Genomic DNA, 55,160 nt, shown 5'->3' with positions numbered 1-55,160 from the left:
TCCCACTGTCACTTGTATTACATCAGATCTTAGACCTTCTTGCCTGTCTTTTTGGGGTCTGATTATTATTATAATCTACAGTCTTTAATTATTAAATTATCTTTAATCTCGTGCATGAGAGGCCCAGCTTATAATCAAAGGAAACCACATAGAAAAAGAAAAAATGAACACCAAAAAAGAAAAAAATGGCTGCCTTGACCCAGTATGAAAGGGTAAAAAGTCAAAGGTAGGCTGCTTGTTGATTTTTTACAAAACTTAGATTTGTCTTTTGATTTTTTTTTTTTTTTTTAAATTGGGTTTTGTTGTCGTATGTTCTGTGGTCAGAACAAGTGTATAAAGTTTTAAAACAAAAAATGAAAGTATGTATAAAGTTCCTAACGAAGAAAGAAGAAGAAAAAAGTTGCTGGTGATAAAGTGTGGTTGAAGGAAGTACACTACTTTTAATGAAGAGAAGGAAATGGTCTTCTTGGTAGGCCAAGTAAACGGGCCTACCTCTTTCTCTCTTGTTTGTTTGAAAACCTTTTCTCTTCTCTTTTATGTGTGTGATCCAAGTCGAAGACCTATTCTTGGTGTGAAAGAGTTATTGTGACTGACAGTTTTCAAAGCAACACAGCTCAAGGCCACTTTCTTCTCGAGGCATGTTTCTAACCAAACCATTTGTATTGCACAAGTACATTTGATTGACTAGCGGAAACAAAGCTGTTCTTCATGTGAGCTAGCTTCTATAGAATGTTGATGTTGTATTAACTAAGGGTTAATCGTTTTATTAGTCCGTGAATTTAGACCCGATTTGCATTTGAGTAACTCAATTTTCAAAATGGTTCCTGTGGTCCTTTAACTTTAGTTTCGTTTGCACAACTAGTCCTACCGTTACTTCTGTCAAATTTTTCTGTTAAATGCAGGGGCAAAATCATATTTTTATATTAAAATATAAAAAAAAATCATATCTTTAAAATAACAATAAAAGAAAATACCATAAAAAATTATAAATAAATAAATTTTTTGGGGGAGTAAAAATCGGGATAGAGGGGAAAAGGGAGAGTTTAATTTTAATTTTTTTAATTTTTTTATTTTTTATTCATATTTTAATCAATTTTGATACAAAAATACCATTTGGCCCATGCATTTAACAGAAAAGTTAAAAAAATTGACGGCATGACCATTTATCTTAACGAAAGTGAAGTTAAAGGATCACGAGAACCATTTTGAAAATTGAGGTACTCAAATGTAAATCGGGTCTAAGTTTAAGGACTAATAAAACGATTAACCCTATTAATTAATTACTATTTAAAAATGATTCTGAAAACGTTAAAAGCGCTTCATAACAACAACAAAAAATTTATAATTGTGTTTAGCAAAAAAATTTAAAAGTGTTCATAAGTCATAAAACACTTTCTAAAGAAACATATGCCTGATATTATTCGAGGAAGTAGATATTTATTCAGAAGCACCTTGTTTGAAAGGGATTTTCCATTCATCGTTTTGTTGCTTTGAAATTGTTATCTGGCGTAGTCCTTTCAAGATTTTAACCAAAATTTGCTTTCAATATGCAAGTGACTGGAAATTTCCCAGCATTGGAAATTGGACTAGGAGGGAGAATTATAATGCTGCACAACGTCTGAAGTTCTGAACCATGTATTATATATACAGGAGAATGTTAATTTAGTCAGAGAACAAATTATAAAATAATCTGTTTTTCCTCGTCTATGTTGATTCTTGAAGTATTGTCTATTATAGTCCACTGAAAATAATCATATTTCTTTCCTTATAATGAAACCATGCTTGACAAGTGTAAAATAAAGAAAACAAGTGTCTTCGAAGAAGAACGAAAGCATGATGTGGAATGCTAGCAACATCTAGAAGCTTAAAATCCTTAAATTTGATAATAGGATCTAGAAACAACCTAGACTCTGGAGACCAACAGTCTTGACTACATTTATTGTAAGTTGACCCTGCAAATTTAGCCCTACATGTAGGATTTTTATAATTTTAACAAGAAAAAAATGGAATTCTGGAAGTTTAACTTTCTATTCAAGGATTTTATAATTTTAAAACAAGTATGAACATAATCCCTGCATTTAGTTTCGTGACAATGAGGTAAGTATGGATCAAGCTGTAAATTCAAACGTTTTATATTGGAATTTTTCTAAGTACAAAAATATTATGATAAAAGTTAAATTACTCTTTGTATTACCTAATCAACGACTCACGTTAATTTTTTTTTAAAAATTTTCCACTCTACTTTAAATAAGAATTAATCCACACTCTTATCAATTCATCGAAAAGAAAAAGAAAAAAAAGTATGTAATCACAAGAGAAATTATTTATTGTGTATTTCCTATTTCATTACATGAAACGACAATCCATGTGATAGTTGTGTGTGTATCTCCAATAATTTTCCTCAACAATGGTAATGACCGATTGTGACAGATGTCAAATGCTCTGTGAGTAGTTCGTGACAAAGGAGGGAAAGCATTCCCATAATTGACTGCTACAAAATCTTTCTAAGAAGAAAGCAACTGAACCTTTTTTCTATGATCATCAGCTCAACTTTTGCTTTGCTTTCCATTAAAAAGGAAGTCAGCAACGCGGTTTCTTCCTTGCTCATTGTGCTTTTTCAAGTCTATAGCTTTTTGGAGGAGGAGAAAGGAAGTGCAGAGGAATTTAAAACATAGATAAGACAAAGATGCAGATAAATTTTGAATATATTTTAACATTTACTTTTGAAAGTTCAGTGGTAATGGCGCCGCTTTCATATCAGGCTATTGGCTTTGCATACTTGATACTCCCCGAGATTGTGTTTAGGTCTTGGGGGGCTCAAATTTTCAATGCACTAGAAAGCAATTTGACTCTTTCAAAAGCGACAAATAGCTTATTGCTCTGCTCAAGTTGAAAAGAAACCGAGAGATGGTGCTTGTCAAGGACTCCCCGAAAAGTGCCATTAGTCGACGAAGTCTAATGGTATGCTGCACTAATTTAATCACGGATCATCCTTTGGTACAAAGAAATAATCTCAGTTTCTTCTTGATTTTTAGAGAATGAGAACCATGGCAGAATGGGATGTTGTTTGAATTAGAATCTGCAGTGCACTAATTTAATTATAAATAGCCGTGGGATAAGCCGATCTAAGATGATCTATTAACCTCAATTATGCGGATCACTAATTAGATTAAAAGTTAAGCAATGTGTAGATCCATTTTAAGTGCATGAAAACTTCCAACCAAAGCAGATGTTTTCGATGGTTTTAAAGTAAAGAGTGTATCTGACCCAACAGAAACATATGGATTTGAATGGTAGTGGTTGCTTTTAGGTTGAGGAAGTAGCCAATCTAAAATGGATTTTGAGTTGTGATTTATATGGTACGTTATGGAAAAATGCTCGTGGGCTTATGATATTGGCCCATATTTAAAATAGAACTAAATATTTATAATACCATTGAATCTAATAAGTAGCAAATGAGGTAGAGCATGCATATCAGAAATGTTAACTAATAAGAAATCTGAACGAAAATGCCAAATCGCAGTTCAAGAACGGACTATCTACAAACAGAGGGAAATAGTAAAACAAACAAGGTAAACAAGAAATAACCAGCAGTCTACCAAAGGATTGATAGTGATTTGCATCACCTGCAGCGGGGGTGTAAAACTCGGATTTTCACTTCAGTATGTTTTTTGCCTTACCTCAACAGTCCAATCCATCTTGTCCTGTGTGAGGCCCATCTGTAGTCTGGTAAGCACAGAGTAGAGCTTTTCCGACACAGCTCCAAACCCGCCCTCTCCATAAGACACCCTGCACAAACCAAAGATGATTATTTTTTCTTCGAATCTGGTATCCACTCAACTCGGTTGAATGCGGGAGGCCCTATGTCTATAAGCAAGAGAGCTTCACATTATGAATAAGAGACATCTATTGCGATGCAATAAATGGCATTTAGCTTGCACCATAATAGCTATATATGTGAGCCATTTTAAATTTAAAAAGGCATTTTCACCCCCTGGCAGATTGTTTTCTCCCCCCGCAAACAAGGAAAGGCCGAAGAAGACAACTTTATTTCCCCATATTGAGGAAAAAATTTAAATACTGGAAACCTTTTCCCATCTTGTTGGAGCACAAAGAAAAACTTGCTTTCAGACTAAAAAAGAGAACAGAAAAACACTCTTCGACACATTCACTAGACATAGAAAATTTACCTTTTCCCGTGATAAGTGATGCTGCCAACAGGTGATACAACCACAGCTGTTCCCGTACAAAAGACTTCATCAGCATCTAGTAATTCATCAACTGCCACTTGCCGCTCCTCAACCTGCACATTATTAGATTGGGGTTGGGAAATGAAGTTACTCGATAACACATTTAAGCTACTGCAGAAAAAAGTTGTAATACACGCATACTGAAGAATCAATGCAAACAAACTTTTTTATTTATTTTAAAGACTAGAACAGTACACCTTTCACTATCTAGTAAACAAGAAGCAAGGACAAGGTTGATAGCGGCAGAACAACTAAGGAAACACCATCCCCCATCCCCAACCCCACAATCACATACAATTACTTTCAATAAGTAACATCAATTATACCTGGAATCCTTCGCTACGAGCAACATCAATTATACTCTTTCGAGTAATGCCAGGTAAGATAGTTCCTTTGATTTCAGGAGTAGAGATAATATTATCCTAGAACACAAGAAAAATTGACATAATTTAGTACATATATGCTTGAGAGTGAATATGACATGACAGATATATGGGGGGTTATGCTGCACGATATGTTAAGTTACAGTGAAAGAATGCAGTTGAATTTGGGGTCAAACAAGACAGATCATACAATAGTTAAACAAAATCACAAATAATTATATTAGAAGCAGTAGGCCAGGTAAGATAGTTCCTTTGATTTCAGGAGTAGAGATAATATTATCCTAGAACACAAGAAAAATTGACATAATTTAGTACATATATGCTTGAGAGTGAATATGACATGACAGATATATGGGGGGTTAGCTGCACGAGATGTTAAGTTACAGTGAAAGAATGCAGTTGAATTTGGGGTCAAACAAGACAGATCATACAATAGTTAAACAAAATCATAAATAATTATCTTAGAAGCAGTAGGCCAGTCATCGAAAGCACTAGACTCCATTTAATTTATTCCATAAATTAAACGGGTACAAGCTTCTTCAATTATATCAAACACAGAAATGACGAAATGCTAGAGCATTTGTTGTTACGTTACGGTATTGATGAAAGGTTGCAATGCTAAAAGTGGATTTCAGTGCTAAAGGTTATTCGACATGCCAAGTAGCAATAAATGGTAAATGTTAGATGTCTTTCATGCCAGCGGCAGTAGCCATGCTTTCATGTTGGTAGCATAATATTGGCAGGTCCATAAGTGCTAATGTCAGTGACAGATGTAACTAAAAGGGCATCAAAATAAGGTGCTTCAAAAGAGTGTTGGTTTGGAAAATGCTGCATTTTCTCAAGTAGTGGAATGGTGATCCCATTCCAGATCATAGCAAGTGCAGGTGGATGATTTTGGCATGCCACTCTGTGAACTCAAAATACCATGAAATCATAGAATATTGAGAAAGCATGGTTCTTCCAAAAGGATCTAGGCATTCAAATCTAGAATTAAATGGGAACAATGTAGAGAAAGACATATCACAGGATCCTATAATTCTGTACATAAGCAGTTATCATCTAAATGTCCTGCCCTTCCCACCACCAATCAATAATGATATACTGAATTTAAATAATAATAAACACGGTGAATTCCAGTCGCAATACCTTCACAACAAAAATGTTGCATGAGGAAACCTCCTCTAGATATCTTTTGTGAACACAATCAAGGTATAGAACATCAGAATAGCCTTTTGCTTTTGCAGCAGACTGAGCCTTCAGAACCTAAACATAAATGATTTGATGTTAAAAGATTAACACAACAACAGCTACATACTATAATCTAAGCTTAATAAAGTAGAACAACAAAACACCAAGACGCACTAATTTAACCACAGGAAAATGCTTAGGACAAGACTTTTTTCAATCATTGACTTTGCACAACTTAAACTTACTAAAGAAATAAATATTTGATGTTTATAAATTATAAGCCCATCAATGAAACACGGCCAGAGCCTCACATTAAAGAGAGTGTGAAACCATATTTGACCACTATGCTATAAATATCTATAAAACTAAATAAAGAAATGTTGCTTTTAGTTCTTGATGTATGAAAAAATTTTGAACCATATGCAGAGGAAAAAAAATATAAGTTTGCTGTTTCATAATTTTACACTAAGAAAGTAGAGCTAGACAATAGTTTCGGGGAGCAGAAAAGCAAGAGTTTTCCAAAAAAGAATTTGGCGAAATTCAGGTAAATAACTAAACAAGAAGAGGAACACTAGCTTACCGCAGCATAATTCCCTATAGTCTTAACACCTCCAGTGCCACCAGGAGTAGCACGATGCAATTCATGCTCAACAATCAAATTTATCGGTGCAACACCTTCCTGCCACCAGATATACAAATATAAGACATTGAATGATTGTCACCAGAAATGCACCTACACTAGCTAAAAGGAGACAAAAATATCACAAACGTGTAGAACCCAAATGCTCACAACTACATATTTATGTCTAAAAAAGGAAATCGCAATGAAACAAATCTGCACACTCAAATGACAAAAAGATAAAAGAAAAAAAGAACAAAGTGCTGCAGTATTTAGTTGAATTATACATTCAGGCACCAAAAAGGAAGATAAAACTGTGCATGTAAATTATAACATTCATGACTATGACTATGAGTCACTAAAACATTTGAAACAAGCATCAAAACTGGTAAATTAATTAAATTGCACAATTAAAATGGGCAATATTTATCGAAGTGAGAAATTCCAACATGGGTCCAAAATTGAATGGAAGCATGAGTTACTGAATTACTTAAAACTGCCTTAAGTTTAAAAACAAAGTGACCATAATAAACCTGGCATAACAAAAATAAATAGAATAAAGTTATTGAAAATAAATTTTAAAGAGAAAATTCACATTTTGTAGAAATATGGAAGTACGAAAACAAACCTTAAAATAGTTTCCAACGGGTGAAACATAAATCAGAAATGTGTACTCAGGAGCAGGTGCCAGACCAAGAACAGCACCACTTCCCATTAGCAATGGCCTGATATACAGGGAACCTTTGCCTGAAGGGGGAACCTGAAACGAGAGATTGACAACTCACTAGTAATATTACACATGCTAACAATCACAAAGAAAATATCTTACTACTGAATCATGGTTGTAAATTACCCAACGTTTATTTGCTAAAACAGTAGCCTTTACAGCTTCCACAAACTGTTCGACAGATGGTGATGGCATACACATTCGCTCTGCACCCAACCTCATCCGCAATGCATTTTCCTCAGGACGAAACAAGAGTATATTACCATCTTGTTTCCTGTAGGCTTTCATACCTTCAAATAATCCCTAAAGCGCCAAACAAAAGAAAGAGTAAACTGGGATAGACTCTTATCCAAGTAATCATATTACTTAATTCAAATATATCATTCTCAAACTTTTACTTCATTTAAACTTCATTTATCAAGGTCTCATTTATCAAGGTTTTGGGATCTAGCTCCATGATAATACCTTTCAGAACCCACATATCTCAGAATCCAATATTAGTCCAGAAAAGCACACACACACACACACACACACACACAAGCAATTCTCATGTTAAATGAAATGGAACTGGAGATAAAGACTTAAATATTGAACCTGCCCATAGTTCAAGACTCCAGCTGAGGGGCTCAATTCAATGTTCCCAAAACGCTGTAATTCACCTTTAGAAAAGTTTTCACCTTGGGCGCATTTCATGACGTACATATAATCAGTAGCAAGAAACGCAAAGCCGAGGCTGTCCCATTCTATGTCAGCTAATTCACTTGTTTCATTGCTGAACCCAACAAAGGCATGTCAATGCACAAAACCAAATCACATAACAAAACTAAGAAAACAAAAACAAAACGACAACGACAACAACAAATGGTGATCTGAAACTAGGAGAACTAATGAATAGTTTGATTAAACAAAAGAATCAAAGCAAACAATGTGTTTATAATCAATGAAATTCACAATTTCCTGAGCGTACAAGAGAAATAATGAAGATAATAATAACAACAAGAAGATTTAAAAGAAACCCAAAAAGAATGAAGAGGCTTTACACAAAAGTATTAGACAATGTGGAATATCGACGAAAGGGAGAGGGAGAGGCTGCTTGATAAGAAGCCAAAGGAAGCTGCTTTTGGAGCTGCAAAGAAACAGTGGACAGAACCCAGTTTCAAAATAAAGATAAAACATCAAATAAAAATCCAAAAAAGAAAAAAGAAGCATTCATATTTGAGATTAATGGGTGGGATGACGGGTTGTACCTTGACAGAGAGAGAAGGAGAGGAATGGGAGGTGGAGAAGGGGCGGAGGAGAGGAGTGGAAGAAGGATTGCGGGAGGGGCAAAGTGGGAAATTTGGCTGAAGACCTCCAAGGACGGCGCTGCTCTCCATCTCAAACTCAACCTCACTCCGAACACCAAAAACCCTCTCGTCTTTTTGTCTCTTTCTCTCTCGCTCTCGCAGTCTGAATATCTGAATATCAATAATATGGCAGAGAGCAGAAGAGGGGGACTTTCAATTAGATTGTGCTCGTGTTTTTTATTTTTTATTTTAGTCGTCGTTAGGCAACTAACAATGAAATAATTTTCTAATTGAAATTGGGAAATACATATAATTCACGACTCTGGTGAATTTCTGTAGTGGCCGATTCAATCTAATCCAATCGCAAACAACAATCCCATTAAACTTGCGCACGAAATGAGGAATCGTAAAATAAAAGATAAAGAAAGTTATTGTCAATTATAGCATATACACTTCACTAATATAAGCTAATTGTAAAAAAGATTCATGGTTCCATTTCAGTCAATTGTCAATTATAGTAACAGGACAAGCACGCATCTGAATATTTATGTCACTTTACGACCAAAGAAAGTGATGGCTGTCCCTGGATAGATTTCGTTTTTGCCTGCCCGTTTGCTGTTTGATTCTTCAACTTTATTTTTTGGTTTGCATCTACTGCTCTACTACTACGAACCAACCGGCTTTTTTGGGGTAAAACTGTAACACAAGAAAGTCAACTTACTATTTACAGTACTTAGAATTTTATTTTATTTTTATTTTTATTTTTTATGACTTAATATACATATTATTTATCTAGTTGGAGTCATATGTCAATGTTACTGGTGAAATAACTTTTAAAAATAATATTTCATCCAAATTCTTTATGTTAGGACGAGGGTCTAAAATATCAATGGTTTCAAAAATAACGGTAGTCTAAAAATATGGAAATTTTAATGAAAATATCGGGATATTATTGATATAAATTAAATAAAAATCACCAAAATTGTAAGAAAAACTTGAAATTTTTTCTTGAAACTTTGGAGGATGTTTATTTAGTCAATTATCTATTACTTTATCACAAAAAATTAGAAGGAACTGCATTACATGATGAGTTTAACTGATTTAAGTTGATTATATAACGAGATTAAACACACCACAATCATTTATTTCTAATAATTTACTACAATATTTTACACTTTATACATTGCATAGTAAGATACATGAGTGACTTAGTACCATATAAAATTCCTATAAGGTTCAAATTTGAGTTATTTACACTAACACCTCCTGAGGTTTTCAGCTTTTTCACAAAACTCCTTGAGGTTTTGAAAATTACAAGAACACCCCCCTGAGGTTTTAAATTGTTTTCACAAAACTCCTTTTCATTGATTTTTGATGATTTTATACAAAAAAAATTATCTAAATGACAAAGGTTGACCTTTGAGATTAGATTGCATATACTTTATTGAGGTTAATTTTGTTATTTGCATAAGTTTTATTTCAATGAAATCCTCAATTTTTGGACAAACAATCAACGAAAAGCGGTTTGTGAAAACAAACTGAAACCTCAGGGGTTGTTAGTGTAATTTTTGAGTCTTTAGGGGGGTTTTGTGAAAACACAAGAAACCTCAGGGAGTGTTAGTGTAAATAACTCTTCAAATTCTTCATTGTCTTCATCATCTCGATATTTTTGATATTATCGATATTATAGCGATATTTTGGCCAAATGTTGTTGTAGTGTGAGAGAAATTATCGATATTTATACGATATGTGTATGGATACGTTCCAAAATATCATTGACCTGAAAAAATGATAATATCCTCAACATTTCGTCAATATTATTGATATTTTAGACTATGGTTATGACTAATCACTTTATAGGTCAATGTCACTCATGTGGCAAAACAATTTTTTGTAATATTTTTTTCTTTTTAAGAAGAAGCAAAATGTGGCAAAACAAATCTTAATAATATTGTGGTTGTTTTTATATAAAATATATATATTATTGTTTGGGGAAAAAAAATACTAGTGTGGCTAAACATGTTACCAATTTCAATTCAAATCAAAATTTTCATCCAAATTCCCTTGCATTCGAGCCAATTGCTTGTTGGAAAAAAGGTAATTTAAAGTTTGATTTAAGGGTAAAAGGTAGTGTAGCAGGAATTTCTAGTTTAGGGTTTAGGGTAAAAGGGTAAAAGCTTGATTTAAAGCTTGATCTCTTTGCAGATCAAAGGAGGAGGGGGGACTTGGCTTTTGTGATTTCACAATTTTCAATCAAGATCTTCTTGCTCAGATGGCGTGGAGAATTTTAACACAGCCTCATGCTTTGGTTAGTCAAGCTCTGAAGACTAAATACTTCCCTAATAGAAGTTTCTTACATTCTGATTTGGGATCATCACCTTCTTATATTTGGCAAAGTATTTTATGGGGCAATGACTTGCTTAAACAGGACATCATATGGAGAGTAGGAGAAGGTAGTAATATTTTTGTTTATTTTGATAAATGGTTGCCTACTTCCACCATTTTTCACACTATTTCTCCATCATCTCTTCTTTTAAACAAACATGTTTGTGAATTAATTAGTGGTGATTGTTGGGACATTCAACGTATAAGCATTTCTTGGTTAAAGATGTTGAAGCTATTTTATCCATCCATATTGCGCTTTCGTCTCAATGCGTCAAAGTTCTATGGCACTATACTTCTAATGATCAATATTCAGTTCGTAGTGGCTATTGGATTGGTCTACACCATTCAAGAGATGTTGGTCTGAATATTATTGGTTCTAATGTTGGTCAAGGTAGTAGAGCAGGAATTTCTAGTTCAATGTGGAAACAAGTTTGGAGGCTAAGAGTTCCTAATAAAGTTAAGTTTTTTTTCTATGGAGAGCATAACACCTAACCTTGTTATTTATTTATTTATTTATTTTTTTGCGCAAGAAAATATATTCCCATTCCAAAAGCGTGAGATATCACACTAATCAAAATACAAAAAGCAGAAACCTCACATCATCAAATAAGTAATTAACCTCAAGGAGGCAAAACAACTTCCCAATCAAATGATAATGTAAGAACAAAATCATACACAGCTAGTACAGAGGCGTAGGGAAAATATCCTTAGACAAAATACGCACCAGTAAAGGAGGAGGTCTACAGACCCAAACTTGATGGCTCACCCTCAAATTGGCTAAACTAGCAACAACATGGGCTACTTCATATGCTCTCATTGACACCCACTGCCACCTGACAGTAGAGAAAGAGCTAGTATGTCTCCAAATATCCTTCAGTATAGGATACAGAAGCCCGTTTCTAATGGAGTTGCTCTTGGAAAACACACTCAATGACACCTTTGGCATCGCTTTCTATGATGATATTTCCTAGATTCAAAGTCTTGGGCAAAGAGACCCCTGCTAAATAGCCTCAGCCTCATCCTCCTTTGGGAATAACGAAAACCATAACAAACTTCACCCCTAATGAAATTACCTTTGGCATTACGCGCCACAATGCCAATACCGGTTTGCAAAGTCTACTTCTTCCAAGCTGCATCAACATTTTTGTTTACCAAAGGATCCGATGGCTATATCCATACAGAATCGTCCGTAATGTCCAGACCTTCACTAGCGGTTTGAGAGCAAAGCACCGCACTTTCATCTAGACTTGCTAAACTTTTTTACATGACACACGGGGTACGCCCCTTGAAGAAAGCATCACATCTCTCCTTCCAAATCTCCCAACAAATAATCCCAACTAAACAAAGCATATATGTCACCACCATAATTGTTTATATTCAGCATTGTCCTTATAGCAAGGAGCCAAGAATCAAAATTGGTAATAAGTCTTTCCTCAAGGTTATACAGCCTCAATACACACCGATCAATAATTGAGCTAACCATAGTTGGAATGGGCCCGACAATATGTAGGCGTGGGGTGAGAGGTAGCTTGACCCATCAACCAGTTTTTGTTCCAAATACGAGTGCCTTCTCCATTTCCAATTTGCCACATAGCTCATTCTTGTATGATTTTCCTTTCCTCCAAAAGACTGGTCCAAGCCCAAGAAGGAATAGCCCCCCGTAAGTTAACGCATGGAATAAGTCACAATGTGGAAAATAACGGGCTTTAAGCACACGAGCCCACAAGCTGTCAGGGTTGCAGTATTGCCGCCAACACTGCTTAGCCAAAAGTGAGAGGTTAAAAGTCTCAATGTCCGTGAACCCCATACCACCTTGCTGTTCAGGCAACCCAAGAGCCTCCCAACTCTTCCAATGTATTTTACTTCCAAATTCACCATCTCCCTACCAAAATCTGCCAAGGGCACCATTAATCATAGTGCAAATACTCTTAGGAAACTTAAAACACGACATGGTTAGCAGGGAACTGTGAGCGCAACCGATTTAATAAGCACCTCCCTACCTGCCATAGATAGTAAGCCAATCTTCCATCCCTGTACTTTTTTTTTTTGAAATTCTCTCTCCAGTACAAGTAAGAGCTAGTCTTTTAGACCTCCCCACAAAGATGGTAATCCCAAGTAGATACCCGGATTGAAAGTTACATGTACCCTAAGAGCACGACCAATATCATGGGCCAGATAAGAAGGAGAATTAGCACTTAAGAAGAGAGAAGACTTATCATAGTTAACAACCTGTCTAGATGCCACACAGTAAATATCCAGAATTTGCACAAAATTTTGGCAATTTTGGACATTTGCTAGCAAGAAAAACAAAGAATCGTCAGCAAATAACATATGAGAGATGGTTGGACCCCCGCGGCTAAGCTGAATGCCTTGAAAAATACCCATATCAACAACGGCAGCCACATTACGAGACAGAACTTCACCAACCAAAAGGAATAGATATGGAGATAATGGGTCCTTTTGTCTTAACTCACGAGTGGGCCGAAAACAACCCTCGGATTACAGTTTAGAACCACAGATAAAAGAGACAGTGTACACACAACACATAACAAGCATCACCCACCGAGCATTAAACCTCATCATGTAGAGTGTTGCTTCCAAAAAATCCCACTCAACATTATCATATGCCTTGTTCAAATCCAATTTCAACCCAAGCTCGCATTTCTTACCTTCCTTTAGTTTGAGGTAATGACAAGCCTCATGAGCGACCAGAAGATTATCTTGTATTTGCCGATCGATAACACATTGGAGATGATAGTTGCTGCCCTCGCTGCCATGGCCTTCAAGAAACCATTATTGTGAGAGCCTGTAATATATATAATTATTATTATTATTATTCATACTACATATTAATTATTTATTAATATAAAATTTTCTTATTTAAATATTTATTGTGAAGATTTATATGTTATTAAATTTTAAGCCTAACAGGAGATTACCCATTTAGTTGAAAGATGACACCATTCTTGTTATCCATGTGTAGAGACTTAGAATTGGTTTTAATCAAATCATCATTACCATGCCACCTTGCATGCTAGTAACAAGTGGTGTTGTGATATTATTGGCCAAAGGATGACTTACATTATTCCCTCATCTTTCTGTCTTATCTTTTGTTGGTGGTGTTGTGATATCATTGGCCAAAGGGGGATGAGTCACATTATTCCCTTACATTTTTATCTTATCTTTTTAGTGGTTTAAAATATTGTATATATAAATATTATTTGGCTCATGCATATCTCTCCTATAAGTATCATGCTTCCTTACTTCAATCATTCATTCCAATCCTTTAAGATAGATTTCTACCATGAAATAGAGAGAGAGAGAGAGAGAGAGAGAGAGAGAGAGAGAGAGAGAGAGAGAGAAGAAAAAGAAACAAGATGAAGAGCATGTGTGTTTGTCTTGTAATATTTCATACTTATCATGGTGAGTGGGTTATGTAATATGTTCTAAAAGTTCTTATTTTGTGATAAATGTGAAAATCATGGTTTATTGTATCTACAAATCTCTCTCTATTTTCAAGTCAAGCATATTTAATTTGTGCAATATTTCACACAATATATATTATTTGGAGTTTTTGTAAAGTATGTATTATTCATAGAACATGAGAACTTCAGTGACGGGGTATCCGAAGGATAAATGTACCAGACCCACATAGGGCAATGGGTCACGTACTGGGTACAATTTGTGAAGGATAACCAAGATATGAGGTAATGATGTGATATGATTTGGATTGTGTATCTTTTTATTATATTTTTCTAGAGTGTGTAAAATGATATTGCTTTACTGGCATATTACATAATCTACTCACTGAGCGGTTGGCTTGCTCATCCCTCACCTATTTTGTTTTTCAGATCAATTAGTGGGCAAGACAAAGCCAAAACCACAGAAGTTGGATTAGTTTAGAGTGATAAACTTTTATTTATATCTTGTACACTTGTAAGATTATTATTATTATTTTATATAAAGGAAATGTATTTTAACCAATTTTTTTAGTCTTTCTATTTTATTTCATTCAGTTCACGCACCTTGATTCGAGAATATTCTTTATTCTCAGATCGGGTCGTGACAATTATTCATGCTTTATGGGGTTTTCATGAGGTGAAAAGGATTTGAAAATTTTCTTTTCTTAGTGACGTGATAAACATTTGGCATGAACCTACTTTTGCAAATCTTTAGTGCCATGTAATTACAGTGGGCTTGAACTTTAACTTGGAGACTTTTGCTTACCTTTCTTGGTTTATTTGACTTGATCGAAATGCATGAATGCATGGCCAGAAAGGAGGTGACCCTAATGACTTGTATGCTACTGCCCATCGTCATTCAGTTGAATTTATCTCTGCTAACATTGCTCATGTGCATACTCATTTTCCTTCATCTACTCACTGGTCCCCATGGTAAGTTGAAACTGAATGTGGATGGTTGCTTGTAGTAATTTTGTTTGAAAACGTGGATTGAGACAGTTGTAAGAAATGTGCATGGAGATCTTATGGGTACTATTTCAATCCCTATTACTGGTGTTTCTTAGCCAAAATCACTGAACTCTTAGACCTTCGAGAAGGCCTTCAGTTTGCATGGGAGGCTGGTTATGGTTTATTAGTGGTTGAGACAGATGCGAAGATTGTCATTAATGACATCGTCCCTAACAATGAGGCTTTAGGGGTTACAGTGGGGGATTATCAACAACATCCACATGTTATCTAAAATTTTTGATTCTCTTTCTTTTGTCTTCGTTCCTAGATTATGTAATACTGTGGTTAATAGACTTGCTAAGTTAGCTTTAGGTAGTGTGTCCACAGACATATGGCTTTAAGATGGTCTTTCACAACTCAATGTGTTTCTTCAAGCTGACACTGATATTCTGGATTTGTCATGAGTTTTTGTTTGTAGACTTTATAGAGCGCTTGTCACTCTTTTTCAGTCTCAAGTTTTGTCTCATTGAGTTTTCCAGGGCAAGGTTTTAATGAGACCACATTTGTTCACTCAAATCTGTAACCTTTAATAATTTTAATGAAAATCTACTACTTTCTCTCAACAACAACAACAACAACAACAAAACTTGATTTTAGGGTCAAAAAAGACTTCAACAAATTAAGGGGACTTTTTTTTTTGGTGTGCACATATGTAACTTTAGATTAGTTGGCAAGGATACTGAGCCCATCTAAAATGAGATTACATTAATTTAGAGAGCTTAGAATATCACTTGTATAAAATAAATAAAATGTGCCTTTTAACCCTTCCACATTAGAGGCACATGGGCAAAAAGGTTTTGACACATGACCAAGAAACCACGTGGATGATTTGTCAATTTGGCCTATTAATTATGGGAGTAAAAAAAGTGAAAGCTCAATCGTAATCTCAATCTTTCCTTTCATAAAGTATTTTGATTATGCATCCAAGTGAGGGCCATCCTTATCCAGACACGTATTAAACCCATCAAATTAGTCAGACCATAAACGCATCAAATTAAATATATCAATTTCTCATCTTTATAATAACTTTTGTTTTAGTGACGATTATATATTTTTCGACATAAGAAAACAGACGCACACAACCAAACCTTCCTTGTCGGTTGATGCCTGGGACTTAAAAATATCACCAAGAAAGAAACAATATTTCACCAAGTAGCAACAGATAACCCATGATCATAACCAGAGACGAGGTCCTCCTATATAGTACAAATGCCACACAACACACTCCATGTTTGCCCTAAAATACGAACTCGAAAGAAAAATGGATCACATCTATCAACCAGAACAAACGAAAAAAAGGTAACATAAGAACCACCAAACATTCACAAATTTCACATAAGGACATAAGTAGCCCACTCCAAGATACAAGCCATCACAAGGGAGCCTCTTTAAAGTTGAGGACTTTCCGCGAAAGATGCACCTGAAGAAGATAGATCTCATCAGCAAGCTTGACTTTGCATTACTTCAATGTACCTTAACAAAATAAATAAAAATGATACCCGGTAAGGAATAAGAAAAATACTCTATTTGCATCTATTTCGACAGCCATGCAACAGACTAGAAGTACACACTATGAACAACCAGAGCTCTACTATTCTCTTTTGACTATGTCAGCTTTGCAAAATCTAAAGCTTCTGTACACTTTCAAATATCATCATCTCACTGGGACTGCACATGCTTTGCGGATGTATCTTCGGCTTGAATCTGCATACACTTTCAGAATTAGAATTGATCCATACTAAACAATCAAAAGCACAACTTCAATGAGTAATAAAATTTAAAAAAAAAAGATAATCATGATAGCAGAGGTCTTCAACAATATTTGGGGTTCCTTTGGGAATGATTCTAGGAGGGCCAGAATTGCTTAAGTGATTTTAAGCGATTCTGAGGAAAAACACCTCCATTGTGCTTCTCCAGAAAATCACTTAAAACCACTTAAAGGTGATAATATGGAGAAGTGATTCTCCATAGAAGTGATTATTTGCCTATCCATAATCACTCCCAAATGAGCCCTAAATCAGTAGGGCTAAACACTCATACTTATTGTTAACTGATGCAATCAATTCCAAGTCCTTTCTGGTGATACTAGCAACATTAACACTTTGAAATTGGAATGTATGCAAACACACAGTTACTAGGGAGAGGTAATACAAAACAACCTATCATAATGTATAACAGCAAGAATCCCATGCAAGAGACCATTAAAGATTACCTGACAGTGCTCAGTAACTTGTCCAACAGCTCCCTGGAAGACACCATTCTGTCCATGGTGTGCTTCTACAATAGAGTTCTGCGCCTCTAATTTGCCTTCATTGCCAAGACTGCCAGTTCCAGTTTCCTCAAAAATCACTTCGGAAACCTTTATGATTTTATCTACTATTAAAGCACTACCCTCTTCAGCACCTTCACAAATTTGATCAGATGGCAATGGCATTGATATATTCTGATCCTCTAGTACTTTTTCCTGGGTTGACACAATGCTGAAACCAAAATACATATATGACTCAGTTTAAATTTGCTCACAAATTCAAGTTAAATCAATGAGGAATTATCAAGATACCAATAACAGAAAATTGGCGAAACCCAATAAAGGATTCAAGTTCAGATAGTATGGGTTATACCAGTGGGTGTTGGCATGTTCTGATGAGTTCACAGTGGCATCTTGTTGTTGCCTCCTTTTCTTAAGGTTCTGCCTGGGCTCAAGTAGTGGATCAAAACCGTCATTAGACAAAGATTTGTCAACTCTTCTTTTCCTTCCTCCCTGGCAGACATGTTCAGAAATTAAGGGGGAACAACTTTCACCATCAAATTCCTTAATTTCAGATTCAGTGTGTGTTCCTTTTACAGTCTCACCAACAAAGGGAACCTCAACTATCACCTTCGGTTCACCAAAAGCATTCTGTCTCTTACTGAAAAATCTAGGTGAATTACCATTTCCCGTGTACCTATGCCCGTCATATTTACTTGATGTATCTACCTGTTCAGTTACTGTCAAACTTGTTTCTTCCCGAGAGATCACATGATTTTCTTCATATTCCGTTTGGTGCTTCTCAGGAGACTGTTTAAAAAGCAATTCCCTGCAGCGCTTTAACCATGAGAAACGAGCAGAACTAGAAGGAGAAAACCCTGATTTTAGCATTATTGATGAGTTGCTAATGTTGGCAACATTTTCTTCATTATGTGAATTATGATCAGCTTCTCGAACAGAAGTTAACTGCTTCAAATATCGCCTAGAAGTTTTCCGGCTGCGAGGCACCAAATCAGATTGTTGCATCTCAGACACAGACGCACTATCTAAAGCAGCCTTCAAACTCTCCAATTCCTTCAGGTGTTGAATCTGACCAAGAATCTCTTCTCTATCTGCATGCAATAATTCCCTCTGTTCTTTCAATTTCTCTCTCTGGACCCTCAGTTCCTCAATTGAATTATTTAGCTCCGCCCATTCCCGATCCCTTCGCTCACGATCCAAATTGATCTCTATTCTCTCAGTCTCAAGCCTTTTCCTTTCTAAAGCAACCTGTTCCCTCTCTTTTGCTGCTTCTTCCTTAAGAGAGTTAATATTCTGAAATTCATTTTTCTTTTCTTGCTCAAAGGCAATCTCCTTTTCCTTCAATGAACATTCTAACTCTTCATGCTTTTTATCAATACAGTTCTCCAATTCCCTCTTCCGCATCTCAATTTCAAGTAAGAAGTCTGCGCGTTCCTTCTGCATCTTGCCAAACCACTCAGAACGCTCATGAACCATCTTATTCATGAAGTCCTCTCGCTCACTAACAAGTAATTCAACATCACGCTTGTGCTGATCTCGCATTTCCTCCTTCTCCTGCCTTAGGTTATCATGCTCATCCTTGATAAACTTGGAAAATGCCAACCTCTCCTCTGCAACATGCTCTGCTTCCTTCTGTAGCTCTTCTCTCTTTTCATCAATTAATTCCCACTCGGATTCAAACTTTGCCTTCTCTACAGCCAACTTATCTGCCTCAGCCATCAGCTCTTGCTTTTGAGCCCTAACTAAATCTATCTCTTCTTTAAGTTTCATCTCTAGATCTGAAAGCTCACTTGTTTCAGTTTTCAAAACCTCAAACTTCTCCCTGGCACAATCAAGTTGTTTCCTTTTGTCTTCAAGTGAATCCAAGGAGCACTGAAGCTCTACCTTCATTTTGATAATTTCTTCCTTTTCTCTTTGCAAAAGAACATTATTCAGCTCAAACTCCTTCTCAGCATCTCTCAAAGTTTTTTCTTTCTCATCAACCAGATTTGACATCTCTGCCACATCTTTCTCCCTATCCACCAATGTCCTCAATTGAACTTCCAAGTCATGCTCCCTTTCCTGCAGTAGGTCATCTCGTTGATTGAGATCCACTTCCCTCAACTCCCAAGCTCGCCTCTTGGCTTCAATTTCATCTTCAAACAGTTTTCGCTTCACGTCCAGCTCCGAATCAAATTCAAACTTCTTTTTTCTTAACTCAACTTCATGGCTTGCTAAGGCTTTCCTAATCTCATCCTGGATAATCCATCCACATAAAGATTGAGGACAAGAAAGAGTTAAACAGATACTGAGTCAATAGTATAACAGTCCACATAAGGCATTTCATAAACCTTCTTGTCAAATAGATCAAAATAAAATCATTCACAATCAACTAAAAACTAGTGTACAGTTGACATCTTAATTCAAAACGAAAAAGACAAGATTAAACACTCACAGATTCCTTGCTCACAAGTTTCTCCTGCAAAACAAGTATCTCTTGCTCTTTTTTGTTCAACAAAGCTTCTCTTCTTGTCAAAGCCTGCAAACACTCAAAACAGAACCACATTAGTGAAGCTTTCAACTAACCAAATCAACATCCAGATGGGGAAAAAACAGAGCAATGCGAACCTCCTCTCTATTAACAAGGGAAGCCTCAGTCAGCTCCAGATTTAATTTCCCATCATCTAGGGCTCTACGCTCCTTCTCGATATTCGCTTTTACATCTTCTAACTCTTTTTCAAGTCGATTCAGTTCCTGAGATCGACCAAATATGAAATCCTCCCTTTGGTTAAGCAGGGCTTGTGCATCAAGTAATCTATCTTGTTCTTGCTGCAGGGTTTTCTGCCTTTCACATAAAGATTGTCTCTCAAGGCTTATCTCCTTCTCTTTTGTATCACAACTACAAAATCAAAAGAACAAGAAAATCAACAAACTCTCCAAAAAAATTCTTACTGGCCTTATACATCATTGGGGCAACTTTTAGCCAACTTGTGACTATTTCATGTATGGAAACACAGAGAAGTGTTCAACTGAGGGGCTTAAATTGAAGGATATGTCGGGGACAATACATATAATAATAGGAGCTGCACAACTGATCAATAATTCAATGAAGTGACCCCAGCCCTTGAATGCATTGCCCCACTTGTCCCTCGTTTAAGCCCCTCAAATGAGAACTTCTCTGGAAATACATTATTTAACATTGTTGCGAGACAGTCAAGGAAGGCATAACGTAAAACCCTGAAGAAAGTGAGTGTGCCACTGGACATATTGAAAGGAAAAAAAATCCTTGTTTGGTACCCTTCCCAAACTACTATGGGTTGTATTGTGTCAAGAATACACCACACAAGTAGAGAACAGTTCATTAAATCTCATGGGATAGAATGTTCTGGGTAGGATTTTAATCTGGCCCCTAGACTTAGGTTATGCTGACATTAGGTTTTGACAGATAAAGTAAAACTGAGAATATGGTGATCAATATTGCAAAAATAACTGCACATACTCTGTCTTGAAGGACAGAATGTTTCTCCTAAGAGCATCTTCACGTGCTTCAACTTCTTGCATCTTTCTTTCAGCGACACGGTGAAAACGACTAGCTTCTGCTTGCAAAGATTCTGCTACATGCAGCTTGGCCTCAGCCTCAGTGAATTTCTTCTGAGCACCCTCCACCATATTCCGTGCTTCAGCCAATTTACTCTCAGCAGCAACCTTTGTTTCAGCAGATTCTGCACGCATCTCATGCATCGACTTCTCAATCTACATATCCAAAAAAAAAATGTTATGATGACATGCGAAGAAAGGGGATGCCTACTTCAAAGAGTCTCAATTGAAAACTTACACTGGATATACACTCTTCCTTGACTCCTACTACCTTCTTTAGGCACTCCTCCCGTTTCCTTGCTTCAGCCAAAGCAGATACATATGCAGCTTGATCACGCTTGTGCAAAAGTTCAGTTGTCTCATTAGAGGCTTTAACTTCTTCATACTTGGAAGCTAACTCCTTTCTTTCCATTATGAGAAGACCCATGTGGTGTTGGTGATCAAAAATCTAAATTAAGCTAACCTGGTCAGCGGAATACCAAATAGAGAAATTTGCTACTACACACTTCATGGGAAATATATGAACTATTCAAGTTTATCACTTCAAAAAATATCAGGGCAACACTCCGAAAATAACACCAGAGCAAAAGAAACAACAAACAGGGCTCAATACAGACAGCATGGGTACTAGAGACCCCAACTAAATCATTAAGCAGCAACGAACCAACAGAGGGAGGGGAGCATCAAACACGAGAAGAAAAAAAGGCAAAGAACAAAAGATAAAAAGTAGAGGAATGGTTGTAGTTATATTGAAGAACAATGTCTTGAAAGCAATGTTGAATAGATATTTTCCAAGAAACAAAACTTTTCTTCATTCATTATAATGGTTCTTTGTGACATGGGTAGAAAAGGATAGAACTTAATAAAGATGGAAACCATGCACTTATGCCATTCCTTATTCAGGATAAAACAGAACTGATTTCTTATTTGGATCAATCAAAACGCATTATATACATACGAACCAGTCCAAATTCATTCACTTATGCCATTTCTTATTCGAGACCAATCAAAATTCATTATAAAGGATTTTAAAAAATTGTTACTATTTCATTTGTCTATCTCCAGCGCAACACCACAAACTTAAAAACTCCGCCTGCCAGATAATCAATCAAAGCGAACAGAAAGAGTAACAAGAAATGCAGCACGGTGATCTATATTTTCTTTTGCTCCTAATTGGGCATATTGAAAATCTGAAACTTCAATTCCATTGTTTTGTAAATGCTACATTCAAGCAAGAAATTCCTCCCACAAATTATATCAAAAATATTCCAAGAAAAGAATTCCATTAAAGAAAAACACACTACTGGAAACACCCAAAAGTAAAAGAAACAAGTACAGGGCAGAATTTGAAATTCAAATTTGAAAATCAAAATTCAAATTACAAAGAGAGAAAAAGAAACTACCTCAGCTTCAAGCTTAGCAATATAGGCAATGAGCGCAGCCTTGTCCCTTCGTTTAATCGACTCCTCATCAAAGCCAGCCTCTTTAAGACGCTTCCAGATCGCTTCATCACTGAAAGGGCTCTGCAGAATCCTAGCGCCTGGTGTAATCGACAGAGCTCTCCCGGAACCCGGAGTCCTAGCGAACAGTTCCGACTGCGGACTCGCCATAACGACGTCGGATCAGCAGTTCAGAACCGCGACGAAACCCTAGATTCTCTCTCAGTACCCCTTTTTCTCGTTGCTTTACCAGTATTGATCTGGCACTCTTCGTCTTCTTGCTTTTTCTTTCTTTAACTTTCTCTCTCTCTCAGTCTCTCTCAAGCTTTTTTGGAGCTCTTCGTCTCTGAGGTGAGAGTGAGGGCCACTGAGTCTGCTTTTGGGTCTTTGTCTCGTGCGTTGAAGCTTCTTTACTGTTTGGACTGAGTTGGGCGAGTTTTTGTATGGTAGGAAGAACCGACGTCGTTTTGGGGTTTGGTAAAGTAAGTCTGGGTTTTTAAAGCAATTAAAGCCGCCTTTTAATTCTGCGTTTAGCGGCACAGATTAAAATTTAATTCAAAATTAATTTTGTGATTGTGAGACTTTATGAGGGGATCCCACTCCCCACGAACACACCCGCATTCTTCTAATGGATGTTACCGGAGTCAACCTTCCACGTCATCAATATGGTAAAAGGCTATTTAATTTCGACGAAATAAATTACATAATGCCAGCCAATTAAATTACTATTCTTCGAAATTTTTTTTTTCTAATCTATATATCTATATATATAAAGCAAAAGGTAGAGAATGGTGAAATATTTAAAATACCAGAAAATGCCCTTAGTTAATGCAAACATTAAGAATTAAAATTATTAATTAAATGAGGATAATATGATAAATTCACAATTTTTCGTATTAAAAAAATTAAAATTAAAAGAAAATTCAGATAATGGATCCTATTTTTATGGAACACAAATATCCATTATCTTTTTTAATTCTAAAATAAATTTAAATTTTTTTTAAAAAAAAACCTCTCGCATGCGCGGAAGCGCGTGCAAAGAGGCTAGTATAAAGTAAAAGACAGAAAATGGCTAAACATTCAAAATACCAGAAAATGTTCTTGATTAAATCAAACATTAAGAATTAAAATTATTAATTAAATGAGAATAATATGGTAAATTCACTTTTTTTTCATATTAAAACAAATCAAATAATAGGTCATACTTTTATGAAATATAAATACTCATATTATCTTTTTCTTAATTCTAAAAATAAAATAAAAAATAAAAAATAAAAGCCATTGGCACACACTTACGCATGTGCCAAGGAGCTAGTTGGCTATTATTTGAGATGGAAAGATTATCATTATTCTACAATCCACTTTTAAATTTTTTGGTTTACGTAGAAATACAAATATAGACTTTACCCTTTTCTTTCTTTTTTCTTTTTTCAAACTTTCAAATTAATTATGGCATGTTTACTTACTATAAATGGAGAAAGCCATGAATTAAGAAACTTGTCGCGTTTACTTACAAGTAATGGAATCATAAGAAAGAAAATGATTTTCATTAGAGTGTTGTGAAACGAACTCTAAAATTAATTGAGTATACCTTATTACCAACGTATTTATTGAATTACTAATTTACCCTAATATAAAATGACCAAAAAATATATACTGAATTGTGAAACAAATGTAATTTTAATAAGTGCATATCAGTCAACATATTCAACCTAATCATTTTAATATATTGAATTGTGAAAAAAAAAAAAAAAGGTTTTGTTAGCACTGTTTGACCATGTGTATGATTAAGCTCATCATTTTACCTATTATCTCGGTATTTCTCCTATTTTTAATTTCAGTATTGAGAGGTTGTGGCATGAAGAATGGGACAATATTCTCTTGTTAGGCAATAACCAATCAATCAACATCATTGATTAAGTAGATTAATAGGCGGAATGTATAATCTTGATTAACAACAGTCTCATATAGCAAAAGAAGCTATGGATATAATCAAGGTTACTTTCTTCATTTGTTTCTTCTGCAATTTTTCATGATTTTTCTTTTCTGAGCGTTGGATACATCCTTTTTGGAAATATTTCATAGGCAAACTAAACCAGTAGGCCCTCTTTGCTTTAACTTGGAACTCATTATATTTCTCAACTCTTAAGTATTTTTGGTTTCTAACTGCTATGTCCTATTTCCTATGCCTCTCTACAGATACTTTCCAACTGCTAAGGTTCAAAAAGGCTCTCTCATCACAAGTAGTGTATTAGGATGTACAAGGGGAATTTTTGGTAGTTAAATAGGGTGTGCTTAGTTAATTTTATATTTTGATTAAAATATTAGGGTGTACTCAGTAAATTTTAGAGTTCGTTTAGTAACACTCTTTCCATTATTCTCGACTTCCCATGCGTTTACTTAAACATAAGGAAGCATTTATTATATGGGCCCAGCTTAAAATCCTTAATAAAATACCCACAAAAATCAAGAAACAAATCAACTAGGAGATGGTAGTTGATCTAATTCACAGTCCTTGTTTAGAGCATCCACAATAGGCTCCATAAACCACCTTCTTAGGCAAATTTTAGGGAGGAATTGGAAAAATACAACTCCAACCATGCTCCCTATCCACCTCCTAAAATAATGGAGACTTCTAGGAACTCCTAAATCTGAGAAGAGAGAAAGGACTCCTAGTGGCTCTTTATAATTTAATGATTTTTTTTAATGAGTATTTTAAACCTTTAATTAATGCTAACTATTTTTATATTATTTTTTAATAGAGATTGATCAATTAAAAAAGAGTTATAGCATTTATGACTCCCTAAACTAGAGAGTATGATTGGAGTTAAAATTTTATAGAGAGCTCCAAAAATAGCTTTTATATGTTTTTAGCTAAATTTTAACTAAAAAAATAGAGAGCATGATTGTAGATGCTCTTATCATATTCCCTTTATGTGTCTTCCCATTACATATATAAGAGGATCTACAATGAACTCCCTAAACCACCTCATTAGATAAATTTTAGGGAGGAATTGAAAAATACAACTCTAACCATGCTCCCTATCAACCACCTAAAATAGGGAGACCTCTAGGAGCCCCTAAATCTAAGGAGGGAGAAAGAATTCTTAGTTACTCCTTATAATTTAATGCTACTTTGTTTTATTCATATTTTAAACTTTTAATTAATACTAACTTTTTTGTTTTTGTTTGTAGAGATGGATCAATTATATTGAATTAAAAAATTATTATAGTATTTAAGACTCCCTAAACTATGGAGTATGATTGGAATTCAAATTTTATAGAGAGCTCATAAAATAACTTTTTTTGTGTTTTAACTTTTAGCTAAATTTTAACTAAAAACCAGGAAGCATGATTGTAGATGCTCTAAGTAAACTTGTATATAAGGTAATTAAGGAACTGGAATTGAATAAAATATTATCCCCTAATTGATTCCATTCTTGATGTTTAGGGTATTTGACTACGAATTTTAACGTGGAACTAATATAATGTTTGATTCGTTTGTATGAATAAACGCATGAGAAGTTAGAAATTAGAATTATTCCAATACCCATTTGTTAGTAAACATGGGAGAATCAAGAATTGGAATCATTACAATACCAATGTGATCCTTAATCTTTTGGTCCACCCATCAATTTATTACATCTCATCGCATTCCATCAACACATTTGTCAAAAAATTGGTCACTTGATGACACACAACCAACTCTAAAGGGTGTTTTTCATCAAAATACAACATATCAACCTAAAAGAAAACATAAATATCATGTACTATGCTCAGTCATCTCCATGATGGAATTCTAGAGTTAAATCCAAAATGGAGAGTAGATGCCTTATTGAGTAAGCAATATGAATTTTATTTTGTCTCCTTTGTGGATGAGCTATATTTAGATAAAAGTAACCCTTTAAAGTTGTTAACGTGATCAATTTTAAAGAAAAGTTTAATAGAATGCGACAATATGGAACACATTGATGTTTAGAACAAAAGATAAGGGTCATATTAATGAATTTGAGAGTTTAAGAAACTGAATGAGGACTTTGAAAAAAGGTTCAAGGACCGCCTATGATAAAAATCATTTTTAATGAATTGAGGGAGTAAAGACCTCTATACATTATTACTTCATTCTGAAGTAATAAAATCCTCCAACCGTACTCTATAGCACAAGTTCCTAGAATGTGTTTATGAACTTTCAAATTAAAGTTTGTTGACTTATGTGACAATTTCAAAAGATTTATTTGCTACTTGAATAATTGTAGACAAAGAAATTTTGGTGCAATAAATTCCATTGACAAGAAAATAATTAGGGTTCGGTGGATTAAATCGTGGGCCCCGTAATTCGCTCACGTGGCGTGTGACTCATCAAAAGCGGATTAGTTGTCAAAAATGACAAATGGCGACATCCGACGGAGTGCATCAAACGGTTCAAGATGAAGACAAAATTAAAGGAAAGAATCTTCTGTGATTGACTTTGATTTAAATCAAATATTAATCAGGTTAATCAATTAAAGATAATCTGGTTAAATTGTCAGATTATGGGAATTGATTTAAATCAAATCAGAATCCCACAAATCAAGGCTTTAAATAGGGAAAGTTATTTAGGTCAAGCAGCCGACAAAAGCCTATAAATAGGAGGCTTCAAGACGAAAGAGGGGGGAGAAAAACCTAGCACTCAGAAGAAACAGAAAACTCTCTGCATTCTTCGCCCTACTTTGGAAGAGCCACCAAGCACAACAAATACGTGCCGGTTCCTTCACCATAGAAAAATCCCAAACACCAAACAAGCTTCGTGCTACCTGTTTGATCAAGATCAAGTCTCTACGACCCTTGTATCAAACACAAATTTTCTTTAAACACTTTGGAGATCGAATCAGAGGATTCAATACAGAGATTGTAACCCTAAATTTCATTAATACAAAATTATTTTGTACACGTGTTCTTGTCTCGTTTGTCGCAGGAAATTCGTGTTTACAATAATTTTTGCTTCAACTGACTCTTCAATTCAATTAATGCAATATTATGAAAAAGAATCAAAATATGTGAAAAATGTCTGTATTTATTATCTGAAAATATAAAATGCATGTTTTTAACATTTTCAATGTATGTTTTGCTTTTCCAAAGTAAAATTAAATGTTTTAAAGACCCAAAGTCAACTTACCAGTCCTGAAGAGAGAGAAAAAGCTTGCAGCTTTGATGACTAAGTTTGACAAGGCTGTTGGAGAGTTTTTTATGATATGACTCACCTATTTGAGTATCCCAAAGTGTTTGAAGAGGCTATTGGAGATGCTCTTAGAATTGGACTCTAAACTGTAGAGTTATGTTAGTGTAGGTTGTCCACTACTAATTGTGATGATGTCCTTTAAGTTGAAACCTCACACCTAGAAGCATACTAGGTATAACCCCATGCAAAGTATTGGACTTAAATGGGTAAGGTGTTAGTAAATATCGGTGTATGGTTCAGACAAAGTTGTGGGCTCATATAGGATCCGTGACACAACAAATTCCCACATTAATTTTCATATAATTTATGTGTATATCATATCTAATTGGCCTCTCATGCCATTACACGTGGAAATGACCTAACACCAAGCAAGGCCCATAAGCCCAAGCTGGCCAGTCTAGCCTTATGAGCTGTGGGTGCCCTCGACACCCACTACCAATTCTATAATGGTTGACCCTTAAACTCACAATCGACAGTCAGTAAGTGCGCTAGGCACCCTATGCCGATTCAGCCTCCCGGAAGGTATCTCGTAAGAATCCATTGGGTTCCTTACTGGTATACTTTTTAGGACACGTGGCAGCCCCCGAGACTATTCCCACGAGTCCCACATTCAAAGTTTACACCAAGAAGACACCCAAAACCTCTATAAATAAGGTATATTGCCCCTAGGGCACAAGGTAATAGTTACTAGACATTCATGCCCTTGCTTTGTCAATAGCTAACTCATCTCTCCTTCGGCTAACTTTAGTATCGGAGGGTTTTCGGCCGGTACCACACCGATACCTTAAGTCTTATCTATTGCTCTTCCCTCTCTTTGTGCAGATCACCTTCAACTTGCCGAAGAGAAGTGCTTACCGAGGGCAAATCAAATCACATCTCATATTTAAGTTGGGCCAACTACTGGTCATCTAGTTTTGAGCACTCACAATTTGTATTTGGGTTAAATACAATTTTGGTCAATGTGTTTATGCCTAAAATTTATTTTAAATATCTGGGGTTTTAATAGGGGTGGACACGGTTCGGTTTGGACCGGTTTTTGCCTCAAATTAGAACCGATCCAATACTATTCATCCGATTTGGTTCGGTTCGATTTTAATAAAAAAAAATTCAAAAACTGTCCGGTTCGGTTTGAACCGGTTTCGGTTCCGGTTCGGTTTTGAACCGGATTATAAAAATTATTTTTTTAAATTGATTTTTAATACAATTCTCAACTGAAATATTATTTTTTTTACTTGAAAATTAACAAATTATTCAATTTCATATAAAAAATAAATATTAAAGTGAGAAAAGAGAGATATTTTGACATTGAACTTGGATAAATATTATGTTTTTTTTAGTGAAATTAAAAATATAGCATTAAATATAAATATATATTAAAATTATATATTTTTTTAGTTTCACCGGTTCGGTTCGGCCCGGTTCGGTTTTTGAAGACATGGAACCGGATCCGGAACCGGTCCAAACCGGTCCAGTTTGGTTTTTGATCGGTTTTTGACTTTTTAATCAACTCGATTTTTTTTCGATTTGGTTCAGTGCGGTTCGGTTCGGATTTCCAATTCGCCGGTTTGAGTGCCCACCCCTAGGTTTTAATTTCAAAAATTTTGTCACAGAGTTGCAAAACATCAACAATTTAAGCCATTTTCATCAATTTTATACTAAAAAAATATTAAAATATTCATTAAGCAATTATACTTAATGCATAATATGTGTGCCAATTGGCCTTTTTATTTTATTTTATAATTTAACAAATTGAATAAATTTTTTTGAAAAGAAAATAGCAAAAAGGAATGTGGGTCAAGACGGTTGAACCGGTTGTAATTATCCTATTTTTCTTTTCATTTGAACTAGTTTTAGTTATATTGTTATACTATTTTACCCTAACTATATTACACTTTATTTTTTGAGATTTCTAGTTAATTCAGGGTATTTTCAAAGATTTTAAATGTTTCACTTTCAAGACCTTATTCTTTCATATATATATATATATATATATAAAGTAAAAGGTAGAGAATGGTAAAACATTCAAAATACCATAAAATGTCTTTGGTTAATGCAAACATTAAGAATTGAAATTATTAATTAAATGAGGATAATATAATAAATTCACACTTTTGCATATTAAAAAAATAAAAATAAAAATAAAAATAAGATAATGGATCCTATTTTTATAGGACACAGCTACCTATTATCGTTTTTAATTCTAAAATAAATTTAAATTTTTAAAAAAAAAGCCTCTCGCAAGTGCGGAAGCTTGTGCAAAGAGACTAATATATATATATATATATATATATATTAAAACAATAATATTTTAAAATACAAAAATGAAAAAAGGAAGGGAGAGATTGGGGCATTGGGGAAGATGGGTCAGCCATCACCCCAACCACCAATCCCCACCCAAAACCACATTTCTACCTCTTCACATAATTATTTTGTGTTTGCTATTTTAAATTTTGGTTCGGGTGCATGATGAGGATCGAGGTCTGGACACAGATCACCAACCACATACACGAGCACTGAAATCTAGGGATAGTGCAAACTCACATATATCGTAGCAAATCCATGCCATAAATAAATTATTTTATTAATCATCAACATATCTCTACAACTATTACATTAGCCTTATTTATAGGCTTTACAATACTTGGACACCAAGGCTACTTGGTCCAAAAGTAAACTAATTAATTATAAAATATTCATAAATAATAAAAGATATCCTAAAACTACCTAAACAAGAAAATAATAATATATCATGAAATAACTAATTAAATGGTAAATATCTATCTTGATCCACCCCTATGCTCTTGCATTAGACTCCCATGGTTGGAAAGAATTCGTCCTCGAATTCAAGCCTTTGATTGAGGAAAATCCAAATAGAATCTGCAATTGCTTCATATTAATTATGGATCTTTTAGCATCCAATTGAAACCTTCCTTTCCAAATAAAAAGATATTTGGAATATTTCGTTATTCTTGCCTTCTTACTCCCTCTAGCAATGCAAATGTTTCTCTCTAGAATCTTCAACCGATTGACAAAATCAACCAGATTTTTGGCAACCTTCCAAGTGAAAATATTAATGCTCATAAAATCAATAATATCTTCGAAAGTTTTCTCAATTCTCATCTCTTCACTGTTCTGGTCAATAAATTGCTTATCAAAATTGCTTTGAACACCCAAACAATTTTCATTGCAATTTTCACAGTTGCAAGGATCAAATATTGGAGGTAAATCCAAATTTAATAACTTTGATGAATAACAAGATGCACCAAAATTACCAAATTCATTTATACCTTCAAAGACACAATGAGAATAACCGTTCCCCTCTTCACTTAACTCACACAGCGGAGCGCAATAATGAAAAAGGGCTATCTCCCTTGTACTCCCCGTCGAGACTCCCACGGCTTAAAGTGTCGATACGAGCTACTCGGTTCGGATAAAGGTTCACACATCCCTCCCCGTCAGAACTCTTACCTATCTGGGTTCGAGCTTCAATGAGAGCAATGCGTTCCGTAAGTTGCCGTAGCATCCTCCTAATTTCCTCCATGTCATTGTCGTTGTAATTGTTAACACAACCCTCCATCCAAAAACCTCCCCGATAAAGCAGATATTAAGCCATAGCTCTGATACCAATTGATGGGGATCGGGGTCTGGACACAGATCACCAACCACATACACGAGCACTGAAATCTAGGGCTAGTGCAAACTCACATATATCGTAACAAATTCATGCCACAAATAAACTATTTTATTAATCATCAACATATCTCTACAACTATTACATTAGCCTTATTTATAGGCTTTACAATACTTGGGCACCAAGGCTACTTGGTCCAAAAGTAAACTAATTAATTATAAAATCACTCATAAATAATAAAAGATATCCTAAAACTACCTAAATAAGAAAATAATAATATATCATGAAATAACTAATTAAATAGTAAATATCTATCTTGATCCACCCCTATGCTCTTGCATCAGAGCATGGGGATTTCAAAGTGGCGACTGGGTATGGGGTTGCAATTGGCAAAGGGGAAGGGTTGTGTTGTGGAGGGAGGGGGGGCAGTGGGCGGTGTGGTGTTGGAGTACCATAGTATTCTATAATTTTCGTAGTGTTGGGCTGTTTGTTTCTTTTAAATGACCTTATTTTATTATTAAAATGATTTTATAAAATGTTAAAATAACTATATTTATATATTTATCAAACATAAATGAATTATTTAATAATTTTAATAATAAAAAATTGACGGAAAGGACTAAAATTGATGAAATTGAAAACTTAGTGACTAAAATAGATTTTTAGTATAAACACAAAAACATCACTCTGTAAATATGGTGAACATCACAATTGCCAATCTGGTCCATCAATCACAGCAGCTGGATGATATATTTCAACAGTGAGATTTATGATTCCTCTATCCACAACATAGCTCAAGATACCAAAAAATAAAACCCAAGATTTTATTTCTGCCTCTAGAATCTGCTGCCCCTTGTTCACAGCAGAACCACTAATTGAATTGTGAATATATATATGGCACTGCAAGCATGGCAATATATAATTGTTGTTTTATTCGGCACTTCGATTGTGAGGCCAATTTTGATTTTCTTCGTAAACTTTTTTACATAATATTCTTCATTTTTCCTAGCAATGGAAGTGCAAAGATCTCATACACAAAGCACACCATCTCAATCATCTCCTTGTAATAATTAACTCTTAAAAGATTATTGGTAATGACACAATAATTAACCCAATTAATTATAAGTTGAACTGCATGCAAATCGTAATCACGTCTAATAGGGCTTCTCTCCAAGCCAATTCCCTGGAGGATCATAGTTGCATATGATGAGCTGCCCTCCTCCATTTGTGCATGCAGCACGAGCACAGCCCACACGCTTTGTGTCCTTCCACACAATCTGCGTATAATGCCCACACATCTGCCCAGGGATGCAACTATTGGTCTTGTGATTATAAAACTTCTTCTCATGAGACCACGATTGCACCGCGAACCTCCCTCCCCACAGCTGCTTCCCGCCGCCCCAGAAGATGTTTTCTCCGTAGGGCCCGTTCGAGTGGATCATCCCGCACCCTGAAGCCGCTCTCAGGTTGACGTAGTGCCGAGCAAATTCTGCCAGCTTTTCGTCCCACTCCAATGGCGGAAGCCCTATTTGCTTTCGTGCATTGTTGTGAACCCTCAAAAAGTCATGTGCTTTTGCGGTTTGGACACCGAATTGAAAACGAAGAGCTTCTGTGGCTTGCAGCCATATGTTGATGCATAGAAAAGCTAATAAGAACTTCGCTACGCGTCCCATTGAGCTTCTTGTTCTTTTGGAATTAATGGTGCTCCTTGCTGGGGTTTGCGTATTGTATAAATAAGCTGACCAGAAGCCTCTCAAGGTGCTTGAAAATGGGATGTGTGTAACAATGAGAGATAACGGAATAACTGATAATTTGTTAATAAGGAGAAGACATATCTGAATGAGCCTGCGTATTGGTTTACGTTATGTCAAGATTTAGCAAATTTGTTTAACAACATTAGTGAGTTATAACAAATTAACGTAATTATGTTTCTCAATTAAGTCCAGTTTAATTAGGTCATGGGGATACAAAATTAGGAGGCAACCCTGGCCGTGGAGAAATTATTGTATGGTATTACGGTTAAATGGTATAAAAACCATTTACGTGTTATAATATCAAAGGACGATGCATATGGAGTTTAGATTTTCTCACTTTTAGAGTATAATATATATCAATAAATATTATATTAATAATACAAATTATACCGTGTCACATCCTCACAGTATCTATGACATGCTTAATTATTTAATTCTACGTATCACAGTTTGTATATATATGTAATACAGAATTTGCATTTTTTATTATTAATTGTTGATAAAACGATATCTAACTAATCTAATGGAATTGTTAATTATTTTCACAGATTTCTACGATAGAAACGCAAAGGCTAATGTTCTTCATGTTTGTGCTATAAAAGCATTCTATTTTGCAGATTTCTATAATAGAAATGGAAAGACTACTGTGGCAAGAGTCAACATCAAGGATTTCAAGACTTGTAACATCGCTGAACCATATTATATGTGTTACGGACGATATAAGTATCAATTAAAACGACGTCGCAATTTCTACTTTATTAGTATCAAATCAGAGCAATCCATGAAGGGACAAAATTTAACTGTTTGTGTGAAAAATCATCTCTAAACTTGGTTGAAGTACATTATCTTAACTTGCAATGTTGTTTCTTAATTGTTAGGGGTTTTAGTTTGTGGGTAAAGTTGCTTCCTTCATCCGTAATTTAGAACTAAACAAATCTAGAATTGGGCTTCTTTTTTTTTCGCCAGATCTAGCCAAAATCCTTTTTGGCCTAGGAGGACGTACAGTTCTCTTACTCTCAGCCAACTTCCCTTCTTCATTTTCAAACCTTGACATCAAGAAAAACTCATCAATTTTCTAAAAGGAAAAATAAATTTTTTTCATGTTACCATTCGAATAAAGCAGAGTTGAGCTAATCATGAATTAGAGAAAAATGGAAGATGAGGGAATCCGAAATATGGGTTTCTCAAGAGAAACTTTTCGAACGGGTTTGGCCTTTTAATATGTCAAATAGTTTCAACTGTTGGATCTAACTTAATATAATCAAATGGCTAAGATAAATTTGGTCCCCACATATATTTACTTTTAAGTCCTTAAGTGAGTGGGACTTTTCATATTAAATATGAAAAATGCGCTTAGCATATAAAATATTTGTACAAATGTAGAATACCGATATATTTTTATTGATAAACAAAAAAAAGTACAAAGCAACGACGTGCAGAATATGAGTAAATCTTCTCTAGTGACCAAACGCAACAACATGTTGAATTGATTTGGGAAGAATCACGAACCACCCAAAATGATTAACCTCGATTCAACAACTAGAAGCACATGTACTCAAACCTGCAATACATCTGTTTTGGGGTGGTCGAAATTCAGCAAAGTTGTCCTTCCATTTCTTAAAATGAGAGCATCCTTTGAAAGAGGATTCAATATATACACCCAAGTGTTGTAAATTTGGTGGTGGTAGCCGTGCAAACACACAAAAAACGAGGGCTGAGAATTTACAAATTCAAATTTAGAGACCTCTACATGTCAAATTTTGATTTCCTTTCTTGATAGAATTTCTCTAACCACCCTTCTATCAGCTTAATTTCAGTTGCCCTTTGCTCTACCAACCATTCAGGATCTTCTTTCTTTGAGAAACGCAAATCTATGTGGTGGGCACCTGATAATCAAAAAACAAAATAAATGAGCAGTTAATGGCTTCCAAGCAATTTTTTTTCTTTTTCCAAGTGCTCTGCTCTCAGATGACAACTATAAAACAGATACATGGTTGGCTCCAACTGTTTAGAGTAGAAGATACCTTCTTCGGCAACAAGAGCAACGATAGTTTCTGATACATTCTGCAGGACACTGTGATAGATATCATTAACAGGCATTAGAACTCAAATAATGAACTTTTGATGGCAACAGTTGTTGAATCAAACAAAAAGAACGGTTACCTGCCACCACTCCATGGATCCAATAAGCCATTGGAGAAAATGATATTGCTTCCAAACGATTTCAAGGTGGCCTTAATATCCTGATGCCCAAGAGTATCAGTATCAAACTATACAATTTGAGTAGGTATGAATCATATGATTATGTCAGCACCAATGAACAGGAAAAAGTAGCTAGAGGTACATGCTGTTGTTACCCACATTCTAGGAAGTAGTTGCTTCAAATGTTCAATTTCGAGATTTCAAAGATTGAAGTTGTAATAAATGTAAAAACAACTACTTTGAAACACTGTAAGATCGGAGGTCAATAAACAACTACTTTTAAAGGTTTCTCTTGCATGGTAAGTGACAATAAGTAATCTAAATTATACCCAAAGTGTTCAAATTTATTTTGATCAAAATATAATGCCAGACCAGTAACATTGCAGCAGATTTATTTTGAAAAGAAAAATCATCTTCTCTATTAAAATATACTTTGAAGTGGAAAGGATAAATAAATTCATAATACATCATCCTCTTACATGTCCGCCAAATTCTGTTGTGATCCATGTAGGCCTTGGTTTCACATTGTGATCCTTCCAGCACTCCTCTTGAAAAGAAGAGAGATTATAATCATAGGTTTGAAACATGCTTGCATCCCGGCTACTAGACATGGGCATAACCATCTCTGTGCAAGCCTGTATAAAAGAAAGGAAAATACAGAAGACATTCTATTACAGGAATTTATGAGTACTAAATTTCAACCGTATTTTAATTTAAAAAAGAAAATACTATCATTGTAACACTGATAGACCTGCCAATTCCACCCATCCGTGCCAACGTCGGATTCATCTTCCAGCTCAAAGCATTTAGCTTGTCCAGTGTAATTATAGAATATGCTTACACCTTCAAATATGCGCTCCAGTGTGCTAGTCCCATCAGGACAACAATCGATCTTTCTGCAAACCTACTACAAGAGCTAAATGACTATTTTGATTTGCAGCAGAAGCAAAAACCATTGCAGAAATCTTGCTAGACATTTATTCAAAAGCAGCACAACCCCAAAAGGGAAGACTAATTTCTGGTCTTAATTCCTAAGATAAGATACAAATAACAAAAGCTAGCAACAGATCTATACTGGAAGTGGCAATTATTGGCAAACAACTTAATTGGAAAAAACTTTTTTTTTGTCATGGCGTTGCAGTTGAAGAAAACATAAACCAATGAGAGAAATTATTTAATCATCAAAACAGAAATAAATAGCACAGAACCTAACTTTCTACATTATTTGAGACAGAATATTATACTTGAAATAGATATGCAGAAGACACCCAGGTATGTGGAAAAAAGGAACTTGGATGCACCTCCGAATTTTCCTTTCCTGGATTAATAATATAAAAAAAATTGCCTTTGCACATTTAGGAGTGGCTGGCAAATAATAGGTTTCTAGTATACTCACTACGAAATAATGTCTGTGCTGCGAGAAAATGACCAACTAACCTCTTTTATCGGGTGTCCTGGCAAAGGCATTACAAATTCAGCAGCATATGGGTAGTTCACCATTGCCAAATAACTATACGCGGACTCCAACCAATTTGCAAGATCATCGGTACTATTTAGTTCCCTGAAAAATGGCTTTGATCAGCTGAAACTCAGTGGCCAGTGAAGAAAGACCATTTCCATTCACCACTAGGAGGATAAAAGCAAATACAGTAAATTGCACATATTCCTTACCGACATAAATGGAAAGTTTTTGTCAGCTGACGAAGGCCATTTTGCTTCTTACCCTCGGTTACCAATGTATCCCAGGACTCTTTTATAGTGTTAAAGCAGCTGCTGCTTTCGCGCTAGGGATATAAGATGGAGGTTATAATTCGTCACCAAAAACACATATATCATGAAAAATAAGGGAAAAGAAAAACACAAGTTACCCTGAAACTATTAGAAACGATATCGTAAAACGTTTCTGGTGGCACAATATCTTCAAATTGAAGTATTGGGGCCGAAGAAGCAAGTGCACCAATTGCAATGTGAGGATACTTAAGCCTCATCCAGGCTGCTAACACTGTTTTCAAAATCAAAGCATGAAAATGACATCCCACCAAAGAGACCATTTGCCTATTTGTGCTAATTCTACACAATTAATGCAATTGAATGAATATATCACACATTTTTATAATTTCAACAAAATCCAAAATAACAGTAACTTTCACCAAAACAGAGCCTTACAAATTTACTTACTTCCGCCATAGGATCCACCGAAGAGCACGACGGGGCAACCTTCTGCCCGCAAATTTCGCTTGAGCTCCGCGATTAATACGGCAAAATCAGCGAGGGCTTGCTCGGCAGTGAGAAACGACAGCGTACTGGCATTCTTATACGCCTCGTCTTTACTCCCATACGGCATGGACTCTCCATAGTACCGGTGCTGCCAATTTCAGAAAGCAAATTAATTTTTGGTCTCTTTCTTTTCTTTTGTAATTTTCTTGGGAACCAAACATAAACTTACTTCGGGAAAGAGGATCATAGCGCCAAATTGGGGGGCGACTTCCCAGACGAAGCCGGTGTTTTCGGCGAACCATTCGATGTCACCTTCGTTGCCGCAGTAGAAGAAGATGGGGCCCAGTCGCTGTGGGCCCACCCAGTGCTCAGTGTTGATGAGGTACCGCTGTTGGAACCTCGGGGAATCCGAGAAGCTGAAATGGTCAAGACGCTGAGCGAAATATCGGGTTTCGTATCGGATTTGTGGTTGCTGTTGTTGTCGTTTCGGTGGTTGAGGTTGTTTTGGTGGTGAAGAGGTTGAGAACTTGCCCAGGAAGCGTGGGGCCCATCTGGAGGAGGGGAAATTGGACAGTCGTGATGCAAGTGACGGTGGAGATGAAGTGATGATGGTGATGAAGAGGAGGAGAGAAAGAGAAAGATGGAAGTATTTGGGCTTTGCCATGTTTGCTGTTTGAAGAACTGAACTGGTTCCTGGAGAGCTGTAGCAGCTGGAGGGTCAGCTGGAGGTGGAGCTCCGGTGGGTGTGAGAGCGGCGTAAAGTAAATTTAGAGTTTGATTAATATGATTTGACACGTGGGATGATGTTATTGGAATCTTTTTGTGGATACTGTTAAGCATTGACTAAGAGGCTAAACGAACACCACATCAATCTTGGGCTCTGGCTGTGGTTTCAAAACGTTTCAAGTCCAAGACATGATTATACCTTTTGGGCCAATGAATCTGTTTTGGGCCCAAAGGTAATTATTATTATTATTATTTTTTAAACCAAAAAAAATCATCATACGATATGATTATACATTAAATAAAAGGAAACTATGTTTCGGAAAGAGATTCTAAGAACAGGAGCTTCTCCAATAAGATTTGTAATTAAGGACTAGTTTATTTTTAATCTCAACTATTCATACAGTGACTAAAATTAGAAGTCTTTAGCTAATTTTTTTTTTTTCAAGCAACATGATAGTATTTTTATTGATATGATGATCACAAGTATAATCCGGCTATGTAGCCTACCCTCTCAACCACAAGTGAAAAAAGGAACGTTGCTCCTGATAGAGCACCCATCGTCCCTCCAGATACATACCCATAATAAACTACTCATTACAATCCTCAAACAAAACATCAGTAATAAATCTAGAAGTTACTTGAACCAATATGTAGTGCAAAGCGAGCAATACGGTAAGCCACACCATTGGTGGATATGCATATAACCTTCCCCAATGATATGAGACAACAAGTTCTTGGTGTCCTTCACAATTGGGCCTAGACAAGACCGGCCATGGATGTACCTTGAATTGCTGAGATGATTTGAAGAGCATCCCTCTAAAAGGAAACATTCATAAAAACCCCTCTCAACCGCTTACAAATGACCAACATGTGCAACCAATGCCTCAACATGAGCTAAGAATATGATTTGCGAGTTTTCTGCATATGTAGGTATATTAATTTATAATGTCTTCCTATTAATAAGGTAACACATTTTATATTTATGCTCGTGCATGTTTTGGACATGTAAATCTCTATTCTTCATTTTGACCTTTTGGTTATGTAGATTAAAAGTCAAATTCAAAATTTAAGAGTTACAATGGCTAAAATCAAGGACTTTTAATTTGTTTCCATGATTTACCTTCAATATTAAAATAGCCATATAAAATAAGTAATACGTGCAAATTGCGCATCGATTCAATAAGTTCAATACAATGATTTTTTATCCAGCATTTTTAGCATGAAATGGGTCCCTACTTTATATGCAGTCTTTTTGTCCTTGTTTACCATGTTGGGCTGGTAAACCTTACTCCACCGTGCCTCGTTTCATTGATCACTATTTATTATTTTTGCTATTTCATAATTCCATCATGTTTTAGGTAATTAAGTTATCGTAATGGAAAGACTAACACAGCTAGAGTTTACAAGGAAACGTCCATGCACTGCAACCTCACAGAGGCATATCATGTGTCGCATGGAAGATATAAGTATCAATTCAAACGCCCATGCTCGTTTTACTTTACAGTCGGTACCTTCTCCAAGCATTGCAAAAAAGGATCACAATTAGCTGTTTGTGTCAAAAATCTTCCGTAAACTTCATGTAACTAATTATTATACCTGTGAAAAATCACCCCAAATCGATTGATACCAAACATTTTTGTTCACATAAACCAATTAAATATAACAAGACAGAATCAAATTAATGGAATGCAGAGAAAAGCAAGTTCAACAAGGGTTTTTTTTTTTCTTTTTTAATCAAATATAAACTTTATTAAATAAACTTTAATAATACAATCAAAGACATCATCAACATGATATCTAAAGTATCACTCCTAAAATCTTTGGTATCAATTGATTGTTAAAGTAAACAAAACACACACGTGAACAATGAACAATTTCAACCCTGTGAAAAATCACCCCAAATCGATTGATACCAAACATTTTCACATAAACCATATAACAAGATAGAATTAAATTAAATGGAATGTAGAGAAAAGCATAGTTCAACAAGGTTTTTTTTTTTTTTCTTTTTTGGATCAAATATAAATTTCATTAGATAAATTTCAACAGTACAATCAAAAACATCAACATGATACCTAAAATATCAATCTCAAAAAGGACAACAAACTAACAAAGATTTTGATTCCATATAACACCACCCTATCAATTATCTGTTTAGATTAAACAAAACAAACACTAGATTTGCAAGACGCAGTCTTTACTTGATGAAGTGATTAGGGATTTCAAATACAACAATTAATTAGAAGCAAATGGTAATGACATTTGTGTCAAGACAATACAATTCACAAACTAATAATAATACATAATTGTGAGATCCAATCACAGTCATTAGAAATGTGCTAATCAAATGATTTAAAACTTTTGTAATAAATACGGTTATATGAATTCGGCCATATATATTAATATATAATTTTCAATGATGGCCCTTAAAAAAACCTAAAAGTTATAATTTGCACGTCTTTTACACATTTTTTCATGAAGTGTAAACTTCAAAAGGTTTTCCCTATAAATTTTGAAAATGGAGTTAGAAACCTTAATTACAAATTTTTAAACACCAGGTATGAAAGCTGTATATAGTTGTGGCAATGACAACAATATTGATGCCTACACTAGAATCTAAAGCATATTAGGTTTGTATACTTGTTTAGTTATAAGCCAAAAAATTGATTAATTACTATGATGAAACAAATCACTAATAAGTATTCCAACCAATTCATTTTGCCTACTTTAATTTTTTAACACTTTTTTTTTTTTGGTTATGTAAAATATATATCTTTGGAATATTTGGTGACTTCACTTTGTAAGTTAATATATACGGTTAACTACATGAAACCCTTCAAACTAATAGGCATTTTTCAATTTCATACATGATTTGTTGGAAATTTACAAACTCATATATACAGTTAACTACTCAAAAATCTATAAAGACCCTCAAAACCTAAATTGTTACAACTACAAAATTCAAGCCTATTTTCAATTCCTTTGCATAATTTCATAAGTTCTGCCCAAAGAATCTAATACTTGGGCTCTGATACCAAAATGTCACCACCATATTCGAAAATAAAGAATATTCCCGAATCATGGTGTGGGTCATACCATAATCATAAGAATAAAATCCTACAACCATGATATGATGAGAAATAGAGCCACAAATAATACAAATTTACTTAACAACGCAAAATTAGAGTCGCAGCAGCTCGTAGTTAAATACACACTAAGATCCTTATCAAACAGTTGACTACTTACAAATATTAATTACACAAATCAACAACAAAAGCCTAATAGCTTGGTTGAAACCCTCTCCCTTAAACTTCGTCTTGAATCCTGCACAATCTATTAGGGTATGAGCATTCTAATGCCCTGTAAAGTACCGTCAAACTCCTCAAGGTCAACTATCACAGTTAATCAAAGTGGCATGCATCAAACAACACAAGATACATAATTTATGCTTCCAGACTAGATGAACAAATTTGTATATGTGATAATGTCATGAACTCACTCCTGTATAATCCCATTAATTCATACCTTAGGGCAACAAGCATGCACGTCCCATATCATGCATTTTACCATTGTGGCTCTGAATACCCTAAATTATGAACTAGTGCCCATCCGTCCCTTAACCCATTTTTCTTTTGTTTACAAATTTCTCAATTTTCACTTTGAATTAGAGGCTCTGCTCTCATCACCTCAATATATTCCTTCTTCTTTTTTTCTCAGATATATCTAAGGTCTTCTCCCACCCCTTAGGCCATCTCCAACCCAAGGACCTAAACCCAAATTATCTCCCAAAATCTCTCACAACCCAAAAAAATAAAGGACTCAAAATTTGGGAAAACCCAAATTTGGACCAAATACCAGTCCACTTATTGCCCAGACCCAAAACTATTTAGTGGAGCCCACACTGAGGTGACAGAGCCCATGTGCATGAGAAAAACACTAGGACCCGTGATGGGACCAGCTATGATGGGCTTGTCTGTTGCCCACGCCACATGTCGGCACTAGGTGAGAGAGTTGTTGCAATTTGGCTGTCTTTTTTTTCTTTTTTTTAAATTTTTTATTTATAAATCAAATAATATCTCTAAAAAGAGACTAGGCCCACATGTTGGCTTATTCCAGCTCAAAGAGACGTTGCAATTCAAATCTTCTCCCTTATTTTTTTTTTAAAAAAAAATTCTAGTGGTAACTTTAAATTAACGATCTAGATTAAATCTAAGCTATTTTAACGGTAAAAAAGAAAAAGATCCAACGGCTGAAATTTAAATCCAATGGTCAAAATAACATTTTAAATTAATCTAGATCATATCCAACCCCAAAACTCACTCCAAACTCTATAAATACCCATTCATTTCTCAAATAATCTACCAAAAATATTTTATCTATTTCTCATTTATTTTTCCTTTGTCAATCTCATCAATCTCCGTTCATTCTTGTTGAAGATGTCCACAAATTCTCAAAGAGGTGTTAATTGAAGGCTCGAAGAAGATGAGGCATTGTACAAAGGGTGGGTTTTTGTTAGTGAAGATGAGGCTATTGGCACCAATCAAGCAAGCGACACATTTTGGAAGCGTGTATATCAAAAGTTTCTGAAAAATGATCTGGGCATTAGTGGACCCGAGCGACGAACATATCAAGTCATTGCTTCTCGGTTCAAGACTATCAACCAACAGTATTCTCTTTGGAAGGCATGATTGACTAAGGCCAATACGAACTCACAAAGTAGCTCAAATTTACATGATGTGGTAAGTAACCACTCTTATTAAAGCTTTAAATTTATATTTGTAAATTTATTCAACTCCAAACTTAAATTTATTTTTTCATGCATAGGACGTGTATGCGAAAACAATATTTCTTAGTGATAATAAGCCTCCAAATAGGCCTTTCAAGTTGTACTATGCTTGGGAAATCTTAAAAGATTGCCCAAAGTGGAATGATATAAATGAGCCTCCCATACAACGTTCTCTAGAGCTAGTGCAAGTATGGTGAATTTGGATAATGATGCAGACGAAATCACCATGCCAAGTCCAAGGCCTGAGGGGCGAGATAAACAAAAGGTTGCAAAAAAAAAAAGGGAAAATGATTGACCCTTCTCAACAAAAAAGGGATAAATACTTGGAAACATTGGTGGAGCAAGGTATTGCTTTCGAGGATGATAGGAGACGAAAGCTCAACATATTGGACAAGTTTGTCCAAGATCAAGCTTATGCTTATGCGTATAAGAAGCAACAAGATAAGGAGGCCCAAGAACAAAAAATAATGTCCATGGACGTGTCCAAATTTACTCCAAGAAAGAAGAAGTATTGGGGGGATAAACAAGATGAAATTATGCAAGAACTTGCCGGGGGTCAACAGTCTACCGTTAATCCTGAAGATAACTCAAGGGACTATTATCCAAGCCCCCACGATGGTGGTTATTAGTTTATTCCTATTGGCATTCATGTATGGTGAATTTGAAGTATTGTGTGTTTTCTTTTAGAATTATATTGTGTGTTTTCTTTTGAAATAGAATTGTATTTGTGGAATTTTAATTTCTTAAGGTCAAATTGTTCACAAAATTTAATTATGAAGTTATTTTAAAAGATTGAATGAAGAAAAGTTATCCATAAATAAAAAATAAATAAAAAAATTAGACTTAAACCATTCTTAAACAATTTAATAAAGTTGCGGACTTAAAATTTGAGTCCGGAGGGTTGGGAGAAAAAATTATTTGAGTCCGAGCAAAACCCAAATAGTCACTTTTTGGAGGGGAAAATTTGGGTTTAGCCCTTCATGGGTTGGAGAAAGCCTTAAATATACCTCAAACGACACACACACACCCCAAACACCACTATATTTATGATGCATATGTAATGCAATGCAAATATCATTTATTTCTGCTGAATAATAATACATATAATAACAATAATATTTTAGATTTAATCACATGAATACCCAACGTCGAACAATATCCATGAAGAAACATCAATACTATAATAATATTCACCGAGCAAAGCAACAATAATATTCATATTTATAATACTATATATAAGCACAAAGATTAAAAGTGATATGGTCTAATCATTGGGGAATCAAGAAACCCTACTTCATGTTTGACTAGTTAGATTACTCAATTACCCTTCCAATCCTTCTGTTTCCACTCGAGCTTAAATCGAACAATAAGGACAAATAATAATTAGTGCTTTTGCTGAACATAATTTTTGGCCAAAAAGTTACGGGTCGCGGATGGTCTTGAAACTAATGTTAACGAATTTAGAATGAAAAACCAAGTCGGGGAGGATGACGAACGACACCAACCTCGCACCACATGTGCTCAACACATATATTGGAACTGCATGGTACTATTCATCGTCTTCCCCAAGAGAATATTTTTCCCCCTATTTTCCACTTCGGTTTTGGCGTAACTAACAATAGTAAAAATTTGCAAGACTATACTCAAATTGAAGCTTGTAACCTTAGCTTTCTATACTATTGAAGATATTAGAAGATTAACTAATATATTGTACATTATTTGTTACCTTGTATAGGATTAATCAACTTCTCTGTTAAGTCTTGTACAAATTAGTACCTTTAACTTAGGATTTAAATTACCTTCCTTAGGTAGTCTTTTTGGCTCTATATATTGGCATTCTTCTGTATTGCAAACACACAAATTTACAAGATATTATTTTATATGGTATCAGAGCCTACACTGGTCTCTGTTAAAACTCTAAACCTCCTTTAAAGCCTCTCTTCACCCTACAATCACCATATCTCTTGACCAGTCAGTCATGGCTGCCAATCAATCATCATCTCAGAAGCTTTTTTATCATTGCAATTTTTGCAAACTTGATAGTCACTCTCAATCATGCTGCTGGAAAAATCCTAACATAAAATCTTATATGCTTTGTAAGTTTTGTGATGTTGCAGGACACACTGAATCTCATTATAAGAAGAAGAACATGTTTTCTTCTTCTAGTACTGCTTCTGCTGGTTCCTTTGCTGTTATGACCACCAACACATTGGTTGCACCATCGCTGACTTCTGAACAATATAATCAGCTTATTGCCTAGTTACCCTGTGATAAAAAATAATTCAGTAGCCAATTTGGCAAGTAACCCATTATGTTTTAATTCATCATTCAATATTAGTTCTTGGATCGTCAATTCCGGTGCCACATATGATATGGTTTTCCATGCTAATTTTTTAGTAACCAATAACTAGGGGTGGGCACGGTTCGGTTTGGACCGGTTTTTGCCTAAAATTAGAACCGATCCGATACTATTCATCCGGTTTGGTTCGGTTCGGTTTTAATAAAAAAAATTTCAAAAACTGTCCGGTTCGGTTTGAACCGGTTTCGGTCCGGTTCTGGTTCCGGTTCGGTTTTGAACCGGATTATAAAAATTATTTTTTTAAATTATTTTTTAATACAATTCTCAACTGAAATATTATTTTTTTACTTGAAAATTAACAAATTATTCAATTTCATATAAAAAATAAATATTAAAGTAAGAAAAGAGAGATATTTTGACATTAAACTTGGATAAATATTAGGTTTTTTTTAGTGAAATTAAAAATATAGCATTAAATATAAATATATATTGAAATTATATATTTTTTTAGTTTCACCGGTTCGGTTTGGCCCGGTTCAGTTTTTGAAGACATGAAATCGGATCCGGAACCGGTCCAAACCGGTCCGGTTCGGTTTTTGACCGGTTTTTGACTTTTTGGTCAACTCGGTTTTTTTCCGGTTTGGTTCGGTGCGGTTCGGCTCGGATTTCCGGTTCGCCGGTTTGAGTGCCCACCCCTACCAATAACCATACTTTACCTAGTGTTTTACCCATTCCTGCAACAGATTTTGAACATTCCCATCTTTCTTTAGCTTCCGCTCATCCACCTTCCTCACCAGATTTATCTAACCCAGAAACACAAGCCACTTCAGACACTAACACGTCTCCCTCTACTCCACCGACCAACAGACCTTCTTCTCCACCAACCAACATACTTTCTTCTTTCCCATCTCTTTTGCCTCCATCTCCCACCGAAACACCTACACTAGCCATCACAAATTCCAATACCTCATCTACCATTATAGCACCTCCCTCATCTTTTCCTCCTCCTCCTCGTCGCAAACCACCTGGTTACCTTAATGATTATCACTGCTACCAATCTTAAGCAACCTTTTCCACTTCAGGTCAACATGGTACCAAGTATCCTCTCTCCAAATATTTAACTTATGATCATTTTTCTCTTCCTCATCAAAGTTTTCTTGCATCTATTTCCACTATTATTGAGCCTGACTCCTTCCATAAAGCAAATAAATATCTAGAATGGCGTCATGCCATGAAAATTGAACTTGCAGCATTAGAAGACAATAATACATGGGCTCTCACAAAATTGCCACCTCATAAGCAAGCCATTAATCGTAAATGGGTTTACAAAATCAAGCGTTATTCCAATGGTGCCATTGAACGCTTCAAAGCTCGCTTGGTTGCCAAGGGCTACACACAAATGCACGGGGTGGACTACCATGACACTTCTCACTATTGCCAAACTTACTACTGTTCGGGTTCTATTATCCATGGCAATTTTCTAAGGGCTGGCCTATTCAACAATCAGACGTTAACAATGCCTTCATTCACGGTGATTTGAGTAAATAGGTATATATGCAACTTCCTCCTTGTTATTCCGGTAAGGGGGAACATTTGGTACGACGTCTTAACAAATCCATTTATGGCTTAAACCAAGCCTCTCGGTGCTGGTTTGCTAAGTTTTCTCATGCATTGCTTGATGCGGGTTTCTCTCAATCCAAAGCAGATTATTCACTATTTTATCGTCATAAAGGTAAGTCATCTATTTTCTTGCTTGTATATGTTGATGAAATAATTATCACAAGTACTGATGCTGCAACTATATCCATCATCAAGAAGTTTTTACATCAACGATTTCATTTTATGGACCTTGGGGACTTAAAATTATTTTCTTGGAATAGAAGTCTCTCGCTCATCTCATGGATTATATTTAAGCCAACATAAATATGCACTAGACATTTTACAAGATTCTGGTCTTCTTAGTGCCCATCCAGTTTTATTTTGCATGCAGCAAAATCTCAAGTTAAATAATGAGGATGACGAGTTATTACACAATCTAGCAACTTACAAAAGATTAATAAGACAACTGATTTATCTCATTATCACTCGACCAGATATTGTTCATACAGTTCACATCTTGAGTCAATTCAAGCTAAGTTCTCGCACACCTCACAAAGAAGCTGCTAATCAATTACTACCTTATTTAGATGGAACTCCAGGTCAAGGAATCCTTTTATCAGTTTCAAATAATTTTCAATTAACAGCTTATTGTGATTCTAATTGGGCTAGTTGTCCAATGACGAGAAGGTCTACAACTGGTTTCTTCATACTCCTTGGACAAAGTCCAATTTCATGGAAAATAAAGAAGCAAGTTACTGTTTCTCGTTCATCTTCTGAAGCGGAATACAGAGCAATGGCTGTAACTACTTGTGAACTTCAATGGTTACGATATCTTCTTCACGACCTCGGCATACCACACTCCACACCAAGTTTGCTTTATTGTGATAGCCAAACTGTCTTACACATAGCGGCCAATCCGATTTTCCATGAGCATACTAAACATATAAAACTTGATTGTCATGTTACTTAAGAAAAGATCCAAGATGGTACTATTCGAACTGCTTATTTTCCTTCAAAAGACCAAATTGCAGATATGTTTACCAAATCTTTAGGGAAAAATCAATTTCAACGACTTAAAGGCAAGCTGAGTATTCTTGATCTCCACACTCCAGCATGAAGGGGAATATTGAAGATATTCAAAGATTAAATAATGTATTGTACATTATTTGTTACCTTGTATAGGATTAGTCAACTTCTTTGTTAAGTCTTGTACAAATTAGTTCCTTTAACTTAGGATTTAAATTACCTTTCTTAGGTAGTCTTTTTGGCTCTATATATTGGCCTTCTTCTGTATTGCAAACACACAAATATACGAGATATTATTTTACATATACATATAAAGATTGGTGAAAACGGAGCTACAGTTAGTGAGAAATTCGAACCTAAAGACAGACCCAAAAATCTGAATTTTCGTTTTCTAGCTTCCTCTGTTTTGGCAGTTTTGAAAACCTAACTTCACTCCAATATTTGATCTCCCAAAACTTAACCAAAATCAGCGAAATCAAAAGGATTTTGACTTTAAACCTAACTTCACTACAGTTAGTGAGAAATTCGAACCTAAAGACAGACCCAAAAATCTGAATTTTCGTTTTCTAGCTTCCTCTGTTTTGGCAGTTTTGAAAACCTAACTTCACTCCAATATTTGATCTCCCAAAACTTAACCAAAATCAGTGAAATCAAAAGGATTTTGACCCTTGCTATTCCTAGTTTCCAAAATATCAAAACCTTCCAAAAAGTACTTCACGGATCAAAGAAACACGAGAGCCAAAGTAAGGCCCAGGAACTGAAATTTCTAGAAAAATACAAAGTTTCAGAATTTTCTCAAAAGTGTCTTTCAACACACCTCAAATACCATCCTTAAGGTTCAAAATCATACTCCAACATCATTTCCTCGGCCTAAACTTACCAAAAACAAGATTTGGATATAAAGTTTGAACCCCCAAACCCAAAAATTTATCAACACACCCAAAATCTGAAAATCTTGATTTCAAAATTCCTTTTTTGATTTTCTTATGCCTTAAAAGTTTCATAAATCATTCTACAACTCAAATACAACCATAAATCTACTCAAACAATTAATTATACAAAAATTCAAGAATTGAAAATGAACTTAGAACAAGAATCCTACCTTTCATCCTTCCAATGGCTTCAACTCTTAACCTTTTTTTTGTTGAGATATTTAGTGATATACCCATTCTTAGCACTAATATTATAGATAAACCCTACACCATTGAATTTCTATAAACAAACCAAAAAAAAACCCAAAAATTGACAGCTGACCTTATTGAATTTAATATTAATTATTAAATTACTTTGATGCCCTATTGAGTGTTTTGGGTATTTTTATGAGATTTTGAGGTTTGTTTTAAGAAATTGATGGCAGTTTTGTAATTTATTAGAAGTTAAAAGCCTATTTGTTATGTTGTAAATGAACTTTGAGTGTGTTTCTAAAGTCCATTTCATATAGGTATTTTTATAATTTGGGCCCTACATTGGGTATAATAGTGAATCTTCCTTTTTTTTTTTCCTACCTCTCACATTTCTTTCTTAATTCTCTTGTGGATGTAATAGTAATAACCTCCATCTCCTTTATTTCCAAGTCTTCTTCTCTCTCTCTTTCTCTCTCTCTCTCTCTCTCTCTCTCTCTCTCTCTCTCTCATTATTTTCTCCCTCCTGTCAACAAATCACCTCCCTTAGCTCTCTCTCTCTCTCTCATTATTTTCTCCCTCCTGTCAACAAATCACCTCCCTTAGCTCTAAAAAAAATTCAGCTTTATTAAGGAAGACACCTTAGGCTAGGTAAGTCATAACTTTAGGCTAGGCGACTCACTACTTTAGACTAGGTGACTCACTACTTTAGATTAGGTGACTCATCCTTTCATAATGATGGATTGAAAGCTTGAAGCAAGGGGGAAGAGTGGGAGGAGGGTGGTTTGATGCCCTCAACGTTTCATAATTTTATTTATTTATTTTTTTTGTTGCATGCAAATGTATTTTGGTAATCTTTCACACACAGGGATATTTTGGTCATTTTTTTCCAACTTGAAATTAAACACACTTAATTTAATAATCTCAATCCAAAATCACTTGAAAAAATACCCATAATCATTCTCCACCATAATATTATTTTTCACTGAAATATGAAAATCCACTTGTGTTGTAAATGCATGAGTTGGTGGATGACCACCATACCTCTTAATATTCCACCGTTGGATTTTATGTAACCTATGCACTAAGTATTTGTAATTAATGCTTGTAACCTATAGGTATATTGTAAATGATGGTATTCAATCTCCTATCTTGTAAGCCTATAAATAGGTGGTTCTACCAAAGATTTAAGGGGGAATAAACATGGTGAAACTTTGTCTTTAGCATATCACTTCTCTCTACATTTTCTCCCTCTAGTTTTATAACACGTTATCAGCACGACATTGCTCTTGGTATGTTTTCTTTCTCTGAATTTTCTTTCTTCTTATATGAGCTAGAGTCATCACATGGTATAGAGTTTCTTTGTACTCACCATCAGACTTCATCATGCTTGTTTAAGAAAAAAATTCTTATTCTTATTACACATGAATATAATGCCATATTTTTGTTTTTATTTGTTTGTTTATTTAATTTTAAGTATGATCTTAATTATTATGATGAGTTTGAATTATACAAAAGATCAGGGGCCCGAAGTTCCGTGATCCTCATCATATAACTAGATTAGGATATAGAGTCCTTTTGATTGAATCAGAACCTGAAGTTCTTTGATTCCAAATAATTGAGGGCGTGAAGTTCCGCGAATTTAAAGAGCACATAAGGACATAAAACTCCTCGATTTTGTATTAATCAAAATCAGAATTCCATGAGGCCTACATATGTCAAGAACTTGAACCAGAAGTTTCGAGTGCATATACATCGATTTGAGTATGAAGTTCAAAGCACAACTATTAATTCAATTTATTTAGATCTACGTATTCGTATCTGAAGTTTCGAATATATATTGATATGAACCTGAAGTTCATAGTTTTTCATGGATCTTAATACTATATATGAACTTGAAGTTCATTACTTATTTGTGCCTATATGAACCTGAATTGGTTGGAAATCCAATTCTTAAACTTGTAGTTTTATCTACATATTGAATCCACATTAATATTGGATTATCTTGGAATTTCATAATCTTTAATTGATTTATTTTATTCCTTGTTTATACCACTTTACTTATTTTATTATATTTTATTTTATTTATGTTAGGTTATTAATTAATTTCGTTTTACAATGGTAATGTTTTGTATTACCGCCCCAATATTGATAGCCAGAGGCGTCTATTGGAGAAACTTCCTACTTTCTTTTGTGGGTAGGAAGTTTATGATGTTATGAACCAAAAGTTCTTGAGGCCCCAATATTACACAACTATTATAGTTGAAGATTATGATGTCATGAACTAGAAGTTCATTGACCGAGTAACTTTTATGTTGTGACATGACTATCTTGGCAATCCATGTCCCACAATGATGCATAAGATTTTTATAAATTTGTAAGGACATCGTTTAAAGACTCGAATTATTGTCTTGTCCAACAATATCATTACAAAGAACGCTCACAAATAAAAGCTGTCATAAGATCATCTCAGTCAAAAATTAACTTGAGCCATCTTTCCTGAAATAATTCAAGGGGATATTTGTGAGCCTATACAACATCTAATTATGGATCACTTCACCAGTTTTACTGAATGTGCCTACTAAAATGGTCACATATTTGATAACGACTGTGAGTTTATTTTCCTACATTTTGAGACAATTTTCCCGCCGTTAGGGGGAGAAATGACAATTCCTAAAGAACGTCGTGAAATAGTGTTGAATCAATCCGCTTTTGTCTCATCAAGATAATGCATATATAAGTTGTACATATGCTAACATGGATTGATATTCTCGTATCACAATCCATTAACATGGTGACTATATATATAATGCATGCCTGAAGCATGTCAGAAATATAGGTTCTAAAGACTTAACTCCTCAGAAATGGAGATTATTTGAAAAATTCAAGCCCTATAAAAAATAACGCTATATAGGAGGTTATGATCCACATATTCTAAATAATTCATTGTAAAAGAGATGTTTGTCCCATAAGTGACAACATAAGCCCCTGAAGAGGCATTGGTACCCTAAAGTAATGAGATGCTTATAAATTATGCATGCGCATGCACATGAGAATTGTGGGATCACAAATCGATGATACATTTGGTTTATTAGTAGCTACTACAATCATCAAAGGGCTATGATTATATTAAATCACGTTTCATGAATGTCAACAAGTTAAGTGATTGGCCAAAAATGGAAATAGGCAATTCCATTTATCACTAAATAAGAAGGGTTGGATATTGAACCTATAACTCAAACACCAAATTACAAATGTTAAGTATGAAGGTTATGAATTGGTGTTTGTGAAGTGAAATAAGATCACTAATATGACACAAGGTTTCCTGGGAGAGACATGTGGTTTTAGTATCTCATCTCATCGTAAATGCATCCATATTTCTATAAGTGCAGTTGTTACTTTAACGCGAAACTTATAGCATGTGTCAAATGCATATTTATTAAGACTATATGGTACATGGAAATCCTCAAAGCTCATGAAATATTTGAGATATATCAGATGAAGCAACCTCTTGAAGGATATAAAGTACCACAATATTCTGAATTAAGAGTTAACACTAAGAGTTTGAGTATTTTGAATTCAAATTTGATATTGTTGTAACATATTCTAACTACTAAATTAGTTGTTGATACTCCTAAAGATTTCAATCATTTGAAAAGTGAAAAGCAGGTTGAATAGTGTGATAGATGATCATGTATGAAGACAATGTTGCTTGTATTGCTCAAATCAGAGAAGGAGATATATTAATCAGGGGGAGATATCAATCAGGGGGAGCATCTCAATTCTACTACATTCAAGGCATATGCGCGTTGTACTCTTTTTCCCTTCGACTAGGTTTTTGTCCCACTGGGTTTTTCCTAGCAAGGTTTTAACGAGATAATATAAGCTCATCCAACACCATATCAATGATTCAGAAGAAAGTTTCACTCTTTTTCCCTTCGCTTTGGTTTTGTCCCACTGGGTTTTCCAAGCAAGGTTTTTAATGAGGGAACTATGTCATTGTATGGTGGACATCCAAGGGGGAGTGTTGTAAATGCATGAGTTGGTGGATGACCACCATACCTCTTAATATTCCACCGTTGGATTTTATGTAACCTATGCACTAAGTATTTGTAATTAATGCTTGTAACCTATAGGTATATTGTAAATGATGGTATTTAATCTCCTATCTTGTAAGCCTATAAATAGGTGGTTCTACCAAAGATTTAAGGGGGAATAAACATGGTGAAACTTTGTCTTTAACATATCACTTCTCTCTACATTTTCTCCCTCTAGTTTTATAACAACTTGGAATTTTTCAGGGTATTACACAGAATTTTGGGTGGGAAAAAAATATTTAAAAATCCGAATTTTCTCTTCAAAGATAAACTAACAAAATAATATTCATTATAATATATATATATATATATATAAAATAAAATAAAAACCCAGAAATCCCCATCCTCCACCACCCCCACCCCCACCCCAAAACGCAACAACACAATCCTGACAATCAACTCATACACCATCCTTCTCCCTTGTAAATGTCCAAGAAATCGTGTATGAACTTGAAAAAATGCTTAATAATTTAGGGGGGTTTATGTAGTTAATCTTAATATTTAATGTCTTTGTAGTTTGTACCAACGGGCTCTAGCTTAGTGGGAAAATGACATTGACTTGTAAATCATTGGTTAGGTTTTAACCTCCATAGCACATTGGTAATGTGTGTGTAAGAAACCTCATCCCCTTTGTAGTTTAGATTATAGCTCGTATACAAAAAACGTCTCAATATTTTGTGGTATTGCACTCTCGTCGGTTGGTAATTAACTTGTATAATGATTCTTTGTCACAGAATTCTACAATAACAATGCAAAGACTAACGTGGATAGAGTAACCAGGATAGATATCCGGAATTGTAACGTCAGTTATGCAGTCCGTGAAAAGTTTGGACGATATAAGCTTCAAATTAAACGATCTGGAATGTTTTATTTTACTTACACTTACAAAAAGCGTTGTGATGAAGTATAAAAATTAGTTGTTTGTGTCAAAAGTACAGTAACTCCCTATATCGAAATTCCCCTGTTGAAACTTGGAGGGTGACTGACCTGAAAAAAATGTGATTTGGCATGTTTTGCTCTACTACCACAATGAAGTACATGTTATTATATTGAGGAAAAAGATAAAATAATATTGTTGGCATGTTTTGCAAATTTATTAGCAGTTGTCAAAATGATGCTACTTCCATACACTTTCAAGGTGGCATTAATAGCATTAAGTGCTCTGTTTAAATGGCCTATGCCACATCATTATAAACATGATATCAAAATGTGAACAAATTTTTGGTGCATTGGAAATTTTTTTTTTTCCAAAGTAACTCATTTCATTAAAAATGAAAGGCATTATAATTTATAGGATTAATTACACTTCAGTACTTTGTGGTTACACCCTTAAGACATGTCAGTCTCTATCTTTTTAATTTTTACAATAACATACTCTGAATTTTTAAATTTGTTACAATGTGATTCCACTGTTAGAGTTTCCGTCATATTTCTCTATTAGTTGCCTAAGTGCATTGTGAGTCCCACATTTTTTAATTTTTATTAATTTTCAATTGATTAAAATATGAATAAAATATTAAAAACAATAATAATAATAATAATAATAATAAATCTATCTCTCTTCTCCCTGCATTTCCCCATCCCCTCTGCGACTTGCTTCTTCCCCCAACCTGAATCCTCCACCGTACACTCAGACCAAGACAACTTGTTCTCGGAGTTCCATCAGATTTTCAAGCTTTTCCGAAAGGCTTTTGCAAAAGGGCTCCAGAGTTTTGACGACGTCGACGTTTTGGACCCTGCATTGAGAGAAATTGGGACAATTTCTCAAGAACACCAGCTATTGAGCTCGGATTCGCAATCAATTTATACATGAGATCTATGCTTTTTCTTTTTTCCTTCTTTTTATTATCTTTTCTTGTTAAGTTCCTTGAGATGTCTACTTAAATAGAAACA

The 55,160-nt window shown here is 34.9% G+C and overlaps 4 protein-coding genes across 6 annotated transcripts; all 4 read right to left on the bottom strand.

Annotated features, from left to right (window-relative positions):
• LOC18773202 (branched-chain-amino-acid aminotransferase 3, chloroplastic) lies at positions 3,405–8,816 on the bottom strand. The gene is made up of 10 exons (XM_007205199.2): positions 8,415–8,816; positions 8,208–8,293; positions 7,762–7,939; positions 7,294–7,470; positions 7,069–7,200; positions 6,402–6,500; positions 5,780–5,896; positions 4,577–4,672; positions 4,191–4,303; positions 3,405–3,789 (listed from the first exon to the last, which is right to left on the bottom strand). Exons 1-10 carry the CDS (start codon positions 8,541–8,543, stop codon positions 3,660–3,662), a joined length of 1,257 nt encoding a protein of 418 aa, XP_007205261.1. The 5' UTR covers positions 8,544–8,816; the 3' UTR covers positions 3,405–3,659.
• LOC18772850 (protein CROWDED NUCLEI 4) lies at positions 16,381–23,111 on the bottom strand. 3 transcript variants are annotated; one of them, XM_020566748.1, is made up of 9 exons: positions 22,556–23,111; positions 21,391–21,600; positions 21,055–21,308; positions 20,184–20,454; positions 20,011–20,094; positions 17,929–19,811; positions 17,520–17,787; positions 16,830–17,011; positions 16,381–16,727 (listed from the first exon to the last, which is right to left on the bottom strand). In XM_020566748.1, exons 1-8 carry the CDS (start codon positions 22,760–22,762, stop codon positions 16,967–16,969), a joined length of 3,222 nt encoding a protein of 1,073 aa, XP_020422337.1. In that variant the 5' UTR covers positions 22,763–23,111; the 3' UTR covers positions 16,381–16,727; positions 16,830–16,966. The 3 variants fall into 3 exon arrangements, with proteins under 3 accessions (XP_020422337.1, XP_007206286.2, XP_020422338.1); XM_007206224.2 differs by having other exon boundaries at positions 16,807–17,011; positions 22,556–22,991; XM_020566749.1 differs by having other exon boundaries at positions 16,381–16,780; positions 16,879–17,011; positions 22,556–22,991.
• Positions 32,595–33,113, bottom strand: LOC18772158 (pathogenesis-related protein 1C). Its single transcript, XM_020565841.1, has one exon. The coding sequence runs from the start codon at positions 33,111–33,113 to the stop codon at positions 32,595–32,597; it is 519 nt and encodes a 172-aa protein (XP_020421430.1).
• LOC18772633 (lysosomal Pro-X carboxypeptidase) lies at positions 34,563–38,401 on the bottom strand. Its single transcript, XM_007205100.2, has 10 exons — positions 37,843–38,401; positions 37,575–37,761; positions 37,265–37,398; positions 37,068–37,180; positions 36,834–36,957; positions 36,148–36,300; positions 35,876–36,031; positions 35,358–35,437; positions 35,219–35,268; positions 34,563–35,080 (listed from the first exon to the last, which is right to left on the bottom strand). The coding sequence occupies exons 1-10, from the start codon at positions 38,275–38,277 to the stop codon at positions 34,941–34,943; spliced, it is 1,572 nt and encodes a 523-aa protein (XP_007205162.2). The 5' UTR covers positions 38,278–38,401; the 3' UTR covers positions 34,563–34,940.

Source organism: Prunus persica, chromosome G6, assembly GCF_000346465.2.
Source record: "Prunus persica cultivar Lovell chromosome G6, Prunus_persica_NCBIv2, whole genome shotgun sequence".
NCBI classification, from domain to species: Eukaryota; Viridiplantae; Streptophyta; class Magnoliopsida; order Rosales; family Rosaceae; genus Prunus; species Prunus persica.
This window is presented reverse-complemented; position numbering and strand designations above follow the sequence as displayed.

Bases quoted from the DNA above. Each gene is read 5' to 3' on its own strand.
- LOC18772158 (XM_020565841.1), bottom strand. From the start codon at position 33,113: ATGGGACGCGTAGCGAAGTTCTTATTAGCTTTTCTATGCATCAACATA.
- LOC18772633 (XM_007205100.2), bottom strand. From the start codon at position 38,277: ATGGCAAAGCCCAAATACTTCCATCTTTCTCTTTCTCTCCTCCTCTTC. The intron at 36,301-36,833 runs GTTAGTTGGTCA...CTCTTGTAGTAG, and splicing joins CAGGACACCCGATAAAAGAG to GTTTGCAGAAAGATCGATTG. The intron at 35,438-35,875 runs GTAAGAGGATGA...CTTGGGCATCAG, and splicing joins CAACAGAATTTGGCGGACAT to GATATTAAGGCCACCTTGAA.
- LOC18773202 (XM_007205199.2), bottom strand. From the start codon at position 8,543: ATGGAGAGCAGCGCCGTCCTTGGAGGTCTTCAGCCAAATTTCCCACTT. The intron at 4,304-4,576 runs GTATAATTGATG...AATAATGTGCAG, and splicing joins CTCGTAGCGAAGGATTCCAG to GTTGAGGAGCGGCAAGTGGC. The intron at 3,790-4,190 runs GTAAATTTTCTA...TGGTTTGTGCAG, and splicing joins ATCACTTATCACGGGAAAAG to GGTGTCTTATGGAGAGGGCG.
- LOC18772850 (XM_020566748.1), bottom strand. From the start codon at position 22,762: ATGGCGAGTCCGCAGTCGGAACTGTTCGCTAGGACTCCGGGTTCCGGG. The intron at 21,309-21,390 runs GTAAGTTTTCAA...TTGGATATGTAG, and splicing joins AGGAAGAGTGTATATCCAGT to ATTGAGAAGTCGATGCATGA. The intron at 17,012-17,519 runs GTAATCTTTAAT...AAGTGTATGCAG, and splicing joins AAGTTACTGAGCACTGTCAG to ATTCAAGCCGAAGATACATC.